General features: G+C 37.8%; 2 protein-coding genes and 1 long non-coding RNA gene across 3 annotated transcripts; 2 read left to right on the top strand and 1 right to left on the bottom strand.

The window, feature by feature from the left end:
- The first annotated feature begins 5,000 nt into the window (after positions 1-5,000).
- Positions 5,001-10,958, top strand: LOC141391415 (uncharacterized). Its single transcript, XR_012409645.1, has 4 exons — positions 5,001-5,259; positions 5,320-5,897; positions 9,851-10,356; positions 10,422-10,958. It is a non-coding gene; the product is annotated as an uncharacterized lncRNA (long non-coding RNA).
- Positions 10,959-20,040: 9,082 nt separating this feature from the next.
- LOC141389887 (NADH dehydrogenase [ubiquinone] 1 alpha subcomplex assembly factor 4) lies at positions 20,041-21,671 on the top strand. The gene is made up of 4 exons (XM_073962079.1): positions 20,041-20,315; positions 20,389-20,480; positions 20,544-20,772; positions 21,325-21,671. The coding sequence occupies exons 1-4, from the start codon at positions 20,171-20,173 to the stop codon at positions 21,453-21,455; spliced, it is 597 nt and encodes a 198-aa protein (XP_073818180.1). The 5' UTR covers positions 20,041-20,170; the 3' UTR covers positions 21,456-21,671.
- Positions 21,672-21,677: 6 nt separating this feature from the next.
- Positions 21,678-23,903, bottom strand: LOC141389886 (WD repeat-containing protein SL1-17). The gene is made up of 5 exons (XM_073962078.1): positions 23,738-23,903; positions 22,712-23,024; positions 22,410-22,648; positions 22,157-22,344; positions 21,678-21,988 (listed from the first exon to the last, which is right to left on the bottom strand). Exons 1-5 carry the CDS (start codon positions 23,738-23,740, stop codon positions 21,715-21,717), a joined length of 1,017 nt encoding a protein of 338 aa, XP_073818179.1. The 5' UTR covers positions 23,741-23,903; the 3' UTR covers positions 21,678-21,714.
- Positions 23,904-72,089: the final 48,186 nt, after the last annotated feature.

Below are 72,089 nucleotides of genomic sequence, written 5' to 3' on the forward strand. Positions count from 1 at the left end.
GCGTTGCTCTTGGTGGTGATTTTGCTGTTGATACACAAATATCGCATTGTTTTACAAGGGTTTCCACATCTTTGTCGATATTCGGCCAATATACAAAACTTCGTGCTAACGCCTTGGTACGAACGATGCCCTGATGACCTTTGTGAAGTTGTTTCAATACCCGTTGACGTAAAGATTTGGGGATAACCATTCTATCTTGGTATAGAAGGCAATTGTCACAAATTGTCAAACTTTCTCGCCGCTGGTAAAACGACTGCTCATCAGGATTTTTGTTGCTCGGCCAAGATGTTTGCAGATATTTGATGATATTTTGTAGGAGAGAGTCTTCCTCTGTAGCCGCTCGAATCATTTTGTATGTGATGGGCAATGCATTGATGTTGTCCTGAACAATGTATTTGATTTCGGCTTCTAATTCCGCGCAGGCAATTACAACATCCTCCTCCTGTTTGCGATTTTTATTAATCAACCTCGACAAAACATCAGCACATCCAAATTTTTGTGTTGGGACATAGGACAATTCAAAATCATATGATGTTAACGTTAATGCCCAACGTTGTAAGCGGCTTGCAGTGTGTGTGGGAATGCCTTTCTTACATCCAAAGATGGCTAGGAGAGGTTTGTGGTCTGTGTGTAGCTTGAACCGACGACCATAAAGCATTTTGTGGAATCTGCTGACTGCAAAAACAAGAGCTAACCCCTCTTTTTCAATTTGCGAATAATTCCGCTCTGCTGGCGTCAATGAACGTGAAACGTGATATACGGCTTTTTCGCTTCCGTCGGGGAAGATATGACAAATGTAGGCTCCAATGCCGATATTCGATGCATCTGCTGCAACCTTTATTGGTAACCTCGGATCGTAGTGGGTGAGCATTAGATTGGATGCCAAAATCTCCTTAAATTTCTTGAATGCCTCATCGCAAGATTTGTCCCACATCCAATCTCGGTTCTGTTTAAGCAGATCATCTAAAGGAGCCCGTAGTTGTCGCATTTTCCTTATGAATTTTCCGTAATAGTTTATGGCACCTAGGAAGGAACGTAGTTCGGACACATTTGTTGGAGCTGGCATGTCCAAAATGGCGGAAATCTTTAATGGATCCGGACGAATTCCACTTCCATCTACCTTATATCCCAGATAGGTGCAACTTCGAGAAAAGAAATCACATTTATTAATATTTATTGTAAGACCATACCTTTGAAAACGTTGGAAGACTTCATCGACCGCTGTTTCATTCTCCTTCTTAGATGGCGTTGCAATGATGACGTCATCAAGGTACGGATGTGCAAACTTGACACCTGACAGGATAGTGTCAATTGCTTGTTGGAAAGCGCCAGGTGCAGATTTGATTCCCGGAGCAAGGCGGTTGAAGGTGTAGAGTCCTCTGTGTGTGTTGATTGTGAGGATTTCCTTCGTAGTATCGTCGACTTCCATTTGCATGTAAGCATCCGTCAAATCAATACGGGTAAAATACCTACAGTTGTTGAAATTTACGAAGATGTCATCAGGCAATGGAAGAGGGTAGGTGTGAGTTTCCATACACTCGTTGAGGCCGGTAGAATAATCACCGCAAATTCGAACCTTACCATTGGCCCTTTTGACAACAACTATGGGTGCAGCCCACCTAGAGTAACTTACAGGTGTGATAATGTTGGCTTGTTCCAATCGTTGAAGTTCGTCATCCACTTGTTTCAACGCAGCATAGGCAACCGGTCGCTTAGGCTTGAAAACCGGAACAGAATCTTCCTTTAATTTCAGGTTGACTTTGAAAAGGGAACAATGACCTGGTTTTGATGAAAATATAGACGGATATTTTCTTTTGAACACCTCTATTTGCGACGATGTGATGCTGTTGCAAATGTATTCGATTGGCATTGTCCAAACTCCAAGCTTATCCATGACATCAGTGCCCATGACATTCAAATTGTTGTTGTTGGAGACGAAAAGTGTTGTTGATATTAGCTTCCCGTTGAATTCCAACTGCACACAGCACTGGCCTTTTAGCTGTAGGATATTCCCGGATGCATCCCTCGCAGTATGCACTGGCTTTGATAGCGTTGGTTTATTTATTTGCTGCCACATCTTTCGAGAAATAATTGTGATGTCCGCACCAGTATCAAACTGCAAACGCTGCTTAACACCATTAATTTTTACATTAATGTGTTTTCTGTTAGCAGCGATGTTGTTAACAGCAGTGATGCTCACTTGTTGTTTGGTGTGATGCTTCTTTTTGTTCTTTTTATCACTGCGCTGCTTAGATGTTGCTGCAAAACACGAGCAGTAGCCTTCTTTGTGACCGACGTTACCGCACTGCTCACATAAGTGTTTGGTGTATTTGCAATTTTTGACAAAATGCATTTCTCCGCACTGCCAACATGGTCGTCTCGGCTTTTCGCTTGGAGCAGCGCTGCTCTGTGCCTTTGCTTTTTTCTTCTGTTGGTTTTTTACGGCATGCACTACATTTTGTTCGACGGCGGCAGCATCATTTTTCAGGCTGAGCATTCGATGAACCTCGGCCACCATTTTGTCGATTGTGTATGCTCCGTTGGTGTCTCCCTCCAAAAAGTGCAGAAGGCGAGCTCTTACGTCAGTATCTTCTGGCATCTGTAATCCTCTTAGGAACATCAGGCACTTGAACTGGTTTTCCGTAAGCTTACCAAATTCGAAGTGGTCACAATTCCTGTTCACCACGGCTCCGTATGAAACAAAATCCATATCTGGTGATTTGGTGAACTGTAGGCAAGCAACACGAGCACTGAACAATGACTCCTTTCTACCAAACAGCATTTTGAGTGTGGACACTGTTGTTTGAAAATCCAAATCGCGAGGCACTTTGGGCAGGAGGTAATCGGTGTATTTGTCGAAAATTTGTGGATCTAATTTTCTCAACACTAACCTAACTTTTTGTGGGTCAGGGAGTTTATTCGCATCTTCGCCGAATAAATGGTCGTAACGTGCGTACCAAGCCTCAAATGTTAGGTTAGATTCTGGATCGTACACAAAATCTTTGATACACTTCGACAGCATTTCCATTACTCCTCCTGAATTTGCACTTGTTGAAGCATTATCTGTTAGCGATGACGATTCCGCATTCGCTTTAGCAAGTTCCACTAACTTCTCCATCAGCGATTGCTGTTGTGTCAGTATATTTTGCTGAGTTTGGTCCATTTGTTATGACCGCGCTAGGTTTTAGATTGGCCATCCGACTAGCTATCGGTCCCAGGGGGTTCTCAACCCGCCAACCTAATCTTGGGTCTAACAAGAACTTTCTTTGAATAATACACAAAACACTAAATGAGACAAAACACGGAGAACATTATATGGAACATGGGCCCTTGATGACCAGACCCTCACCCAGCCCTCCCATCCTTGGTCCACGGATCCTTTTAGCCGTTTTCGTGAACCCCACTAACTCCCTTTCCTTTACCTCCCTCTTACAACCTCTTCCCCTCCCGAATTAAGAACACTACTCCATATTCATTTTACTTCACTTTCACATTAAACATAATTTTATTGATACAAACAAAATAAACATCATATAAAGGACAAAGATTATAATTATTATCTAGTCATTTCCAGTAATATAAAAAATTTACGTTATTTAAAAACTCAACGATCAGAACCTACACTCTGTCGCGATAGGGTTGTTGGTCTAAATTCCCGACCCAGATTACTTTACGTCACAGTTCACTATCTAATTGAGCTCAGTTAGAAGTATATATCTGTTGACTCGGACACTTTCGTCCCTTAAGTTATCACAAACCTACCCCTATCACTACGGTTGTATAGCTCCTTACAAGTCAATTATTAATAAATAAAAGTTAAATAAATATAAAGTTAATTATTAATAATGATAATGTCAAATAAATATAATGAAAATAATAATGCGAACACAAAATGTAGATTTCTTTATCAAATGGATTATCGTAAATCACCAAATTTTGCTCTGCGCCTAATTGACAACTACAAATTTAGTGAACATCCAAAAATATTATTATGCCACTTTAAGTGGTTATAATAGTTTATGACAATTCTGGTGACGAATCAACTGCCATACAACTATTCTCAGGCGTATAACACTGCTAATCACCGACTGCTAGAACTGCCGTGGCTAGGTGTGTGGCATAGCTACAATTACTCAGCAGCTGGGATTTTAGAACAAACTTTTGGCAAAGGCAGGGTGTTCAATTAAAAATTTAAATCGGCAGCGATTGACCCGTCACTTAGCGCTTTCCGGCGGGCGTTTATTTTCCGACTTTGAATTTTCTGATTTAATGAATATAAAGCCAATCGCTCACCGATGCAATTACACCCGTTTTTAAGATAACCAGGAATTGATGTTTTTTTTTTCTTTTGGTCCTACCTGCAGGCTGTTGTACTTCTAGTTGTTTTTTTTTCCTGTTGTTTGTTAACTGCTTCTGAACTATGATGATGACAATCTGCATCAATTGCTCACTTAAGGTTACCACTCGCTAGTAGCACTGTGCAAGAATCTTTCCTGTTGAATAGAACATTGACATTTTAGATAAACAGTTCTATTATCATTCACCATTCTCAACACAAAACTCACTTTTCTTTTTTCTTGCACTTTACTTATTCACAAGGGAAACTTCTTAAGCTTGTTGTATAATTAATTGTCTATTAAAAAAAATGGTTACAAAAATATGTCCACACCGGAATGTATTAAAAACGTTCTAGACGTTTTTCCATTTCACATCGCTTTTATATGCCGAATTTCCCATAATACATTTTCTTCCAATCATTCCTTAAATCATAAGTGTTAGTGAAAACCTACAGTTTTCCTTTTTTCTCTCATAAGTTTTTGTTATTTTCAAAATGCATTTAAATTGTTACTTTTTCTGCCAGTCGGTCATACGCCATCATTCAGGGATGGAACATGAATACCCTGTACATTTTAGTACCAATAATTTGACAGCTGATTAATGACAGCTGTGGATGAATTACCGACACTAGAACCCTTTCTACAATACCTAAAATCACCAGCAGTATTTATTTGTCATTTGCCCAGAAAAAATACTAATTCTGAACAGGAAAAATGTGAATTCCCGCAAGAAAAATTGTGGATCACGATACATGGTAAAAAAAACAAGAGCCATTTGGAGGAATCTGTTCACCAGTATCAACACTATCAGAAGTAGAGGAAGCATCGTTTAGTTTTGGTGTTGTGTGTGTCGGTTTGTGTGTTCTATTGTATTTGCCTTTGCCGGCAGGTCATTCACAATAGAGCACCAGATATGTTAATGGTTTGTAAATATTACTATTTTAATAGAAATATTTTGTATTAATATAATTCTATTTTACAGATTAGTTGTTTTGCCAGAAATTTTATTGATGGAATCTCCTCTCCCCGCTGAATCTGCTTCCAAATTATTGGACCATCAAATTGACACGATCCCATGAGATTTGTTATAAAGGGGTTGCTAATGTGGAGTGACAGATAATTATTCCCACAATGGAAGTTTGAACACCAATGGAAATTTGAACACCACAATAGCAGAATATCATTTGAATCGCTATGCTACGTCCCCATGGTGGCAGGTTAGTCGCCATCGTACGGGTTTCTGTGTCTGAGCTGTCCCCCTCGCAACAAAACTCCGACTATTTCGAACGTGTGAAGGAATAGGCGGTGTGCGAAGGGTTGGTATGAGCTAATGAAGCTAGATTCATGGGACCCAACGTGGGGAACTCCCACACCCTGACGTCTCATTCGCCGGGCCTATGTTAGCAAATATTAGGGAGGTATATGCAATTTAGGCACATACAAGATCATTTACTTTGTGGTTTTTTTTTCAGGTTTGTTTGGGGACTCGGTTCATTTACTACTCGTCATTTGTGAATTATTTCTATGGCTGTGACTGGATACCATTTCCTCGAGGCGGTGGTAAGTTTATCAATTCACTAAATATTTATAACTACACACATAGGACATTCACGCGAAAGAAAAAAAACTTATCCTATATTGCACATAGTTACTTGTGTATCACAGTCCGTTTATGCCAATAGGCTTATCACATAATTAATCACATTTTGAGGTCCTTAGAGTGAGCAACTCCTAAAGGTCGGCCTTGGAGGTCCTCAACCTCATACATGTTGTTCCCAACAGGCTTACTTATTCGGACTTTAGTGAACTTTCTTGCGAATTTAGCATTAAAGTTTTTTTGAAAATCACTAAGTACATAATTCCTACGGAATACTTCCTGGCCTGGGACAAACCTTGTCACTCTTGCTCTTTGATTATAGCGCTTTGCTCTGACTTCGTAGGCTTTATGCATGTTTTCTCTCATCTTTTCTCTGATGAGGAATAGACGGTCATTTCTATTAAGATTGAGTATTTCGTGTTCGGTAAGAGACTGTAACTTCCGTGCTAAATTATAGTCGAATCCACTCGAGTACATGTGGTAGCCAAACAAGGCGAAGAAGGGTGTCACGCCTGTAGCCACATGTACCGAGGTCCGAAGCGCACACTCTATTTCCGACATATATAAATCCCAATCCCTGTGATCATTCTGCATGTAGGCCCTGATTGCTGCCAGAACGGATTGATTAACCCGTTCTGACGCATTAGCCTGTGGAGAATATGGTGCTGTTTGCATGTGTTTTATGTGATATGCCCCTATCATGTCCTTAAACTGTTTGGAGTTGAACTGTGCACCATTATCACTGTGCACAGTTTCAGGGACTCCAAACTTCCGAAAAATCTCCTCTACAAGGAATTTCACCACATTACTGGCCGTGGCCTCTTTCATACACTTCAAGAAGACAAATTTAGAAAAATGGTCTACTACGATGAATATGTACGCGTTGCCACTCTTCGAGCGGGGGTACTTCCCCAAAAAATCAACGTACAGTTTTTGGAAGGGTCGTTCTGTCTTCACTTCATTGCCTATTGGTGGTTGTGTTTTATAATTCACACTCTTGGTTTCTTTACAAGTAACACACTTGCCGACATACTGTCGGACCTGTGACGTCATATTTGGCCAATAGAATTGTTGCCTGAGGCGGTTCAATGTTTTAGACATTCCTCCATGAGCTGCTGTGGGAGCATCATGGGCTTTTTCAATAAGCATATGGGTCAAAGACTCTGGTACCCACAGCCTCCATTCATATTCGCCTAACATTTCGTTTTCTTCCGACCTTACGCGTTTAAAAATCATTCCATCTTTTATCTTCAAATCGGGGAGCCGATCTTGATTTGACTCTATGTTCTTTTTAAGATCTTCATATTCAGTGCTCTCAAACTCATTGGTTTCAAAGTCGAATACTTGATTCAAATCGAGCTCCTCTATTGTCGGTAACCTGGATAAAGTATCCGCCACCACATTCTCTTTCCCCTTGCGATGCTCGATTTGGAAACGGTACGATTGCAGCTGCAATGACCAGCGGGCGAGACGACCACTCAGATCCTTTAAACTCATGAGCCACTGTAAACTTGCATGGTCTGTTATGACAGTGAAGTCCATTAATTCCACATACGGACGGAATTTTTTCACTGCCATAACAGCCGCAAGGCACTCTTTCTCAGTGACACTGTAGTTTCTTTGGCTTGAGTTAAGTTTCTGAGAATAAAAGGCTATGGGGTGTTCATCCCCCTGGTCATTGAGCTGAAATAGTACTGCTCCGACTCCGTAATCGGACGCATCACATTGGATGTAAAATCGTTTACTAAAATCGGCATGGCGCAACACAGGCGCCGTGGTCAAAGCTTCTTTCAAAATCTCAAACGCGGCAATAGCTTCTTCAGTCATAGTGAACTTTTTGGATTTTTTTAGCGTATCTGTTAAGGGTGCAGAGATGGTGGCGAAATCCCGTATGAAGCGCCGATACCATCCTGCAGTACCCAAAAAGCTCCGTACTTCCCTTTGGCTTCTGGGAACCGCTATTTTTCGGATTGCTTCTACTTTTTCGGGGTCGGTTTTGAGCATTCCACCCCCAATAATGAAGCCTAGGTACTTTAATTCTCTAAAGCAGAACTGAGATTTCTTTAAACCTATTGTCAGATTAGCGTTTCGCAAACATTGGGCAACTTCCTTCAGCAATTTTATGTGGTGATCGAAGTCGCTTGATATGACTAATAAGTCGTCCAAGTAAACGAACACGTTTTCTTTCAGTCTGGCGGGGACGACCTTGTCCATTAGGCGGCACAACCGCTGAGCCGCATTACATAGCCCAAAGGGCATCACTCGGAATTGGTACAAGGGCCGTCCCGGTACCGTGAAAGCCGTATATTTCTTACTTTCTTCCTCAAGTTCTATCTGCCAGAACGCGAATTTTAAATCGACGCTACTGATGTAAAATGTTTCGTCGATTCGACTAAGTATGCCGTCGATGTTTTGGAGAGGATAGGCATCCTTCTCCGTCAGCTTATTCAGCTTCCTTGCGTCTAGGCAGAACCGGTTTTTACCTGGTTTCCTGACCACCGTGGTGCGGTTGCTCCATGGGCTTTCGCTTTCTTCGATAACATTTAGTTTCAGCATATTGTCTATCTCGTTATAAGTAATTTGTTGTACCGCGGGGGACATAGGATAATGCCTATCTTTTACTGGTTCTGCTCCCTCCACCAGCTTGATCGTGTGTTTCTCGAGTTTTGTCTGACCCAAACCCTTTTCCTCAAAGGTGTCGAATTCTTCTATCACTTGATTCAATCTCTGTTGTTGGTCTTCGGTTAAGACATGGGGCTTGAGCCTATGATTTTCAGTGTTATTTTTATATTCCTCGACTATTCTCTCTACATTTATTTCATTGACCCCTAATAATTCGGGGGCGATATTGAATTTCCTCCAGAAGTCAATCCCCAAATAGAGGGTTTGCTCCAAATCGGGGCATAAGTAGAGAGTAATTTCCCCCTGGTTACCTTCATATTCGACTATGACGTCCACTTTCCCCATAATTCGGAACATTTGTCCACTAGCAGTCGATACATTTCTGCATACGGGCTTGACATCAATTTCTAACTCATCTACTAGCTCCCTACATCCCATCCCTAGAAGACTCACGGAAGCTCCGCTGTCCAGCAACCCCTTAAGACATTTCCCTTTTAGTAGAACTTGGGCATATAATCGGGGATCTTGATTGTTCGTATCAGCTCTGGAAACTGCATTGACCAAAAATCGTTTTAACTGCCTTTGTTTGGCTGTTTTTTGCCGTATTTTCAAAACGCGTTTTGGTATGCTACTCTCCTGGCCCTTTATGCCAAATATCCTTTCTCTCACTTCATTATAATTCTTTTCTCTTTCTTCCAATGGAATATGATGCCTTAAGCTGGCATACGGGGTATTAATATTGACATCAGTGTACATTTTAACTTTGTCTTCTTTTTCGGAATCAGGCCTAAGAATGAGCTGATCTTGCCCTATATGTCGGGGTTGTCTGTCGGGCGTGATTCCCCCGCATTTTCCACGCCCCTTTTCGGGTTTCCCGATTTGCAATTGGGACACTTGGGACATGTGGTGTTCGGTTTGCCACATCTATAACAAAAAACCTTTCTTTCGGTTGATGGGCAATCTATAAAAACATGACCAGGAGATCGACAATTCCAACAAACCATAATCTTGTTTTGATGGTTCACGCGTACCGCTGACACATTCTCAGAGACGTCCGATTGTGTGCTTGTTTCATCATAATCATAGATATCGAAATCGAGTTCGTTTACCTGTCTACCCGGTCGCGGATGTGATACAGTAGGCCTTGGATCACGTCTCGGAAAATTCTTTTCTGCTTCCTTGCATTCTATTCTCAGCTTTTCCACAGTCGCGATGGTCATTGGGTACACAACAGTTTTTATATTATCTTTAACATTCACTTTAATAATATTTATCATGTCTTGGTCTGTTACAGGGTGCACCAGACGAGATCGGAGTTGTCCCATGACCTGGAAATACGTGTCTACGGGTTCATTCGCCATCTGCTTGCGCTCCACCAGATCTCGCATGGCTTCGAAAGGAGATTTCGTCGACTGGTATTGGCATAGCAAAGCGTCTTTTAATTGGATCCAATCAGAGAAGACACGGATCTTCTGGCACTGCCAAAACCACTCCAGGACTGGGCCCGATATCAACACCCTAAAATCTCTTACAATCTCTTGCCATGGGATCTGGTATTGTGCCTGCAAGCGTTCCAGACGAAAGATGAATTCCTCGACTGTGAGCTTCTGTGGATTTCCATCATATACAATGCCGAATTTTTCCACCCTGATTCGGAGTGTCGGATTGCTGGACATCATTTCCGTCGACGGGCAATTCGCTACCGATGCTGCAACTAATGCTGCCGGCTGTTCTACTGTAGTTCTGTTGCCATTCACGTTTGAAGCGGTCACAGTTAAAGTTTGCATAGTTTGGACTAAGGTATTTAAAGTTCTTCTTATATCTTCGACTTCTGCCTTAATCATATTCTTCACACTCTCTTCAAGGTTCTTTTCACTGGGCAATTTTCTACTCGAAGGGGTCGAAAAGCGTTCAGTGCCCCCTTCCTGGCCCGTTATTGCTGATGGTGCTTGGTTTCCGTTGTTTTCCAAGGCTGGACGATTCATGATGGAAGCTGACAAGTCCCTAAATTGTGGGTCATTTTCAGGCATATTCGATCCTGATGTTGCCATTTTTGTCTTCTTAGTTTCTATGCTATGCTGTCCCGGATTTTCGTCGAATGCTGGTGGCCAATTTCTTTTCTTAGTTGTCTTAGACCTTGTGTTCATACCAGTATGGACAACTCTAAGCTTTGGTTTGATTTAGGTGTTGATGTTACACCGAACAAAAACTAATGTTGGAAGAAAATGTATTGGCAAGGAATATGCAATGTTACTATTTATTATTATTTACCTATTTTTATGTGGACTATTCTTTAGACTATCATTGAACAAGCTAGCTATTACTAAAGATATTCGCTTAATTCAGTCACTGTGTTTATCTGTTTAAATTTTGATTAAAATTTCGGTTATTTTTTTCTTTAACTTTATCTCTTTCTATCTTTTGGGAGGTTCATTTGGTTGTCTTTTCAGAGGGAACGATTAGGAGTATTTTTATTAATGTTTCCAACTCTCATCGTTGCGACCATACCAATCTCATAGTAGTTCAATATCGGCAGGGACAACGGCGAGACTTGTTCCCATTAACACTATCATCCTCATCGAATACTAATGGTGTTCTATTCCGTTCATAATGTTCTTAATAGACAAATCAACAACACATTTTTGGAATACATAATACGTGATTTGGATCCCACGGCATACTGTTTGTATTTCCCTCACAAATGAAGTTCACGTGGTACATCGCGTATGATACTCTGTCTTACGGCAACGAACTATCCGCAACGGCTACCATTTCGCTCCTTTCCAAGTCTAAACATAGGTATTCCTAGACACTAACATAAAAAAAAAAACGGATCACAGGTCGATTACAAAAAACACTTAGTTACATCACGCGAACTAGGTATTGCACTGACCCTTTACTAACTTGCATCTAGTCTTGAGTTAAAAACACCTATATCTACTATTGCACATTTAGCAGTATTCATTGAAATGAATCTGGTTGCAATACCAGTTAGGTTCATTAACTTCAGCCTAAATTTGTTTTTGGGCTATTACATCTACAGTTTTGGGCTATTTCCAAGTGCCTAGTTGACATTGCACTTAATCATTTTACTCCTAAACTCACCTATTCGATGACCTTCGAAGTCCTATTTTAAAATTGGGCGCCATTTCTGTTATGACCGCGCTAGGTTTTAGATTGGCCATCCGACTAGCTATCGGTCCCAGGGGGTTCTCAACCCGCCAACCTAATCTTGGGTCTAACAAGAACTTTCTTTGAATAATACACAAAACACTAAATGAGACAAAACACGGAGAACATTATATGGAACATGGGCCCTTGATGACCAGACCCTCACCCAGCCCTCCCATCCTTGGTCCACGGATCCTTTTAGCCGTTTTCGTGAACCCCACTAACTCCCTTTCCTTTACCTCCCTCTTACAACCTCTTCCCCTCCCGAATTAAGAACACTACTCCATATTCATTTTACTTCACTTTCACATTAAACATAATTTTATTGATACAAACAAAATAAACATCATATAAAGGACAAAGATTATAATTATTATCTAGTCATTTCCAGTAATATAAAAAATTTACGTTATTTAAAAACTCAACGATCAGAACCTACACTCTGTCGCGATAGGGTTGTTGGTCTAAATTCCCGACCCAGATTACTTTACGTCACAGTTCACTATCTAATTGAGCTCAGTTAGAAGTATATATCTGTTGACTCGGACACTTTCGTCCCTTAAGTTATCACAAACCTACCCCTATCACTACGGTTGTATAGCTCCTTACAAGTCAATTATAATAATTCAGTATGATTGAACAAAATATCGGTTATAAGAATCGAGAATTAAATAAAAGTTAAATAAATATAAAGTTAATTATTAATAATGATAATGTCAAATAAATATAATGAAAATAATAATGCGAACACAAAATGTAGATTTCTTTATCAAATGGATTATCGTAAATCACCAAATTTTGCTCTGCGCCTAATTGACAACTACAAATTTAGTGAACATCCAAAAATATTATTATGCCACTTTAAGTGGTTATAATAGTTTATGACAATTCTGGTGACGAATCAACTGCCATACAACTATTCTCAGGCGTATAACACTGCTAATCACCGACTGCTAGAACTGCCGTGGCTAGGTGTGTGGCATAGCTACAATTACTCAGCAGCTGGGATTTTAGAACAAACTTTTGGCAAAGGCAGGGTGTTCAATTAAAAATTTAAATCGGCAGCGATTGACCCGTCACTTAGCGCTTTCCGGCGGGCGTTTATTTTCCGACTTTGAATTTTCTGATTTAATGAATATAAAGCCAATCGCTCACCGATGCAATTACACCCGTTTTTAAGATAACCAGGAATTGATGTTTTTTTTTTTCTTTTGGTCCTACCTGCAGGCTGTTGTACTTCTAGTTGTTTTTTTTTCCTGTTGTTTGTTAACTGCTTCTGAACTATGATGATGACAATCTGCATCAATTGCTCACTTAAGGTTACCACTCGCTAGTAGCACTGTGCAAGAATCTTTCCTGTTGAATAGAACATTGACATTTTAGATAAACAGTTCTATTATCATTCACCATTCTCAACACAAAACTCACTTTTCTTTTTTCTTGCACTTTACTTATTCACAAGGGAAACTTCTTAAGCTTGTTGTATAATTAATTGTCTATTAAAAAAAATGGTTACAAAAATATGTCCACACCGGAATGTATTAAAAACGTTCTAGACGTTTTTCCATTTCACATCGCTTTTATATGCCGAATTTCCCATAATACATTTTCTTCCAATCATTCCTTAAATCATAAGTGTTAGTGAAAACCTACAGTTTTCCTTTTTTCTCTCATAAGTTTTTGTTATTTTCAAAATGCATTTAAATTGTTACTTTTTCTGCCAGTCGGTCATACGCCATCATTCAGGGATGGAACATGAATACCCTGTACATTTTAGTACCAATAATTTGACAGCTGATTAATGACAGCTGTGGATGAATTACCGACACTAGAACCCTTTCTACAATACCTAAAATCACCAGCAGTATTTATTTGTCATTTGCCCAGAAAAAATACTAATTCTGAACAGGAAAAATGTGAATTCCCGCAAGAAAAATTGTGGATCACGATACATGGTAAAAAAAACAAGAGCCATTTGGAGGAATCTGTTCACCAGTATCAACACTATCAGAAGTAGAGGAAGCATCGTTTAGTTTTGGTGTTGTGTGTGTCGGTTTGTGTGTTCTATTGTATTTGCCTTTGCCGGCAGGTCATTCACAATAGAGCACCAGATATGTTAATGGTTTGTAAATATTACTATTTTAATAGAAATATTTTGTATTAATATAATTCTATTTTACAGATTAGTTGTTTTGCCAGAAATTTTATTGATGGAATCTCCTCTCCCCGCTGAATCTGCTTCCAAATTATTGGACCATCAAATTGACACGATCCCATGAGATTTGTTATAAAGGGGTTGCTAATGTGGAGTGACAGATAATTATTCCCACAATGGAAGTTTGAACACCAATGGAAATTTGAACACCACAATAGCAGAATATCATTTGAATCGCTATGCTACGTCCCCATGGTGGCAGGTTAGTCGCCATCGTACGGGTTTCTGTGTCTGAGCTGTCCCCCTCGCAACACATTGTGGGTATCGTTTATTTTAATAACACACTAAAAACACCTCGTCGCCACTGTTGTGTCCCTTACTTATGAAAATAAGACACAAGATCCGTATACTTAAATACGTTAATAAAACTATTTATTTAATTTAATTATTTATGACAAGTCACAGGTTCGCACTTGGACGGTAGAAAGCAAAGTGATCTTTTTAAATTCTGCTTTGTCTCTCGACATCAGCACATACACATATGGCCAAAATAATAAGTACATCATAGTTTATGTTTGATTGTGTGCTCCACAATCAGTTTTTTCTCAAAAAAGATGTGAACTGCTTTACATTTCGAAACTTCTATTCGTAATCAATGATACAACAAGCATAAAAACGCAAAAAAATTGGTAATATTTTGTTTTTGTGCCACTTTTTTCTAAAAGTTCAAAATTTTGTTGGCCAAAAAAATAAGTACATTTTGGATTTTTTATTATTTACCAATAACCGAGTAAATTTTAATAAAGGTTGGTTAGTAATTTAGCTGTGCTAATAATATTAGACAAAAATAAAATAAAAATTAATTAGTGGATGGGTTGAAATGAGCACTATTACACTGGAGAGGGGAGATTGGCGTCAAAATTAAGAAATGAGGGAAAAAATTGTCGATAATAGCCAAATCCCTGGAAAAGCCGGTGGGTTTTTTCTAAAACACATTAAAACCAAAATGAAACTGAAGAAACACGGTGCAGGCCTAAAAAGGCAACAATAAATAGTCGATAGACCCATTGTTGCTCTCGGTTTAGAGACCTATTAAACTCATCTTGGGTAATTACTGTTGGCATAGGTAATGTTATATTCACCAGAATAGCTCGGAGAATACTAGGGGCTACCAAATTACCAGAATAATTAACAAAAGGCGTTCAAATGTTTCGGAAAAAAATTTTGTTGACGAGGTCTTCCTTAGCTAACAATGATATGGGTTGGTCGGGAAAAACTTACATGGACAAACTTGGCGAAATTTTCTCTAGAGCATTGAAATAAATATGAATAAAATAAATTTATTCGGTAACAATTACGGCATGATGAATTTCAATCTCAAGGGAGAGGAATTTCATACAATAGTTACAAAAATCCAATTAAACACGGAGGTAGCCACCTAATGGTGTGAGACTGATTATTTTTCCTGGTATGGTCTTTATCCAATATATCACATTACAGATGCTGGGACCCATTTCCAATACAAAAACATATTGGTCAACACATTGTTGCTACTAACAGAAGAAAATTTGTTTTTTATATGGATTTTTCAACAGAACTACGGTCCAAAAAATGCATCCCTATATGTCAAGGATGGATTCCAGGACAATATAATGAAGTAACTTGACTCGCTTATGCAGTAATCGGACATGAATGCAATAGTAAACCTTTGCGGACACTGAAAATAGCGCACTGGTACACAATCGTTCCAAAATAAACTTCAAATTTGGAATTTTATTCAAAAAGTTTGGTATTAAATAACTTTTGAAAATTACAGCAAACTTCTAAGCAGTATGCCAAAAAGAATACAAAAAGTAGGTCAAAATAAAGGTGGAAGCAACAAATATTAATAATATAAACATCCCTAATTACAATCTATCCTAAAACAATTGAATATACTAATATTAATTAATGATTTCCAAAATGTACTTATTATTTTGTCCATCAATTTTTATGACTTTTTTCTTAATATCGCATTTAGAAGTTTGTTTATCTTGAAGATCTACGCAAAATTTATTTTTTAAGTGTCATTTATGTTGCAAAACTTAAATTTAAACTGAACATTGTCGTACAGTGAATGCATTTTCTGAATTGAACGAAAAATATGCATACTTATGTTTGTACTTATTATTTTGGCCATATCTGTACATACATGTAACGGCATATCAGTTTAGATAAATATGTAACAAACAAAATTGTATGTGCAAATCAAATGCATGTACGTATGTATGTACAAATGTGCGAATGAGAAAGAAGCAGAATATGTAAAATAGAAACATAACATTAATATGTATGTATTATGTATGCATATTCGAATTATGTTTGGTTTACATTCGGCGTCTTTTCGTGATTTCGAAGGCATTTCGTGATTTCGCGCGGAATCATGCAAAATTTATCATGATTTCGCATACAAAAATGAAATCATCTTATTTCGTGATTTCAGCGAAATCAACATCGAAATCACAGTACACATGATATACAACCTTGCTTTTGCCTTAAAAAGTACCAAAAGTTGCAACACTTTTCACGTATCACAATAAACAAGGTAGATGTGCGAATTGCTGGAACAAAATATGTTAATATCAAAATTTGTAAACAAAGTGAAAAAATATTAAATTACATTGTTACAATGCTATTTTTCATTGTGTTCCCGTACTTTTTTAATGGTAATGTTAGAAAATAGACCGAATTTTCAAAAATTACAAATTTCTTAAAAAATACGGGAACGAAAAAATGACGGAAATTGCAAAAACTCCAGCAAAAATGCCAAAATCAGCGTATCAGCCATCGTGTTCAGATTCCAAAAAACATGCTGCTAGTTTTTACTTGGCCAAATTTTTATAGCAGAGAACAGGAGAAGAGGCTTTTATTCAAAATCAAGTGCAAGTCTTGCTAGATTTCGGAGTACTGGAACGCATTTCTAGCACTAAACGGGGAAAATACTGCAAGTAGTAATATTTTGCAGTTTCTGAACACAATTTTTATGTATCAAAATTTATTATTATAATGTCTCAACGATAAAATCATTTTTTAGTTTTTAATTTCTTAGTAGTATAAACAATTAATACGATATATAGATAATTTTACGATCATTTTCGAAATGAAGCAGTAAAGTTCTATATTGTCGTAAATTTTTGATGATTAATTCAATTTACAACAACTTTTTTCGAAAATTCATGTTCGATCAGCTGCGCATTTACATCTACCTTGATTATTGTGATATGCTTGAAATCAACAAAAAAATAAGTGTAAACACCGGGGTGTATTTCAGGATTTCGTGAAATCCAGTGGATTTTAGAGCGCAAGTGTAAACTTGGCATTAGACTACATAGAATATCTGCAGTAGCAGTTTGGTTTTTTGTGGTAGGGTTGCCATCCACAACACATTCAGAGCAGCTTATGTACGCAGGCCTTAAGTTTTCCCCTTTAAAAAAAAATTTATCGTTGACGCTTCATAATTAGAAGTTTTGATTGATAAAGTTGTGTTCTAGAACTTGCAAAATAGTACGACTTGCACAATTTTTCCTTTTTTGTGCTAGAAATGCGTTCCTGTACTAAACTCGAACTTCTCTTAAATAAAAATGGAGCAGAATAAAATTTTCTGCTATACAAATTTGGCCGAGTAGAAACTAGCAGCTGGTTTGCTTGCATCTGATTGGCAGATACGTTGATTTTACATTTCTGCTAGAGTTTTTGAAATTTCTGCCATTTTTCAGTTTCCAAAAGGAAAAAAGTACAGGAACACAATGAAATATTAATACTTTGTCTGTTCCAGAACTGCAAGAATCTACTAATTTTTAAAATTTTTTCCGATAACATAAAGGAAAAAATGTTATCGTAGTAAAAAATAGTAGCTTCTTGCAGGTTCTGGAACAGAGCAACTGTAACAAAATTTTGATATTAAAATTTTTTCTTGCAGTAATTTGCACATCTACCTTGTTTATGGTGATACGTGGTAAGTGTTGCAACTTTTTGTACTTTTTTAGGCAAAAGCAGGGTTGTATATCATGAGTACTGTGATTTCGATGTTGATTTCGCTGAAATCACGAAATGAGATGATTTCATTTTTGCATGCGAAAACATGATAAATTTTGGCTTGATTCCGCGCGAAATCACGAAACGCCTTCGAAATCACGAAACGACGCCGAATGGAAACCAAGCATAACTTTCCTATAGACATTTTGTATGAACTTGTCATTCGAAAGTCAGTAGTGACATTGGAACTAGTATGTCAGTAGTAAGTCAGTAGTTGTTGTGGGACATTGGAGGTAGTAAGTCAGTATAGACATTAGGTGTGTTCGTTTACTCGATAATTTGTACAAGTCCAGTAACATCTTGTAAACGACTAAGGTCTTTTGCATTGTACTGCAGAGTAAACGAACAACATCCAGTAACAATACAATTCGTACAAATTTTGAGTAAACGAACACACATATTGGATGTAGTGAGTCAGTAGAGACATTGAAAGTAGTGAGTCTATAGTTTCAGATTTTCACTACTAACTTTTTTGGCCTATTTGGAACTTTTCATAGATTAAAAAGCCATATATATATATATATATATATATATATATATATATATATATACATAGTACGTTTAATAAGGCAATGAACTTGCACTTTTGTTTAAATAGTATATTTTATTAAAGAAAAAAACATATAATATTGAAAATGCTAAAGTACAAATTCCGTATTTTTATCTTTATAAAGGGTGTTTTTTTAAGCCCGATAGAACTTGAATTTGTAAAAAATAACACAAAAAATTAAATTGTAATCAAAATTTTTTTTTTATTCGAAAGATCAATACGTGACATTAACATTTGAAAATGATTTCGGGCATATGGGCACCGCGGCTGTTCTTGACGAAGTGCATTCTGGACGTCCAATTTTTGGCCACTTTGTCGAGCACTGCTGGCCGTATGTCACGAATAACACGAACAATTCTGGCCTCCAAGGCATCAATTGTTGCTGGTTTATCAGCATAAACCAGTGACTTCACGTAGCCCCACAGGAAAGAGAGGTGTCAAATCGCACGACCTTGGAGGCCTTTAAATGGCTAAACCAAATTTTCAACATAAGCACAAAATTAGTAAGTCCAGGTCCACACTAGAGTGATTTCATTGAAAAAATTGCATGAAATGATGCGTCTCTAGATCGACTTCCATAGTAGAGTAAAATCATAAAATTGCTGTAGTGGGGAATTCGATTTAAGAACGCCTAATTTCATGAATTTTTTTTATGAAATTCACGCTAGTGTGGACCGGGACTAACTAAAGGTAGAAACACAATGAAATACGCCGCTTTTTCACGCTTAGTTTCATGTAAAAGATTAAAGTCCAAGTACTTCCTAATTCAGATGAATTAGGTAGCATTTGAATTAGGTCTTGGCCTTTAATCTTTTACAGGAAACTAAGCGTGAAAAAAGCGGCATATTTCATTGTGTTTCTACCTTTAAGCCAATGTTTTCAAGGCTGGCAAAACATTTAAATAATAAAAACACGTTTCCATTATATTTTCTTGGCCATAAGGCCATGTTTATATTATAGCCTTTTGCAGGGTTATGCCTGATTTAGACTATGCTGGATTTAGCAAATCCAGTGGATTTAAGTTGTCATTTTCATACAACATATGTCAAATAAAGCCAGATAATTGCTAAATCCAGCGTAGTCTAAATGAACTTTTAACCTACTTTATGAGGATTTGTTTGTGGTATATGTAATGGAATTGACATTTAAAACCCAGTGGGTTTGTTAAATCCGGTTATATATAAACGTACTATAAGACTTGGTGTGAAATGTTGATATAACATCGAGATCTAGCTATGGTAAAAGTTTCAGATTTATCCGACAGTTATAGCTAAGGGGTACTTTACACGGTATGTTTTTTACATATGAGTTGTCACTTTTGCCGTACAAAATGTATATGCAAAGTGACAACTCATATGTAAAAAACATATCGTGTAAAGTACCCATAAACGAGGAAGGAATAAGCCAAAATGCGCTTGAAAGAACTTAACATTAGTTAATTTAAGGAATCATTCCTATGAAATACTTCGACAAGATTGATCTTGATATCCCTACATAATGTGAAACCCTGTGTTTTAATATTGTTTTATAGAGTGACAGTTGATCTTGATATCCCTACTTTATTTACAATTTAAAGTGGGGTTATTTTGGTTATTTTCATTTTCCAAAACCCTTTCATATTTCGCATATTTCCTTCTAAATTATAAATTAAACAATTCCTAAAAATGGGTAAAGTTATGTCTGTTGTATCGAGACAAATAAATCGCTTCAATGTAGAGAATCGCGCACATCGTGTTCTTGAAAGAGACAAGCCTGTTCCAGCTCCAAAATATGAATCAAACCTAAGGGATATGGAAAGGACAATTGAATGTATGTCGCACTTACTATTTTGATATGAGTTTGGTGTATTATACCTAAAACTGTATGTTTATTTTTATTACAGTGGATCCCAAGTTCTTAGATAAATTAAATAGGAAGGACGATGCTTTGGATCAGCGTTTGAAAAGTGTTTATGTAACATCAGAGGATAAATTTGTGAGTAAATACATGGTGAAATTTAAAAAATCCAGTTGTATACTTCTTATATTTCTTCCACAGATCGACTATGGTATAAAACGTAACCAAGCAACAGAAGAAAAGGCATTGCCCATAGATCGCCGAACTCCTGAAGATTTTGAATTTGGTTATAAAGAACCACATAGAGTCGCACCTGGACGTTGCACCCTAAGACAGGCTTTGCAGTTTATAACAGATCATCAGACTGAACCTGAGAAATGGACAGCAGCAAAAATTGCCGATGAATATAAGTTGAAACCGGAATTAACAGGTAACTATTGTTGGGAGGCGTTGATAACCACCGAAATGTTGACAAATAGTATTAACTACGCCACTACGATATGCCTAAGTAACTTGTGAAACTAGCAAAAGTGTTGTGTGGAACCTATATTCGGTAAAAGATGCAGTTGTGTCATGAGCACCTTTATGCTAAGTTTACATTTACGAAATCCACTCGATTTCAACTGTCAATTCCATAGCTCAAACGTCAAATGGAATCTCATCTGGGTTTCATTTGACGTTTAACCTATGGATTTGATTGACAGTTGAACTCGAGTGGATTTCGTAAATGTAAACCAAGCATTAGGGAAGCAGGTTGTGATTTACAGCTGAACATAAACTGAACCACAAACGCCTCTTAGACAAGTTTTACATTTGTTGAAATTTTTAGCAATCTCGCCTACATCTGAGATGGTATGGTATTTCCATTCTCTTTGACATGTCGTGTCCTTATTCTCAATGAAATACTAAGGCGGTGTCGTCAATGGTGTAGAATGCTATTTGACTTTTACAATCCATACTAACGTTTTAATTTCCATTGCAGAAAATATTCTCAAATACTTCCGTAGTTATAGCGTCTATATACCTGATATAAAGCAAAAGGAGTCTATATTAACACAAGCTAAGAGGAAGATGCTACCGGAGAGTTCAAATAAACCCAAAGGTGATGAATAGTCTCCCTCTAAACCAGTTGGTTCTCTGCCAACTCAAACGAAAGATGTTTGATCATTTTGTTGATTGAAATGTAAATGCATGACTGTTAATTATTATTTAGAACAATTGTGAGAAGCTATTTTCTGAATGGTGTATATTTGTTTGTAAATAAATAATACAATAATGAGAGAGGATAAAGTTAAATAAATATCTAATCCAAGGATTAAGTAAAAGATACATCTTGTATTTTTTTTCTTTATTGTCATCATGTGGGCTTTCTTTATACAACAACATTTGGTGGACAATTATAGAGGTTAAGAGATTTATCTTCAGATACAGAAACGACTTTATCATTTGATGGACTATATTTAACACCCCACGCTTGATCACTGTGCTCGGAGAAGGTGTGCATACATTTTCGTTCAGCAAAATCCCATATTTTAACTGTTGTATCACTTGAGGATGAGGCAAAATGTTTACCATCTTCCGAAAATGAAACACACAATACCCAGGAAGCATGTCCAGATAGTGTACCGGCCACATCAGAATGAGCCCTATATAAAGATTTTAAGAGTTAGAAATTGTAGGTGATAAAAAGTCCTGTTTAAGGGCACCACATTGACCGCTTTTTTTCATTCTCACGAGAAGTACAAACTTAACCCGGAAAAATGATTTTGATCCAATGAGGCACTCACTACTTTCCTCTTCAAATCACTACTTACACATCATACAACTTCATATGACCGTCATCTGATGCTGTTAGAAGCATTTGAGAATTCGGGGAGAAACATAAACTGCGTACAGGCATTGCATGACCTTCCAATGTTTGTGTTACTTTGCCCGCTGCCACATCAAAGATGGTAATGATACCATCAATGGCACCACTTGCAATATATTTGCCATCGGGACTCTAAAAAATAATAAAAAACAACAACTTCAACAATGTGCCTCCACACATTTAAATAAAAAACATACATATGCTATACTTAAGGTGAACTTTCCATTTTGAGGATCCAATATTTGTTCCTGTTTACCCGACTCAACATTATACATGGATATTTTGCCTTCATTTGACCCAGAGATGACATATTTATCGCATGGTGAAAATGCCACCGTCCACAAGTCGACAGGGCCAAATGATAACAAATGTTTTTGTTGGCCACTTTCAGAATCCCAAAAACATAAACTTGAATCTAAGGAGCTGCTGGCAATTGCTATAATATGAAGAAAACATTCAATTGATAAATCTTATAAAATTACTTCCTTTATATGCTTACTTTTTCCATCAGAACTAACGCAAACCGATACCACTCCCAATGAATGGCCCTTCAGTTGATGTCTCAGCTTTAGGGTATTATCCTCTTTAATATCCCACACCTTAACCAAATCATCTAAACCTCCGGTGACAATAAAATCTATTGGTTCTTTTGTCTTGCTTTCAAGGCCCAAAAACGAATCTCTACTGGCATCTGGATCTTTTTCTGTAGCCGATTCATCTGCAGCAGATTTTTCAGCAGGTTGTGTACGACCCCACGAACATGACCAAATGCCATCTTCGTGTGCTGTCTCTTCTTTGTGCAATAGCGAGAACTGTTGTGGGATGATGGAAGTTAGCAGGGAACAAGACGGGAATAGGTGCGCACACCCGATTTTTTTGAAATTTTTACCACAGGTAGGTCTCGTTGCCCTGATCACAAAAATATATATATCGTCTAGATGTAGTCCATACTTCCCGAGATATAGGCCATTAAAGTTCCAAATTTTCTTTTAAATTATAATTTTCTTCTGCAATAGCCGGCCTTCGGCCGGGGATTTAAGACTTTCTCCTATGGACAGGGGCAAATCTAGGGAACGGGAACAAAAATTTATTTTAAATTATAAATGTTTCTCTAATTAGCCGGCCTTCGGCCGGGGATTTAAGACTTTCTGCTATGGACAGGTACAAGTCTCGGGAACGGACACAAAATTTTCTTTTAAATTAAATTTTTTTCTAAATAGTCGGCCTTCGGCCGGGAACTTAAGACTTTCACCTATGGCCAAGTGCAAATCTAGGGAATGGAAACAAAACTTTATTTTATATTATTAATTTTTCTCTAATTAGCCGGCCTTCGGTTACATATTTTTTGAACTTTAAAGGCCTATATCTCGGGAAGTATGGACTACATCTAGACGATATACATATTTTTGTGATCAGGGCAACGAGTCCTACCTGTGGTAAAAAATTCAAAAAAATCGGGCGTGCGCGTGTAAACCCGTCTTAAGCCGTTAGCAGTTGTTGTACGAGTGAAATACTCAATATTTACCATTTTATTTTTTAATAATTTAAAGTAAAATAAACCCCGAATGAAAATATTGTTATCCACTACTTGCTGTTTTGCCAAATTAGAGGCCGGTAATAGGGATTTATAGTTAAACTTTTGTTAATAACTCCACAGGGAATTGTAGTTTGACACAAGAACGCAAATGCCCATGGTACAATCATACAGGTAGCATTATCAAGCCAGCTGATGGTAACATAATGTGTCAATTGCATTGAATTGATGTCAAATTTTGACATCTTATGTTACCAACAATTGCCGATGCGGCTACCTGTATATTTGTACCATGCAAATGCCCTACCATGGTACAATAATACAGGTAGCATTATCATGCCGGCTGATGGTAACATAATAGCTTTGTTCCTTTACTTTTTTAATGGTAAGGGTGGTAAAAGAGAAAAGTGTCAAAATTGCTCTTTCATGAACATTTTTACCAGAAAAGTAAAGGAACGGAAAAATTGTAGATCTGGCAGCAATGTCAAAAAGAATCATAAAAAAATCAATTTTCGTCTTTTATTTCACAGTTTTTAATTTAGTTTTGTCAGCGTTTGACTTTTTCTTCTGTTTTTCGTCCGTTTTCATTTTCATTGTGAAATAATCGTCAAACTAAAGTCGAAAAATCAGTTCTACCATTTTTACCTGCAGAAATTTTTCTGGTAGCCTGTGGTAGAAGAGAAAGCCATTTTCGCCCTCTCTCCATTCTCACTCTCTTAAAAATTGCTTCCAGTTTTGCCACTTTTCGGGGTTAAGGAACGCTTTGCAGGTTAAAAATGGTAACCTCAGGTAAGTAAAGGAACGCACAATTTTACCACTTTTACACATTTTGCGTTCCCGTACACAAAATTTATATGAAAATCGTTTACGACTTTTACAACTTTTACGACTTTTTCCACTTTATAAAGTACGGGAACAGGCCATTCAATTGCATTGAATTGATGTCAAATTTAGACATCTTATAGCTCTGTTCCTTTACGTGCAAGAATCTTCAAGTTTTACCACTTTTTACTCGAAAAGCGTTCCTTTACTTCAGGTACCATACAATTCATATGGTAGCAGTTTACAACTTTTGCTACTTTTGCCAGTTTTACCAGTTTCAAAAGTAAAGGAACAGACCATATGTTACCAACAATTGCCGATGCGGCTACCTGTGTATTTGTACCATGTCCCCTACAAAAAAGGGTATCTTCCACCCTGTTTACACCGATGACCCTGTAGGGACTGTGGTCGATTTAACAGCCTGTTTTCGTAAAAAGTTTTTGCCCATTCGTTCGTCGATTTCATGAATGAAGACACAATTTGGTCTTCATAGCGGTTGACGTTTGTATTCGTGTGACAAACAAATGAAAGCTTTTTATATTCGTATTTTTTGGTTTTCGTAACAAAATCGGACGAAGGAATACGTCAAAAATAAACGAATGGAAAAGACCCATCGTATTGAATGAAAATTAAATAATTTGAGTAATAAATGGCACAAAACACACGAAAACTGGAAAGGAATGCATGTATGTACATCCGTTTCTTCATATTATCACAATTATTTTTGGATAAATTTGATTACAATTTTTTCTTATGTTTTGTTTGTCATCTGCTTATCGGGATTGCCATCAAGTAACACATTTTACGTGCAGATGCCTATGCAAAATTCACAAAATAAGTAGCATGGAAACCCTGAAATATAAAAGCTTTTCTGAAATAGACGAAAGCTTTTAGATAAAAACGAATGGTTCGTAAAATTTTACAAGAACCAAATTTTGAACGTTTACGTTTTAGTACGAACGGTTCGTGTGACAGGCAAGCATTTTTACAAAATCACGCTGTTACTATCTGATGGATTTGAAAAAGCAAAATAAACCAATTTTGAGGCATTAAAAAGATAATTTTTACATTGAAACATGGTAGAACAAGAAAAGGTAGCAGCAATACCCAGCTGACTGAACTGGGTTGTTGTGTTAGTGTCAAATTCCATACGACATTTTATGTATTTATTTCTATGTTCGATGTATATTAGGAATACATATTTTTGAAGAATTAATTTATTCATCGGAAAAAAAACTATTTCCCATAAAGACGGCTTTATATCATTGACATGTAACCTCCTCCAGGTCCGAACGACATGCCGCACACTAAAACACCGCTTATAGAGGCGGTACAATATTTGTTAATATGTGTGGTATTTTGTTAAACTTGAAAAGAATAAAGCCCTAATAAACATGTGCTTTTTTGTTTTCAAAAGCAAATGATTGAAACAGCCTCTCTTTTTTCAATGAATTACCAGCGACCCGAAACATTTTTGCAAGTATTCTACTTTCTGCGAGAAATTATGCATTTAGTGGAATGATATGGAAACATTCAATTTGAAAATCTAACGAGTTTTCATTCATGTTTTCCAAAATATTCAATCAAATGTGAAAAATTATTTGTTTTTTAAATTCCAATAATTTATAGACATTTCCTTGTTTTGTTTACATTTACGTTGACACTAAGGTTTACAAACAAAAACAAATTTCAATGTGGTTGTTGTTGAGTTGTATTTGTTGTAGTATTAACTTTACCTTGTATTTGTTCTACCATGACATTGAAAGTTAATTCCAAGAAGCTCCTTCTTGAAACTCAATCATCACTTTTAACTTTAAGTTAACCGTTAGTTAACCGGAAAGCTATAAATCTGTTCGTAAATCCAAACTATAACAAAAGAATACTAATAACAATGGGGGTTAGATTTGCTATTTCCGCAATAAAATGGTTTTTAAATTTCACAAACATAAATCAACGAAAAATTAAAAATAGATGATTGACTGTTTTCAGGAAGAAGAAGAGTTACAAGTTCTTGCTAGAAGAAATTTGTCCAGCAAGAATTTGCAAACTCTCAGTAAAAGAACTGTCAAAATGTCTCTCTCGAATCGCTTTCTTTTGCTAATTTTTTGTGTTAGCAGACTTCCAGCAACAATTGGTACAAAATGTTACAAATTTTGGGTTAACCAGACAGACCTAATGCCCGATTATCTTATGATGCAAAAATAGGCTCGGGGAAACAAAACAATCTCCAAAACAACATAATACCAATCAATTTAACGGATTTAAAAAAATCAAAATTTTTGTAAAAAAAATTGGTAAAATTAGTAATATTGATCTTATAGCGTTCTTTCTGGAAGGCACGTTCCGCCAACGTAAGACAAATTCGGAAGAAGATTTCTTCATCTTGCCACTGATGCCAATTTTGTTAATGTACGTGGTCAGATAACAGAGTTATACGCTAATATATCCATAGAAACCCTATTCTAGGGCAGCTTTAGTCAGCGGCCCACCATTTATAGTCTGGCACTAGATGGCAGCTGATTTTAATACCGAATAATCTTAAACCCATGACCTACATTGGAATATTATTCCCGAGGTGGGCACTGGTGGGCATCATGACCAAACCCTTAGGTCAAGTTTAATTATCTGTTCGAATTGCCATTACAAAATACACTAAGAAAATATGCAGCTAACTAGATTTTCACAACACGCTAAAACACTATTTTTTAATGAAAATTAAGCTATTACCTTCTTTTTCAAAATCCACTATAATATTTTGCTATACGTATTAGTTTGGCGATATTTTGAATAAATTTACTTGCACATAAAATATAGGTTGTACTCACAACAAAAAATATGAATCAAATGTTCCGACTTTTGAAGCTATTCTTAAGATCGCGTTCGAATGAAACAAAAACTAATATATTTTTAAAAAGATCCATGTCTTAGCCTTCAGAGTTGCCAGATGTTGTACCAAAATTTTGACATTAATTTTTTTATTTTTGGCAAATGGGTGGATCCACTGTGCAAGGGTTCCTAGGTAGAGTTCCATACTAGAGTAATATGACGAAGGTGGTGTAGTGGGGAACTCGATTTAAGAATACCTAAAAATTTCAATGAAACCACTCTAGTGTGACCTTCGACATACTAAATAAAAACATCCAATAGTGTATTACCCCGTTTAAACGCATTTTGCACTTAACATGTTTTATAGAACATTTGTCATTTATAACTTTGTTCCTTTACTTTTAATTTTTACCAGAAAAGTAAAGGAACGGAAAAATGGTAGATCTGTAGTGGAATTCTGTAACTCATTTTTCGAGTTACCGACAAATATCGGTAAAATTAAAATGCTTATAATTTCGGTAATTAACGATAAGCTAACAACCAAAATAAAGCTTTTGCTAAATTCTACCGATAGCAACAGTGCTGTCAACTTTTATTGATACTTTTCATTCATAATTTTGCGTTTAAATGTTACCGATTTTTGTCGGTAACTCAAAAAATGAGTTACAGAATTCTACTACTGATAGCAATAGGTCTGTACGATAACTCAAAAGTTTGTACAAATTTGTACAAACTTTTACAAAATGCTGTTCGATAACAAACTTGTTAAGTGAAAGAGAACTGGGAGGTGTTGCAAGTACTTGCAAGAACTTACAAATACTTTTTACTTGCGAAGTTATCGAACAGGCCTAATGTCTAAAAGAAACATAAAAAATCCATTTTCGTCTTTTATTTCACAGTTTTTAATTTCCCAGAAAAAAGGTTGGAAGTAGTGCAATGCAGAATTGGGATTTCAATATATCTTTCGATGCAGTCCACACGGAGTTATGAAAAATGCACTCCGCTCGATACATTATAGAAGCACTCGCTTAAAGATCTCTAGTCAAGCAAACCAATTTTTTGATCCCTACAGTCGCAGTCTTTTTTTCTGAACACAAGAAAGAGTTTCTAAAATTATAAGAATTTGTTTTAAAAAATAAAGAAATAAGACGCAAATTATTTCTGGAGTTTTTTTGGGAACCTGAATTGGAGTTGGAGGAAAAATGAAAAACCATTTGGATAATAAAGCAATATCAGTTGCGGTGTCATTAAAAGCGGAGCAAAGGAAGTAAACTCAGTTACGATCAAATTGAATGGAGAGTTTTTATAATTTGTGTTAATGTAATAAAGTTAATATCCTTTTTTTATACGAACAAGCAATGTATTTTATTTATTTTGGGATATTTGCAATGGCTTGCATTTTATAGCATCTTTATGCTATGTTTACATTTACGAAATCCACTCGATTTCAACTGTCAAATCCATAGGTTAAACGTCAAATGAAATCCAGATGATCCTATGGATTTGACAGTTGAAATCGAGTGGATTTCGTAAATGTAAACCAAACATTAGACTGCATTTAAATTCAATGCAAAACACTACATCAAAGGCTGTGATTTGGATCGAAAATGGAGTGCATCCTAGCTGTGTCCCGTAGAAGCTAAATGGAGTGCATCCTAGCTGCGCGCTCTCTTGTAAAATTCATAGGTGAATTCATAGAAAAAGATGTACTCCAGCGGCAATTGTTCTAGTGATTTAACTGCATCCGTGGATGCAAACTTTTTGCTGGGTTAGTTTTGTCAGCGTTCGACTTTTTCTTCTGTTTTTCGTCCATTTTTTTCTTCATTGTGAAATAATTGTCAAATAAAGGTCGAAAAATCAGTTCTGCCATTTTTTACCTGTAGAAATTTGTGTGGTAGCCTGTGGTAGAAGAGAAAGGCCTCTCTCACTCTCTTAAAAATTGCTGTCAGCTTTACCACTTCTTGGGGTTAGGGACGCTTTGCAGGTTAAAATGGTAACAAATGGTAACCTCAGGTAAGTAAAGGAACACCGCTTATGTTGTCAATTCAATACAATATCTGTCAAAGAAATGACGTAAACTCCCAAAACACATGTTTTAAGTGCAAATGTAAAATGCGTTTTCAACTGTCTTGTCGTGTTCTATAGTGGCGTTAATAAAACGTTATGTTTGGTTTACATTCGGCGTCGTTTCGTGATTTCCTGCGGAATCAAGAAAAATTTATCATGATTTCGCATACAAAAATGAAATCATCTCATTTCGTGATTTCAGCGAAATCAACATCGAAATCACAGTACACATAATATACAACCTTGCTTTTGCCTAAAAAAGTACCAAAAGTTGCAACACTTTTCACGTATCACAATAAACAAGGTAGATGTGCGAATTGCTGCAACAAAAAATTTTAGTATCAAAATTTGTAAACAACGTGAAAAAATATTAAATAACTTTGTTACAATGCTATTTTTCATTGTGTTCCCGTACTTTTTTAATGGTAATTTTAGAAAATAGAGCGAATTGTCAAAAATTTCTTCCGGAAAAATGACGGAAATTGCAAAAACTACAGCAGAAATGTCAAAATCAACGTATCAGCTATAATATTAGATACCAATGAACATATGAACATGCTTGCTGCTAGTTTCTACTAGGCCAAAATTGTATGACAGAAAACAGGAGAAGAGGGTGTTATTCGGCGCTATTTTTGTTTAAAGAGAAGTTCAAGTCTTGCTAGATTTCGGAGTACGGGAACGCATTTTTAGCACTAAACCGGAAAACTACTGCAAGTACTAATATTTTGCAGGTTCTGAGCACAACTTTTGTCTATCAAAATTTATTATTATGATATCTCAACGATAAAATCATTATTTTTTTTTTATTTTTTTGGTACTATACACAATTGATATGATATATAGATAATTTTACGATAATTTTCCAATATTGACGTATATTTTTGATGTTTAATTCAATTTACAACAACTTGTTTTGAAAATTCATGTTCAATCAGCTGCGCATATGCATCTACCTTGATCATTGTGATATGTTTGAAATCAACAAAAAATAAGTGTAAACACCGGGGTGTATTTCAGAATTTCGTGAAATCCAGTGGATTTTGGAGCGCAAGTGTAAACTTGGTATTTTTCTTTTCCACACTTTCCGTTACGTTACCACTAATCACCTACAAATGACATTTTCGATGTGGAACGTTTTTTCATGCGGTGTCAGTGAAAGCTCAGTCTCGCTCTGCTTATGAAATTTGACAGAAAATTTACTACATTTTCAATCAAATCTGACCATCTACGAATGAACATCAAAACGGAAACTGTGAAATGGTGTCGTCTTGTTATATTATTGAAATTATTTCTTGAGTTCGGACGGTGTTTTCTCGATCGCGCATTACGACCAAAAAAAAAAAGAAATTCGAAAGCAAAAAATATCTTCTATTACTAACATAAAATTATGTAAAGAAAAGTGATTGAATTTTCTTCCATCCAAAAAATACAGTGTCACAAAAAAGATTCGAGCATAAAACTCAAACGTGGTGTTCTAATCATTGTAAGATAATTGTTCCAAAATTCACAAAAAATTTTTGATACCAATAATCTTGTGTTGCCCGTCTGTGAGGTTGCTGGAAGAGGAATAACTAAAATTTAATAATAATAAAAACACAAGAAAAATTATGGATGTGAAGTGTTGACATGAAATTAATAAAAAATGAAAGAAATTACTTTCTGTGGAAAGAAATAAAACACAATTTCAAAGAATTTTTGTGTAGACAAAGGAGGCAAACGAAGAAGAAGCGAACGAAATGAAATTTGAGAATAAAAAATGCATGAAATGACGTGAATTCTATGTTGGTTGGTGGAAATAAAATAATTCCATACTGTGACTTTGCAGACCAACACCATACAATTTTACCTCTTTCTTTTTTGTCTATGGGGAGTGGGTGTGTTTGTGTTGTTGTTGTTGCAGCCCCACTACTGAAGCATGTTTGTGAAGTTTTAATTCATTCTAATCTTTGCAAAGATAAAGATTCCCAAATAAGTCGACATACAAAAAATTCCCTTTTCTTTCACACAATTAATTGAAAAGATTTATTTATAAAGTGTACAACAAAACCCAAAAAAGTTTGTTACGAAACATTAATTGTAGTTTGCTAGCTGTAAATCTTATCGGATCACTTAATTCTTCTTACATTGAGAGAAATTCTATGTGAGTGGTGTGCGGTGCGTTGGTTGTTGGTTGCATTTATGTTGTGTGTGCGTGCGTATGTGTGCCCATTTCTCTATTTTTACTTTTTTTCTAATTTCTCTCATTACTGCAAGTGCCGAGTTTTCCACAGATAAGTGATTTATGTTGTGGCAAACAATGAATGTGGTGCATTTGAAACATGCCTATTTTGGAAAATTCTTGTTCTGATGTGGTGCAGTAGTGACACAATGTAAAAGAAACATAAAATTCAAAGTGGATTTATTATTAAAGCATTCTTATTGGATTTTTTGGTAGTATGATCAGGAAGAAAAATGTCCGCCGTCATTTTTTTCTCCTTTTATGCTGTTTAGGTTTAAGATAAACAAAGGTGTTGCCACATTGCCATGAAGGTAAAGTTGTACAGAGATGTGTGAAATTAAGGCGGGAAAGTGCAAAGAGGTTTATTGATAGAATTTGGGCAAAAAATATAAGGAACGTTAATATCGTAAGTGATGACTGCAAATTATTTTGTTTTTGTAGAAAATTAACATTTATTTAATTTATTTTAAGGGAAATAGGCTAACGGAACAAGTCTCGTTTAGGGACACCTCTCGAATCCGGCTGAAATGTTTGCCATGGGTAGTCTTTAGAACCCTGATCACAACGATATGTACTTTTCCAGGGTGACGTCCATATTTCCCGAGATATGGGAAATAGGCTAAAGGAACAAGTCTCGATTAGGGACACCTCTCGAATCCGGCTGAAATGTTTGTCATAGGTAGTCTTTAGGACCCTAATCACAACTATATATAGTTTTCCCTGGGGACGTACATACATCCCGAGATAGGGATCTTCAAAATTTTGCTATTCTTACTTGGGCAATATGTGTATCGTTTTAAAGCTTACTTTCCATAGGTGAAAGTCTTAAGTCCCGGCCGAAGGTCGTCTACTTGAAGAGAAATTAAAATTTTCAAGAAATGTTTGTTCGCCGAGATGGGACCATAATAAATAAAGAAATGGTGTTAAAGTAAGACATTTCTGAAATGACAACACCCTACCTTTCCCGGGAAAGCTTTGTATCTTTGTGATCAGGATCCCAAGGACTATTCATTACAAAAATTTCAGCCCGATCCGAGAGGTGTTAGATATAATTTAACATTTAGGGTTCCCAGTGAGCAAGAAACTTCTCAACCAAAAATTATGGACATAGGTCCACGTTTTCTTATAGCCACCATATAGCGGTACCGCCCGATTTCCGGTATTTTGACGTTTTTAACTACAGGTTCTTGCCGAATTAGCTATAGTTTGGCATTTAGGGTTCTTAGTGATCAAGAACCTTCTTCACCAAAAGTTATGGCCATAGGTCCACGCTTTGGTACAGCCCCATATAGCGGTACCGCCCGCTATAGCTATTTTTACGGTTTTAGCAACATTTTGCGAGCCGAATTAGCTATAATTCGACATTTAGGGTTTCCAATGACCAAGAAACTTCTCCACCAGAAATTATGGGCATAGGTTCACGTTTTCTTTTAGCCCCCAAATGACGGTACCGTCCGATTTCCGGTAATTTGAAGTTTTTTAGCTACATGTTCTGGCCGAATTGGCTATAATTTGGCATTTAGGGTAAAATTGTGTGCATAGGTATTTTCGCAATAGAAAGAAAACTATAATTCCATATAATCTTAGAGTATTCATTTATTATTATTATTTCATGGTGGAGGGTATAAAAAGTTCGGCCCGGGCGAACTTAACGCTTTTTAACTTGTTCTACTTAATCTGGCTTTGGGTCTATCTCTAGTTGTGGGAATGTGGCCGTTTCGATGGGTTGTTACCACAAATATACTAGAGTTAGTTTGGCAGGGTAGTTGAAAAGGTGCAGTAGGACGTGCGGGCCTGTGCCGCATAGCTGGGCAGATGCCGAGCAAGTACTGCAACGAAAGTATGTCGTTGTGTTGCTGTAATGGAAGAATTTTGTCTCCTCATGTAGGTGGTCCACTGCAGACATTAGGAGGAAACCTGCTGCAGTTCTCAGACATGTTTGGATTATTTTTTCATCGCGTTGCTTTTATTTTCGCGGACCATACTAGCGCCGCATAGCATACCATCGGTTTCTTTATCTGCACTTCAAGTGCTGCCGGCTAGGGACCTGATGGCCATGTTCCTCAGCTTGTATCAGATAGCTGTGGCATGCGCGTGGTCGGAATTCTGCTACCGTCGACCATGACATTCAACTCTGTTCTTACCTCTGCCGTCCATGTGGTGAACGAGTGGCGGATATTTGCATATTCCTCGCGTGGAAAAGGTGGTTAGATCAGTCGAATAGGAGTACAGCCTTTAGGGGAAGGTATCTGATGCCAAGATCTTACAATCATCCGCATAGTTTACGATCTCCATGCAGTCTGGAGAGGTGCGGAACACGGGAGAGGTAGAGGTTAAATAGTTCCGGGGATATCACCCTAACTTATGGGGTTTGATTTCTTGTTCCCAAAATTCTGCTCGTTGTCCTTAAACAGCACGGGGTGCTTGACAGTATCAAAGGCTTTTGATAAATCAAGCGACACCATCACTGTTCTACCATACGGCTTGCTCTGGTTGAATCCTCGACTAATATGTGTGGAGATGGCGTGCAGTGCTGTGGACGTGTTCTACTGCTTACAAAACCCAGGCTGATGATGGTCGACAACTGGATATTTATTTCTGACGCTGCGGAGGACTAAAGCCTCAAAGGTTTTTGCTACGCCCTGCCCATTTTCCCGATTTCGAGAACAATTTGGGTTGCTAACGATGGGTTCAGAACTTTAGTGAGATACTCACTCCCGGCTCATCCAGCTGGACATTCCATCAGGGCCCAACCCTTTGAATAATTTAGCGTTCCTGATGTCATTCGCATCACCATCCATTGTAAATTGTGGTGGTTCATCCTCGACAGGAAGAGATCTAGTGCAACGTAGTACTCTTTGCTTTGCCCTGGCACTCCTGGGGTGCTCGACAAACTGTCGATTGAAATAACTTGTGCCCCGTCGCCAAAAGTGACTGAGGTCCTATTTTCCTTCTTTCCAGAGTAACTTAACCGTTTCCCACCAGATGATTTAACCAATTGTTCCGCTTATGCTCGCCGACCAAACTGTTAACTTCCAGTATCAGCTCCCTGACTCTGTGGTTACTGTGGTTGGCACGACGAAGCTCATCACGCTCATTTGCTAATTCCGTCGCATCAGCTGGAAAGTTTCGTCTCACTTCGGGTATTCCCTCGGAACGTCCTTTCCGCTACCCGAACATCAGAAGGATTGGGCAGATATCTGAAACGGTGATTAGTGAACTCTCTGCTTTTCATGATTGACGAAAGTGCGGCGTTTAGAGGTGATGAAATCGAACGATCTGCTGATGGAGACAATTATTGGGAGATGGTCTGATCTAAGAGAAATGAGGGGTTGTCAGGTGACGTCATTTGTTAGAACAGGTGGCAATTGGTTAGGTCTGGCGACCTGTGACACCCTCCACTATATCAGGTAGGGACGTCCTCATTGACCGTGCAAAACGTAGAGCTATAAATCTGCTCAGCCAACGTTGTACCCACAATTCATGTGCATTAAGTCCCCCAAGACCAGACGTTTAAGACCTACCAAAATCGGTCTAATATTAGGGTTGTAGCCTGAAATACAGCTATTTATAGGCTGGATATATACGTTCAGCAACTGTACCTCGGCGTTTCCGCACCTAACTGCTACATCTATACATTCCATGTACCGGTCATTAGGGTCAGTCGTAAGCGAGGTAGGTCTGCATTGAGCAGGCTGGTCCAATAGGAAAGCTAATCCCCAGCTCCCTTAGATGCACCCACTCCTGAAATCTATTGCATCTCACCGAAGGTTGGATATGGGTGAAGATGCGGATGTGACAAACCGAGCACAAATATATTGGTCCTGGGTTTTCGTCCGTACGGCACGGACCTAAAGAATCCGGAGCAGGCAATTCGGGATATGATGCTCCCAACATAGAAAAACGCTGGCGGGAACACGGATGTTGTGTGATTCCGGGTCAAACCGGTACGAGAGAACCCGATGCCGTGGGAATGTAATGACCTAATGTGGTAAGAAACGGTAGGTCGATACGCTTTGGAAGTTCGCCGCCCAAGAACCCTCGTCGCAGGTTAATCAGTTTTATTCTTAAGGTGATGAGAAAATTCGAATGAAGATTCCCTTATTTGCTCAAGAGAAATCCTAATGTCAACAGGTTCAAGTTTAGTTCAAAGTCAACATTATTAACCCCAATAGCCCCGGAAGCCATGTTGAGTTGGCTCAACATCTTCAATGGGTGGTTTTGCCATCACACTAGCAGGATGCCCCTCAAAGTTGAAGCATGTGAAGTGAAAAGAGATGAATCAGCTCCAATATAAATCAAGGATTACTGGCACATTACAGGGCGTGCGGTTTCTTCCAAAACCAATGATTTTTTATAATTGAATTACTTCTTTTGCATCAAAAATTTTGCTGTTTTGTTATGTATTTCATAACGATTACATAACCAAAAAATACCGGTAATAAGTAATTAATATTGAAAAATAATTGTAGACGTAATTAGAAATAATTGCACATTGCAATTTCTTTTGTTGTTATTCAGTATCTCAAAGTTTCTCAAAAATCCATCAATCGTAATTATTTTGATTAACAACAAGTATGTATCTACCTTTAATGAATCATCAATATTATGACAATAAATTTTGTAGATTGTTTTGTTTTCAACGTTTTTTTTTTGCTTGACCAAATATGGCCAAAGCTTCAAAATTTTTCAATTCGTCAAGGTTAGCTAGCACCGAGTGATTACAGCCACTTATCACTTTTTCTTCCTCTACTGATAACAATTTATAAATATTTTTTTGATTTCTTTGTGATATTTAAAGAGTATTTCGATTTTTTTAAAGAAATTTAAGTGGAGAGTTTGGTATTTAGATATATAGAAGACGAAATTGGAAAAGCAACATAAACAATCCCCCATAATCATACTCACAACACAACAATCTGGTAACATCATATTTTCACATGCATTTTTTATGTTTATTTCTGACCAGCGCAAATTTGCCATTTCCGAAGAAAGAAATAGGTATTCTGGCATTCTACTTTTGGGGATGTTAGTGATGCTGGCTGCTCTTTGTACTTCATTAATGAATTGTCACACCACACATGATTCCTTTAATGTTTGTTGTTTTTGGCATAGTTAGAAAAAAAATTTCCTATCTCTACCACCAAAAGATACCTAATTTTGTCTTGCATCCACCAAATAAAACAAATTGTATGCAACTATCTAAACATTTGGAAGATTAAACTGTGTGTAAACAATGTCTGCATGTGGTGGAGTCTGACATTTAGACGTCATCGTTCGTACTACAAAGATAGTGAGTGAGCGGCGACCGAGTAAGAAATAAAACGATGATGCTAATGATTTTTACGGAAATTCGATACAATGAGATATATGGGGGCCTCACGACCATTTGTCGTTTTCACTCTCCATCTCTCTTGGTGTTTGCTTAATTTCCTTCTAATTGAAGTTTTTTTATTTGCTCTTGGTTTTACTTCGTTCTTCTTCAATGAAAGGCAAAACTAAACAAGATTGGCTGCTGGCGGATGCTGTTGCAATTCTTCCCTTATGATGACTGACTGACGACTACCCACATAAAAGGTAGACAGACTGTCAGTTTCTTCTCCTTTTTTTCTTTCCTTCCTTTGTTCACGAAGGCATTCTTTGTGTGAAGTTTTTGCTGTCTGTCACACGAAGCAACTTAAATGTCTCTGAGTTCTCTTGCTGGGAATCGTTGCCGATAGAGTCATTGTTGTGCCATTCGTTTGAGTTCCTTTGGCATTTTCATTTTCGGTGGGAAGTTTTGTTTTTTCTTTTAATTTTAAGTTCAATGGAATCGTTGAAGATTGTTTTTAATTGTTTATTTGAAACGATGTAAGTAAAATTAAAAGTGAAGAGATTAATGAATGGGTAGTGAGATATTTTGTAAACAAATTAAATTGGAATTGACAAATGAAAAATAAAATATAAAATGTATTAATTACCTATAAAATATAAAAAATAAAATAGGTACAAAACATAAAATAATAAATATTATAAAAAATATAAAATACAAAATAAAAAATAAAAAAAAAAATAGAAAATATAAAATATGTATACCTAACATCTAAAATAGAAAATATAACATAGAAAAAAAAATATAAAATAAAAAATAAAACTTATAAAATATTAAATATAAAATATTAAATTTTTTTTATTTTAAATTTATAATTTTATACCTACCCTCAGCAGAATATTTTTTCAAAAATCGTGGATTTTTTAAAGAATATCTTTTTCAAAAATCGTGGTTTTTTTAAATAATATTTTTTCAAAAATCGTGGATTTTTTAAAGAATATTTTTTCAAAAATCGTTAATTTTTTAAAGATTTTTTTTTTCAAAAATCGTGGATTTTTTAAAGAATATTTTTTCATAAATCGTGGATTTTTTAAAGAATATTTTTTCAAAAATCGAGGATTTTTTAAAGAATATTTTTTCAAAAATCGAGGATTTTTTAAAGAATATTTTTTCAAAAATCGAGGATTTTTTAAAGAATATTTTTTCAAAAATCGTGGATTTTTTAAAGAATATTTCGTGGATTTTTTAAAGAATATTTTTTCAAAAATCGTGGATTTTTTAAAGAATATTTTTTCAAAAATCGTGGATTTTTTAAAGAATATTTTTTCAAAAATCGTGGATTTTTTAAAGAATATTTTTTCAAAAATCGTGGATTTTTTAAAGAATATTTTTTCAAGAATCGTGGATTTTTTAAAGAATATTTTTTCAAAAATCGTGAATTTTTTAAAGAATATTTTTTCAAAAATCGTGGATTTTTTGAAAAAATCAAAAATCGTGGATTTTTATACCCTCAGCATTTATGCTAACGAGCGTATGGGTATACACTTTCATACGGACAAAATGTGCCTCATCGAAATAATGGTTTTAGACCCCAAGTATGTTTGGACGAAATGTGTTTCAGACATTTTGGAGTCGATTGAGCAATGTCCGTCCGTCTCTCTGGCTGGCTGGAGCTCACGATAACTCTCGAACGGATCAACCGATTCGGTCCAAAATTTGGCTTTCGTAATATTTTGTCCAAACATAGTTTAAGTTCGAAGATGGGTTATATCTGTCCAATCCTTCCGGTACCTCTCCCACAAAAGTTCGGAAATGTTCGCAAAATTTGTGCGCACGGTAACTCTTGAAGGAAGTAACCGATTTGGTCCATACTTTGCACATCGTGAAATGTCTACCGGACTTAGATTCCAATATGGACTCAATTGGTCCACTCCTTCGGTTACCTGCCACACAAAATTTCGGAAAAGTACAGTTTAGGACCTGTTCACGAATCTCTTTGATTTTTGTTCTAACAACTTGTATTAACTGCCCCCCAAATAACGATATAAGTTTCATCAGGAGCAAGTCCATACTTCCTGAGAAAATAATCTGAAAGGTACAAAAAAGCCCTATGACCGTGTGTAGTGGTTGGAGCGCAAGATAACTCTCGAACGGATCTGCCGATTCGGACCAAAATTTGACCATAGTAATATTTTGTCCAAACATAGTTTAAGTTTGAAGATAAGCCATGTCGGTCCACTCCTTCAGGTACCTCTCCCACAAAAGTTCAAAAATTTTCGGAAAATTTGTGCGCACGATACCTCTTGATGGGAGTGACCGATTTGGTCCATACTTTACACATCCTAATATATCTACCAGGTATAGGTCAGGTTCGAAAATGTACTATATTTGTCCACTCCGTCCAGTACCTCTCACACAAAATTTTGGATAAGTTCACTTTAACACCTGCAATCGAAGCACTTTGATTTTTGTTGAAGCAACTTGCATGCGCTGCCTCAATTACGACGGTAAAAGTTTTTTTAGGGGCAAGTCCATACTTCTTGAGCACACAGCCCGAAGAGTGTAAAACCCCCCTATGGCACCATATGTTGTGGCTGGAGATCCACTTCCATAACGGTCAATGTCGATCCATTCCTTTCAGTATCTCCTCCGCAAAACTTTTGATCTTTAATCCTAATCAACATTTTTGTCGGTTTAAACGCCCTAAATACATACGTTTTTTGGGAAACAAATTGTTTCAATATACACAGGCTGAGGGTATATCTCTGTCGGCAAAGCCGACTGATACTTTTTTACTTGTTTGAAACGCATTTAAGTGCATCGACAATACAACCCAAATAAAAAATGGAAAAGTGGGATGTATGCCAACCATCAATAGGCTTCTTTCTCTGTTAGACCCCCATTAACACCCAAAATTTCGTGAGGATCCGACCAAAATTTCGTAGCGTGATTGCACAAAAATGGAAAAAGGGATGCATTAACGACTATTGCGATATGTCTGTTGTGTGACCACCTATGACAACCTACTTCACATCGTTATAAAGGTGATATTTTCTACTTTCCTCGCCAGGCTTTGCTTTCGATATACCTCCTACAGAAGGGAGATATTAACTTTGAAATAAAACGTTGGTCTTTTTCCAAATATTTTTTTTTGTCACATTCCGACCCCTGAATAATATCCCGACCATTATCAAAAATCAAAAGGTTTTTTCCTATGTAGGATCCCCAAAAACACCCAAAATTTCGTGACGATCCAATTAAAATTGCGACCTGTAGCGTGATTTCCAAAAAAAGTGGAAAAATGGGATGTATTACCGACTATTGCGATATCTCCGTTATTTGGATACCTACACCAACCTGCTTTACATCATTGTAATGATGGGATTTTTTACTTTCATTGTCAGACTTTGCTTTTGGAAGGTCCCGAACCAAAGCTGTGATATTCGTCATTATTATTAAAATCGCAAAAATGAAAAGTTGTGTTCTATTAGCGGCTTTTGCAATATCTTCGTTGTTTGACCACCTACGACAACCTACGTAACATCGTTGCAAAGGTGATATTTTCTACATTCATTAGCAGGTTTTGCTTTTGATATACCCCTTTTAGAAGCGGAGATATTTGCTTTGAAATAAAACGTTGACTTTTTCTCCAAATAAGTTTTTTGCCCTTTCCGACCCCTGAATATTATCCGACCATCACCAAAATCAATAGGCTTCTTCATCTGTGTGACCCCCATTAACCCTCAAAATTTCGTGACGATCCGATCAAAATTGAGACCTGTAGCGTGATTTCCAAAAAAGTGGGAAAAATGGGAGGTATTACCGATTATTGCGATATCTCCGTTATTTGGTCACCTACGCAAACCTACTTCGCATCACTGTAAAGATGGGATTTTCTACTTTCAAAGTCAGACTTTGTTTTTGGAAGATCCCCAACCGAAGCTGTGATATTCGTCATTATTATGAAAATCGCAAAAATAAAAAGTTGGGTTCTATTAGCGGCTATTGCGATATATTCGTTGTTTGATCACCTACGAGAACCTACTTTACATCATTAGAAAGGCGATATTTTCTACTTTCATGGCCAGGTTCTGCTTTTGGTATACCCCATATTGAAGCTGAGATATTCGCTTAGGAAAAAAATGTATTTTTCTCCAAATAAGTTTTTTGCCCATTATGACCCCTAAATATTATCCGACCATCATCAAAATCAATAGGCTTCTTCATCTGTGTGACCCCCATTAACCCTCAAAATTTCGTGAAGATCCGATCAAAATTGAGACCTGTAGCGTGATTTCCAAAAAGTGGAAAAATGGGATGTATTACCGATTATTGCGATATCTCCGTTATTTGGCCACCTACGCCGACCTAGTTTACATCATTGTAAAGACGGGATCTTCTACTTTCATAGCCAGGCTTTGCTTTTGGAAAGTCCCCAACCAAAGCTGTGATATTCGTCATTATAATTAAAATCGCAAAAATGAAAATTTGGGTTTTATTTGCGACTATTGTGATATCTTAGTTGTCCGATCACCTACGAGAACCTACTTTACATCATTAGAAAGGTGATATTTTCTACTTTTATTGTCAGGTTTTCATTTTGGTATACCCTGTATAGAAGCTGAGATATTCGCTTTGGAAAAAAACGTTGTCTTTTTATCCACATACGTTTTTTGCCCATTCCGACCCCTAAATATTATCCGACCATCACCAAAATCAATTGGCTTCTTCCCCTCCGGGACCCCCATCAACATCCAAAATTTCGTGACGATCCGATCAAAATTGCGACCTGTAGCGTGATTACAAGGTTTAGATGGACAGACGGACGGACTGACGGACGGACACACATAGCCAGATCGACTCAGCTCATCAGACATTCATTTTGGTATATATAAGTATGGGTCTACGACCATTATTTCGATGTGTTACAAACTTTTTGGCCAAAACCAACTTATAATACCCTCCCCACATAGTGGTGTAGGGTATAAAAATTGGCTATAACTTCTAGACTATCTCATATATCTGACTATAATAAACTCCTGATATATTCTTTGAGTTTAGTTAAGTAGAACTGAGCCCATACAGTATTGGATTTTTCCAACACTTTTAGCCCGTATGGGCTCAAACATTAAATTGAGTTTTTTTCGAATCAAGCAAATGGCCCATGGAACACTTAAGCATGACACCGACGTGATGTCAATATTTTGATAATTAAAATCATTACAAAAATGTTACCAACTAAAACAAAGGCAGCAAAAATAAAACACAAGAAAGACATTTGTAGATGAATGCGATGGATGGCTCGATGGATGAGTAAAAGTGAAGTTAAAGGTTATTAAAAGAAGAGTCTTTGGTTGAATGGCATTGAGGTTAATGGCTTCTCACACTACTTACTCTCTATTTATATTTTCTCGGTTTGCCTTACCCTCCCCCCTCTGGGTGTGAGTATCTCTTTAAGACATAAATCAGCGATGTAATGGCAGCTGTCAGCAGGCAGGTTGTGTAGTCTTCGTCGTCGGCATCGTCTTCGTAATATTCAAAACATGCATGCAATAAACAATGGAAAATCTCATAAATTTGTGATTTTTCTTATCTATTAAAAGGCATTTTCTTCTTCTTCTTCGCTTTGCTTTTTGTGAAACACGACATTTGTACAATTTATTACAACTATTTCTTTTCTTCTTTTTTCGCAGAATTATTAAATAAAAGTTTACTACAAAAGTAACAAAAAAATCCATCTTGTTCAAAAAAAACAACACCAAAAGCAACAAAGAAATATTCAATAAATTCTTCACCACATCAACAACAATCAATCGTCTGGACAACTTGAAGAGACTCTACGAAAATTTAAGGTAAGCTCCACAGAAATTCCATAACCATAAATAAAAATAAAAACAACAACAAACATAAATGAATTCTAGTCACAACATCAATGAACCGCTTTTTTCTTTGATTTGTAAAATGAAAACAAAAAGTTAGACAAAACATGTGCACAAAATTATGGACAAAACCCGCGCAGGGCGCTTACTTTTTGTTGAGGTTTTCTGACTGTCAGCCAGCCAACCTGCCCGCCGCTTATGACAATGTTGATAACTATGCATGGTATTGCAGGGGCTGTGTTGAATGTCTGCTGGTTGGTTTTTGTTTTTTGGGTTGACAAAGGGCACACTTTGTCTCAAGATTTTTAATAAGCTGTAACATTCTTTGTTTGTGGCTTCAGCTTTTCAAAATTCCTCCCCACCACCAATGGATTAACCACATTTTCAAGTCAGCTGTGTTTATTTTGTTTGGCTGGTTGGATGGCTCATCCCAACACATCACTGCGAAATAACACCTTAAATCTTAATTGCCTTTCTCGGGGTTTCAGTGAGGAGTTTCTTTGTTTTGAAATTTTAGGGAAAAGTGTGAATGCACTTTCGAAGTTTATGAAACACCTAAACATCTTCAGTAGATACAAGATATTCTGGAAGTTATACACAGGCCTTTAGGAGCTCTTCAATCCATAGTAAAGCTTTAATTCTTTCATCCATAGAGCATTTTTGGGAGTTGTTCTAGCCATAAAATATCTTTAGGAGGTGTCTATAGAAGCACCCTTTCTTTCCGAAAGGGTCTATAGAAGCAGCCTTTCTTTCCGAAAGGGTCTATAGAAGCAGCCTTTCTTTCCGAAAGGGTCTATAGAAGCAGCCTTTCTTTCCGAAAGGGTCTATAGAAGCAGCCTTTCTTTCCCAAAGGGTCTATAGAAGCAGCCTTTCTTTCCGAAAGGGTCTATAGAAGCACCCTTTCTTTCGGAAAGGGTCTATAGAAGCACCCTTTCTTTCCGAAAGGGTCTATAGCAGCACCCTTTCTTTCCGAAAGGGTCTATAGAAGCACCCTTTCTTTCCGAAAGGGTCTATAGAAGCACCCTTTCTTTCCGAAAGGGTCTATAGAAGCACCCTTTCTTTCCGAAAGGGTCTATAGAAGCACCCTTTCTTTCCGAAAGGGTCTATAGAAGCACCCTTTCTTTCCGAAAGGGTCTATAGAAGCACCCTTTCTTTCCGAAAGGGTCTATAGAAGCACCCTTTCTTTCCGAAAGGGTCTATAGAAGCACCCTTTCTTTCCGAAAGGGTCTATAGAAGCACCCTTTCTTTCCGAAAGGGTCTATAGAAGCACCCCTTTCTTTCCGAAAGGGTCTATAGAAGCACCCTTTCTTTCCGAAAGGGTCTATAGAAGCACCCTTTCTTTCCGAAAGGGTCTATAGAAGCACCCTTTCTTTCCGAAAAGTTCTATAGAAGCAGCCTTTCTTTTCGAAAGGGTCTATAGAAGCACCCTTTCTTTCCGAAAGGGTCTATAGAAGCAGCCTTTCTTTTCGAAAGGGTCTATAGAAGCACCCTTTCTTTCCGAAAGGGTCTATAGAAGCACCCTTTCTTTCCGAAAGGGTCTATAGAAGCACCCTTTCTTTCCGAAAGGGTCTATAGAAGCACCCTTTCTTTCCGAAAGGGTCTATAGAGCACCCTTTCTTTCCGAAAGGGTCTATAGAAGCAGCCTTTCTTTCCGTAAGGGTCTATAGAAGCACCCTTTCTTTCCGAAAGGGTCTATAGAAGCACCCTTTCTTTCCGAAAGGGTCTATAGAAGCAACCTTTCTTTCCGAAAGGGTCTATAGAAGCACCCTTTCTTTCCGAAAGGGTCTATAGAAGCAACCTTTCTTTCCGAAAGGATCTATAGAAGCACCCTTTCTTTCCGAAAGGATCTATAGAAGCACCCTTTCTTTCCGAAAGGGTCTATAGAAGCACCCTTTCTTTCCGAAAGGGTCTATAGAAGCACCCTTTCTTTCCGAAAGGGTCTATAGAAGCACCCTTTCTTTCCGAAAGGGTCTATAGAAGCACCCTTTCTTTCCGAAAGGGTCTATAGAAGCACCCTTTCTTTCCGAAAGGGTCTATAGAAGCACCCTTTCTTTCCGAAAGGGTCTATAGAAGCACCCTTTCTTTCCGAAAGGGTCTATAGAAGCACCCTTTCTTTCCGAAAGGGTCTATAGAAGCACCCTTTCTTTCCGAAATGGTCTATAGAAGCACCCTTTCTTTCCGAAAGGGTCTATAGAAGCACCCTTTCTTTCCGAAAGGGTCTATAGAAGCACCCTTTCTTTCCGAAAGGGTCTATAGAAGCACCCTTTCTTTCCGAAAGGGTCTATAGAAGCACCCTTTCTTTCCGAAAGGGTCTATAGAAGCACCCTTTCTTTCCGAAAGGGTCTATAGAAGCACCCTTTCTTTCCGAAAGGGTCTATAGAAGCACCCTTTCTTTCCGAAAGGGTCTATAGAAGCACCCTTTCTTTCCGAAAGGGTCTATAGAAGCACCCTTTCTTTCCGAAAGGGTCTATAGAAGCACCCTTTCTTTCCGAAAGGGCCTATAGAAGCACCCTTTCTTTCCGAAAGGGTCTATAGAAGCACCCTTTCTTTCCGAAAGGGTCTATAGAAGCACCCTTTCTTTCCGAAAGGGCCTATAGAAGCACCCTTTCTTTCCGAAAGGGTCTATAGAAGCACCCTTTCTTTCCGAAAGGGTCTATAGAAGCACCCTTTCTTTCCGAAAGGGTCTATAGAAGCACCCTTTCTTTCCGAAAGGGTCTATAGAAGCACCCTTTCTTTCCGAAAGGGTCTATAGAAGCACCCTTTCATTCCGAAAGGGTCTATAGAAGCACCCTTTCATTCCGAAAGGGTCTATAGAAGCACCCTTTCTTTCCGAAAGGCTTTATAGAAGCACCCTTTCTTTCCGAAAGGGTCTATAGAAGCACCCTTTCTTTCCGAAAGGGTCTATAGAAGCACCCTTTCTTTGCGAAAGGGTCTATAGAAGCACCCATTCTTTCCGAAAGGGTCTATAGAAGCACCCTTTCTTTTCGAAAGGGTCTATAGAAGCACCCTTTCTTTTCGAAAGGGTCTGTAGAAACACCCTTTCTTTCCGAAAGGGTCTATAGAAGCACCCTTTCTTTCCGAAAGGGCCTATAGAAGCACCCTTTCTTTCCGAAAGGGCCTATAGAAGCACCCTTTCTTTCCGAAAGGGTCTATAGAAGCACCCTTTCTTTCCGAAAGGGTCTATAGAAGCACCCTTTCTTTCCGAAAGGGTCTATAGAAGCACCCTTTCTTTCCGAAAGGGTTTATAGAACCACCCTTTCTTTCCGAAAGGGTCTATAGAAGCACCCTTTCATTCCGAAAGGGTCTATAGAAGCACCCTTTCATTCCGAAAGGGTCTATAGAAGCACCCTTTCTTTCCGAAAGGGTCTATAGAAGCACCCTTTCTTTCCGAAAGGTTCTATAGAAGCACCCTTTCTTTCCGAAAGGGTCTATAGGCTGTTTGGAGTCCAACTGGTAGTGGCCATTGGCCACGAAGCCTGACCGGAGGCTACATTCTGGTACCGCGGGTGTCAGGTGCCCCCAGATCCTCGGGTCTGGGCTGGCAGTTGGTGTCGGCCACCTTGTGGGAGCATCGCGGTGGCTGTGGTTTGGACCCAAATCGCGGGTAGAGTTTCGGTTCGAATGTGGAGTTGCATATCTACCGGGTGCCTGACTCATAGAAAGACAGGTAATTAGATAGGCTCCTCTCCTAACCAAGCAGGCGATCACGTCCAAATACGTGTGTGCGAATTGGTACTTGTACTTTTTGTGCGTGGGCGATGGTAGACGCATTGTATTCACCCGGTGTTAAGAGCACTGTGAGGTAGACCGTAAGGTAGGTACTCACATAAATCACCACGACGTATGTACTGGAAGAATCTTTGTTTCCTTATGTAAAGACATGAGAAGGCACCCTGTTGCAATTCTCAGGGCGACATTCTGACAGGTTTGAATATTTTTCCATTGTATTGCACTTATATTCGCGGACTACACCGGCGTCTCAAAGCTTATCACAGACCGACCTATCGCCTTATATGTAATGGCTTACAAGGTTTCTTTATCTGCACCTCAAGTGCTGCGGGCTAGGGATTTGAGCACCTTGTTCCTACATCTCAGTTTGTCGAAGATAGCTGCGATATGCACGGACGGCGTGAAAATGCTGTTACCATCGACCATGACATGCGGTGAACAGGCCGTCCATGCGGTGAACAGGGTGGCCGTAGATTTAATAAGGAGTGGGATCACTTCCTCCAGACGACATTGAGATCGTATGCAGATCTTTGTGACAGGTACCTTCTCTGATGTCGTTTGTCATAGTCTGAACTCCTATGCGACTGATCTTACCACCTTTTTCCCCGCGAGGAATATGCAAATATGCGGAAAGGTGGATCTCCCTGTTTCATTCAACGGGGCTTGGAGATCGTACCATCTCAATGTCCTCTGCAGGAGGTGGAATACAGGAGAGGTGGAGGTTAAACTTTTCCGGAGATGTCAGCACAACTTGTGCAACTCCCTGTTTCATTCAACGGGGCTTGGACGTCCTGAATGGCGTCCACACATACATACAATTGATTATCCAACGTTTCAAACATGGCCGGAGGGTAGTCTGCTCAATGTGCTCAAACAGCGTGGAGTGCTTGAGGGTACCGAAGGCTTTCTACAAGTCGAGCACCACCCTCACTGTTCTACCGCACGGTTTGCCCTGTCGTGCTATGCTGCTTACGGAACCCATACTGATGATTGGCAACTAGGTAGTTATTTCTGACGCTCGGGAGTATTAAAGCCTCAAGCGTCTTTGTTATCAGAGAAAAAAGCGAAATTAGTATATAGGACTCCTTGCCTAGCTTAGATAGCGGGGCCAGCCTACCTATTTTCCAGACTTCAGCTATACCTTTCCTCGTCCTGCTTAGATATTGACCACATATTAAATTTTTTTAGATTCAGACATCGGATTTTTGGATTTAATTTGCAAATTTAATTACTAAAATTATTTTATTTAACATTTCTCTTCAAATGTTGGAAAAGTGAAGGAATATGTAAGGAAAATATGCAGCAATAGGTAAAAATTTAGAAAAAATATGCTCACGTTTTTCAATCAAAAATATTTGATCCAAACACATTTTTTCCAATTTAATGAGTGTGATTATGAACAGGTTATGGTCATTGGGGAAGACAGTTCTAGTTTAGAGATACCAGGGTGCTATGAATTTTCCTAGAAAATAAAAAAATTGCCATTATTACTGTTTTTTTTTCAAAATTGATTTTTCTTCAAGGGATCTAAAATCATTTGCTTTCAATTTTCAAAACGCGAAATGAAATTGCTTTTCGTTTTTCTTTTAACGTAAACACTTCCCCATATCAATGAGAACTTTTTTTATTAGTTATTGCCTTTAAGCCTCTTATCTTATCTTCGAAAGACAAGCGTAGAGCTTTGTTATCGCTTTGGTCGTCTCAATAGAAATGCGTTTATTATAATTATTTCAAAATCAATAAACAATAACTGGCCATAATTTGGACAAAACAAAAAACGAAACGTTAAGAAATGGCCTAAATTGTTAAATGATTTTGAAATATGAGTGTGTTGGATGTGTTTATGTCACTTATGTTGAGGAAGAGAGGGGTTAAAGGTCAAATATGAAGCATTTTCGATGTGGGAGCCACAATAATAGAATAATAGAAATATAATTTTGGAAGTTGAAAATACATTTCTTTTTGGAAATATTTTGCCGATATTGGAAAGTTGTTCTATTTATGCGAAGTTTTTTTTTCAAGTGGCATTAAGACTTCAATTCTTATACCAATTATTGAAAAAAAAAAAAAACAAAAAAATGTATTGCAAATTTAAAGCGACTACCAATAATACCAGCAGCCGAGAATGAAGGTCATATCTGACGTAATATTCAAAGCAGAGAAAGCGCAGGCATTCGACGCCAACAAATAAAGTCAATGATTCATTCATTCATTTCATTCCGTTTGTTAACACATTGTGGTGATGTTGTTTGTGATGGGGGTAAAGAAGGATTCCATTGGTGGTCTCAATGGAGACAAACAATCTAATACTCACTCATGGTACACAGACGGGCGGCAAAATCCAATTTGTCTGTTTCCAATCATAAAAGACATTTTTGTTTGAATTATATTAAATTCCCATTTGTCAAATATTTTTTTTTGGGAAATTTGTTTCATTTACATATGTACATATATACATTCATATGTAAATATATATTGTATGATAAGTATTAAATCATTTTGTGATGCCATAAGGAGGTCAAGCGTTTTGTATTTTGGGGATAATATACATAGTTTTGTACCCATGTTAATGAAGCGAAGGAGGACTTGCCTACCTCAATCGGATGTCCGTTATTGCTACTTACACACATATAGTACACTGATTTACAATTCCAATCCAAAATACCTTGGTATAACTCATGACAAAACCCTATCCTTCAAACAGTACCTAGAAACATTTGTCCGAAAAATCAAGACAATTAACGTAAGGTCATTATAAAACCCTTCAAACTTCATTATAAAAACTTTACAAGACTATTATTCTGTCTGCTAGAAAAGATCTTAAGAGGTCTTCTGTCTATTAGGGAAAACTTGAAAAGGTTTTTTGTCTATTAGAGAAAGCTTTAAAAGCTTTTCTGCCTTCTGTCTACTATGAAGACCCTGAGAGGGTTTCTGTCTACTATAGAATACCTTAAATAGTATTCTGTCTGCTATAGAAGACTTTAAAAGGTTTTCTGTCTACTAGGGAAGACTTTAAAAGTTCATCTTTTTACTACAGAAGGTCTTAAAAGGTCGTCTGTCTGATATATAAGACCTTAAAAGTCTTGTGCCTTCTATATAAGAAAGTCTTCTGCCTGCTATAGAAGACTTGAAAATGTTTTCTGTCTATAAGAGAAGGCTTTAAAAGCTTTACTGCCTATTACAAAGACCTTAAATGGTCTTCTGTCTGGTAGGGAATACCTTAAAATGTCTTCTGTGTGTTAAGGAAGACGATAAAAGGACTTCTGTCTACTAGGGAATACCTTAAATGGTCTTCTGTCTGCTATAGACGACCTTTAAAGATCTTCTGTCTACTAGGGATGACTTTAAAAGGTCTTCTTTCTACTAAAGGTCTTTCTGTAAGGCCTTCTCTTTCTACTAACGAATACCTTAAAAGGTTTTCTGACTAACGAAGATTTAAAAGGTGTAGTATACCTTAAATGGACTTCTGCCTACTTAAAAATACCTTAAAATGTCTTCTGTGTACTAAGAAAGGCCTTAAACGGTCATCTTTTTACTAGAGAAGCCTTAAAAAGTCTTCTTCTGCTATAGAAGACCTTAAAAGTTCTTCTCTCTGCTATAGAAGACCTTAAAAGGTTTTATGTCTATTGTAGAAGACCTTACAAGGTCTTCTGTCTACTATAGAAGACCTTAAATGGTCTTCTGTCCTCTAGAAAATACCTTAAAATGACATCTGTCATCTGTCTACTAGAGAAGACCTTAAAATATTTTCTGTCTACTAAGGGAGACCTAAAATGGTTTTCTGCCTAGTAAAAATCTTCCTTAGTACACAGAAGATATTTTAAGGTACCTTTTAAGGTCTTCTATAGCAGAGAGATGACCTTAAAAGGTCCTCTATTTACTAGGAAAGACCTTAAAAGGTCTTCTCTTTGCTATAGAAGACCTTAAAAGGTCTTATCTATGCTATAGAGGACCTATAAAGATCTTCTCTCAGTTATAGAAGACCTATAAAGGTCTTCCCTCTGCTATAGAAGACATTAAAGGGTCTTCTCTCTGCTATAGAAGACCTTAAAATATGTTCTGTCTACTAGAGAAGACCTTAAAAGGTCTTCTGTCTGCTTTAGAAGACATTAAAGGATCTTCGGTCTACTAGGGAAGACTATTAAAGGCCTTCTTTCTACTATAGAAGTCGTTAGAAGGTCTTCTCTTTGCTATAGAAGACTTTAAAAGGTCTTCTCTCTGCTATAGAAGACCTATAAAGATCTTCTCTCAGCTATAGAAGACCATAAAATGTCTTCTATCTGCTATAGAATACCTTAAAAGGTCTTCTCTCTGCTATAGAAGACCTTAAAATATGTAGGCATTAAAATGTCTTCTCTCTGCTATAGAAGATCTATAAAGATCTTCTCTCAGTTATAGAAGACCATAAAGGTTTCCTCTCTGCTATAGGAGACCTTAAAAGGTCTTCTCTCTACTATAGGAGACCTTAAAATATCTTCTCTCTGCTATAGAAGACCTATAAAGGTCTTCCCTCTGCTATAGAAGACATTAAAGGGTCTTCTCTCTGCTATAGAATACCTTAAAATATGTTCTGTCTACTAGAGAAGACCTTAAAAGGTCTTCTGTCTGCTTTAGAAGACATTAAAGGATCTTCGGTCTACTAGGGAAGACTATTAAAGGCCTTCTTTCTACTATAGAAGTCGTTAGAAGGTCTTCTCTTTGCTATATAAGACTTTAAAAGGTCTTCTCTCTGCTATAGAAGACCTATAAAGATCTTCTCTCAGCTATAGAAGACCATAAAAGGTGTTCACTTACCTTAAAAGGCCTTCTCTCTGCTATAGAAGACCTATAAAGATCTTCTCTCAGCTATAGAAGACCATAAAAGGTCTTCTCTCTGCTATAGAAGACCTTAAAAGGACTTCTCTTTGCTATAGAAGTCCTTAAAAGGTCTTTTCTCTGCGCTATAGAAGGCCTTAAAAGATTTTCTCTCTGCTATAGAAGATCTATAAAGATCTTCTCTCAGCTATAGAAGACAATAAAATGTCTTCTATCTGCTATAGAATACCTTAAAAGGTCTTCTCTCTGCTATAGAAGACCTTAAAAGGTCTTCTCTCGGCTATAGAAGACCTTAAAAGGTCTTCTCTCTGCTATAGAACACCTTAAAAGGTCTTCTCTCTGCTATAGAAGACCTTAAAAGATCTTCTCTCTGCTATAGAAGACCTTAAAATATTTTCTGTCTACTAGGGAAGACCTTAAAAGGTCTTCTGTTTGCTGTAGAGGACCTTAAAGGATCTTCTGTCTTCTAGGGAAGACTATAAAAGGTCTTTTCTCTGCTATAGAAGACTTTAAAAGGTCTTCTCTCTACTATAGGAGACCTTAAAAGATCTTCTTTCTGCTATAGAAGACCTTAAAAGGTCTTCTCTCTGCTATAGAAGGCCTTAAAAGGTCTTCTCTCTGCTATAGAAGACCTTAGAATATTTTCTGTCTACTAGGGAAGACCTTAAAAGGTCTTCTGTCTGCTTTAAAAGACCTTAAAGGATCTTCGGTCTACTAGGGAAGACTATTAAAGACCTTCTTTCTACTATAGAAGACGTTAAATGGTCTTTTGTCTACCAGAGAAGACCTTAAATATCGTCTGTCTACTAGGAAAAACCTTGAAAGACCTTTTGTGTACTAAGGAAGACCTTGAAAATTTGCCCAACAAATTAAGACAAGGAACAATTTATTCCAGAAGCTGGCGGAAACAACATGGGTAATACCCGTCAGCTGCTAAAAGTGGTTTTCGAATATTTGTAAAGAGTCCCTTGCATCCCCCTCCAAATTAAATCCATCAGAAGCCCCCTGACATCCTAGTAACAAACATCGGCATCAACACCCACACATGAGGATAACACAAAATTGGAGGAAGATAGCAACACTAAATAAACAAGGACCCCAACTGCTGCACACATGCAAGGAGATACTTTGTTTCTAGGCAACGATAAATGGCAGACCCACCACCTAGGACAGGATTCAGCAGACCAATCATCTACTTAGCTGGACAATGATAAACGAAACTCAGACAAGGCAATGCTTTGTGCAAGCCCTATGCTCCCAAGAGGAGTATCAGGAGAAAACAACACTCACACCTGTTTCATACTTTCATTCCGAGGATGCATTGAGGAACTTCTATCTATTACTCAGAAGCATTATCCTAGCTCAATTCATTAAGTCATTAAGAACATTAAGCACGACGCATTGAGATTTTCGAATATTTGTAAAAAGAGGCTTACATCACCCACCAGATGAAATTCATTCGAAGCCACCGAAGTAACCAACCTCGCCGTCAACACCAACACCTGAGCATAAGACAAAATTGGAATGGCATGAGAAAGCGCCAACCAGAGGAAAATGGCAACACTAAGCAAGGACCCTAACCACTGTACAAATTCAAGGGGCGTTCCTTCTAGGAACGATAGATGGCAGCCCCATCACCTAGGACAGACTACAGAAGACCAATTATATACTTAGCTGGACAGTGATTAACGAAATTAACACAAGGCATTGCTTTTTGTAGAAACCCTATGCTCCCAAGATGAGTAACAGGAGAAAACAAAATTCGCACCTGTCTCATACTTTCATTCCTAGGACGCATTGAGGAACTCCAATCCCTTACACCAGAAGCAATATCCCCTGGTAATTGTATTACATTTGAAATATAGATGGCGTTATTGCTTGAATTACATATTAAGAATACTTTTGGAATTTGTTTACGCTTTCAGGACGAATTTTCAAATACTCAGTCCTATCTGAGACAAATTATCAACATCTTGCAAGAAAGACATCTCTCCATAGTTCAGTGGGACTCCTCAAAGGTCTTCTTTATAGAGAAGACATACCAAAGCCTTTCTTTAGATAAAGACATTTTAAAGGAACGCCTTTCTGTAGTTTAACTACATACACACATAATATTCAACCTAAAATTATGCCAATTATTTAATCATTCTTTGACAACTCCTTCAGCAACGGCAATGAATTTGAAATATGGATGGCGTTATTGCTAAAATTGCATATTAGGAATATTTTTGGATTATTTTCTAGTTTTCAAACTCAGCCTTTGTCTAGCAACACAACTGATATGCCTGATGAGCTGAATTAACCAACAGCGAAACGATCGTAGCGTATTGGTTGGATGTGTGTGTGGACTTCACTAGATCACTTTTTCAATACAATTAATTCAATTAAATAAAATAAGTTACAGAGTTGAATTATAGATGGTGTTGCATCATATAATTGTATTTTAAGGATGCTTTGGAATTTTCGTATACCAGGCACAACGGCCCTCATATCTTTACATCCAATTGGCTAGATCTAGTTCCAGTTTACTTCCTTATAATATTCGGCCTAAAAGTATGCCAATTATTTTACCATTCTCAGATAACTCCTTCAGTAGCGGTATAAAATTTGAAGTATAGATGTCGTTATTGCTTAAATTGCATATTAAGAATATTTTTGGCATTTTTTCGTCTGGGCATTGATGATATATCAACAGCCAAAAAGTCTGCCGGTCACTCCTCACCTAATTCATGTAAATATAACTAGAACTTATCATAACCTACATTACCTCAACTTCGCCTACCCCAGTTCTAAAAGTTATTTTAAATTTTTTTACTACCCTAACTAAAGTTTTTTTTTGCACGTAAATAATTTTTTATGAGGCTTTTCACTTGACTTGCGGTGATGATGACTCACCCGAATTACACTTTACGTTGTTGTAATTTATTTCAGGCATGGAAGATGGACTGCTTGCTGCTGGCTATTCTTTGTGTGTGCTTTACACTGACATGATTGTGGGTCAACGCGGATAATAATTTGCTCATTTTCATGACCATTCCAAAAAAAAAACTTTCATTCATGTCTACAATAGAATATTGTTGTTGTTTGATGACAACATAACAAATAGCATGGCATTATAATAAAAATGAGATGTTACAGTGGCTCGAAATGAAAATTAATAGAAACGTTAAAGAGTATAGGAGATCTATCAAAGGTCTTCTATAGACAGAAGAACCTCTAAAGGCCTTCTGTAGACAAAACAAAAACTCTCTAAATGTGTTCTATAAACAGAATACCTCCCAAAAGTCTTTTATATATTATGCCTAGTAAAATCTCCTACCTTGGACACATACTAAAAAATAACAAATACAAGATTCAAGATAAGACATAACAAATATAAATCGACGGAAAGCGCGGAAGAGGTAGAAAAGAAACAACCTGGCTCAAAAATATCCAGACATGGACTGCCTATAATGATGAATACACTCTTTTACAAGCCGCTACGAACAGGAAGCTGAACATCATTGTGTAACAACAAATAATTATAAATATATATTTAATATCATATATGTATCATTGAAATATTATTGTACGATCACCAATATCCGAATAACGGATGAGTAAATAAAGAAGAAGAAGATCTAGCAAAAGACTCCTATACACAGAAGATCTTGCAAGGGTCTTTTACAGACAGAAGACCTACCAAAGGTCTTCTATACGTAGAAGGTCTCCTAAAGGGTTTCTGTAGGTAGGAAACCTCCCAAATATCTTCTATAGGTTGAAGACTTAACAAAGGTCTTCTATAGTGAAAATACCAAGCAAATGTCTTTTATAGACAGTAGTCCTAACAAAGATATTCAGTCCAAACAAAGGTCTTCCATAGAGAGCAAACAAAAGATTCACCAAATGTCTTCTACAGGCGGAAACCTCCTAAAGGTCTTCTCTGTAAACAGAATACCAACCAAACGTCTTTTACAGGCAGAATACCCACCAAAGGTATTTTAGAATGAAGAAGACCTAACAAAGGACTTCTATAAGCAAAATACCTAGCAAAGTTCATCTAAAGACCGATGACCTAACAATGGTTTTCTACAGGCAGAATACCTTCCAAAGATCGTCTATAGACTGAATACCCACCAAAGGTATTCTATAGACAGAAGGCTTTTTATAGACAGAATACCAAGATAAAGTTTTTAAGACAGTATACCCTTCAAAGATAGTCAGACAGAAGACCCACCAAAGGTCTTTTATTGGAAGACAACTCGACAATGGTTTTCAATCGACAGAAGACCTGCCAATGTTCTTCTATTGGTAGAAGACATCCCAAGAGTCATTTATAGACAGAAGACCTAAAAGGAAGACCTATCATTTGAATTCTATAGATATAAGACCTATCACCGATCTTTCATAGAAAGAAGATCCACCAAAACTCTCCATAGACCTTTCAATCAACCAATCATCTACTTAGCTGCGAAATGATTAACTAAACTAACACAAAGCATTGCTTTGTGGAAGCCCAAGAGAAGTATCAGGAGAAAAAAAATCACATCTGCCCCATCCTTTTATTCCCAGGACGCATTGAGGAAACTCAGCATAGACTGAAAACCCACCAAGGGTATTTTATAGTCAGGGGTATTCTCTATATGGGAATAACCGACTTAACGACCCGGAGGACCCCGGTCTTACTGGGAGTTAGTTACCAGCCCCTCGCTTAGATTGGACTGGAAGTAACTCGGTTACGAGATCCAACCAGAGGTCCCTTTTCTAGTACCGACGGTGGAGTACAGAACTTGGTACTGAACTTCCCACACAGATCTTTTAAGTTCTTGTCGGGGGCAATTTCACACAAAAATAGGTCGCCGATCTCCAGCTCCAAAGCAGGCAGGGAGAATAGCCTCCATCCGAGCAGTGAGAAAGCTACTACCATGTAATTGTAGTGATAAGACTGCTCCATTATTCTAACATTTGTGTTACATTCTCCCTATTCACCAGTCCCGATTTGTATAGAATTAGAACTGGTAGTAGTGATAACTATGAAGTCTGGCCGGGGACTTTTTCAGGTGAAAAATAGACCCTATCCCCCTACCAAGAGACAAGTTAAAGGCATACAGTGGCCTTTTACAGCCAGAAGACCTTCCAAAAGTCTCATATAGGTAGAAGACCCTTCAAAGATCGTCTATAGACAGAGGACTCATACAAAATTTTCTTTTGATTGAAGGGTCTTCTATTGATGGAAGATCTCCCAAAGGCTTTCTACTGCCGAGGAAGATTTTGCTTAACGCCTACATACAGCCGGCATGCAACTGTACTCTAGGTTATAGCCTGATATGCTCTGGGAAGGTAACAACCGCCTGGTCTTCAAGAAATTTAATGCACATGATGATTTGTGGCTTTCGGCCCCAGTTAATGAACAGATGGGTATAGTGCTAATTGCACAAATCGATAGCTTTACGATTTTCACGGTCATAGAGTATACCCCTACTAAAATTAGCGGAGGGTGTCATAGTTCGCCAGACATAACCATCGTGTCACCTGGTCTGATAAATGACGTCAACTGGCAACGCTTCATTTTTCTTGGATCAGACCATCTACCCATAATTGTCTCATTAGCAGACCGCCCGATTTAATCACTTTTGAACGCCGCACATTCAAACAATGTCGCCAGCCACTCACATTGTACCCGATATCTGGAAAATGGGCAGGGTGTTTCCGCTACTGAAGCCAGGCAAGGATTGTCGCCAAAAGGGAATCGTACCGACCGCTTTGACTTTTGCGTTCGTACAAAAGACTCCCCTCCTTCTCCCACCCAGCGTCAGAAATAGCTATCCAATTGCCGATTATCAGCTTGGATTCCGTAATCAGCACAGTACGACGACAGTTGCAAATGTTTTGAGCAGCACTGTAGGTCGGCCTGTTGTATGCTATGCGGCGCCAGTTTTGTCCACTTTTTGTCCCACAACTGCAACAGTGTACCTTCTCATGTCTTCAGTGGAAGATTGTTACGACGGCAAAACAATGGCATGCTTTCGTTGCAGCACTTACTCGGGTGTTGCCGTGGGAGCCATCCTAATCACTATATGGTGGAGTATGTCAGGAGGAATCTTCATGAACTAAAAAGAGAGGTCCATTGTTACAAGAGAGAACCTCTAGGTCAACAAGTCTATCAAGATGGTTTAAATGTCATACACACGGATGCAGTCGCAGATGTCATAAATAACTATCGTCATAAATAACTACATCTATTGCGGCTGAGGAGCATCAGCTGCCACGGCGATTGAGAGTAGTTTTGGCTCAACCTCGCTCGGGATGGTGCAGCCGTCCGAATTTCATATAGGGCAATGATCGATGACACCGTGCAAAACATGTGGTCGGTATGCGGCACAGACCTGCACGACGCACTGCACCTTTTCAACTGCCCTGCCAAACCAACTCAATCTACTCCAGTAGATCTGTGCTTACATCCCACCGAAGCAGCCACATTCCTAGAACTGGAGATAGACCCATATTATTACAGTGTGCATAAATTGGAGGAATGTCAGACCTCCTGATGGCCTTCTTCCTCCAGAAACGTGTTCTAAATAAAATTCTCCAGAAGGTCTTATATTGGTAGAAGATATATTGAAGGTATTTTGTTTGGTAGAAGACATCCCGAAGGTGTTTTATTGGTAGCAGACCTCCGGAAGGTCTTCCATAGGTAGAAGACCACTTGAAGGTTTTTTATAGGTGGGAAGCCTCCTAAAGGTCTTCTATATGTAGAAGACCTCCTGAAGGTATTTTATAGGGAGAAGACCACCTGAAGGTCTTCTATAGCGAGAAGACATCCTGAAGGTATTCTATAAGTAGAAGACCTCCTGAAGGTCTTCTATAGGGAGAATACCTCCCGAAGGTATTCTATAGGGAGAAGACCTCCTGAAGGTATTCTATATGTAGAAGACCTTCTGAAGGTCTTTTATAGGGAGAAGACCTTCCGGAAGTCGTTTGTAGGAAGACAACCTCCAGAAGGTATTTATAGGTTGAAGACCTCGTGAAGGTCTTCTATAGGTAGGAGAACCACCTGAAGGTCTTCTATAGGTAGAAGACCTCCTAAAGGTTTTTCTATAGAAGGAAAGCCTCCTAAAGGTCTTCTATTATTAGAAGAATTCCTGAAGGTCTTCTATAGGTAGAAGACCTCTTGAATGTTTTCCATAGGTGGAAAGCCTCCTGAAACTATTCTATATAGAAGACACCTTGAAGGTCTTTTATATGTAGATCTCCTGACGGGTTTCTATAGGTGGAAAACCTCCTAAAGGTCTTCTATTAGTAAGAGAATTCCTGAATGTCTTCTATAGGGAGAAGACCTCCTGAAGGTCTTTTATAGGTAGAAGACCTCCTGAAGGTCTTCCATAGGTAAAATACCTCTTGAAGGTTTTCTATAGGTGGAAAGCCTCCTGAAGGTCTTCTATAGGTAGAAGACACCCTAAAGGTCTTTTATAGGTAGAAGACCTCCTGAAGGTGTTCAATTGGTAGAAGACCTCCTGAAGGTCTTTCGTAGGTAGAAACCCTGAAGGTTTTCTATAGGTGTAAAGCCTCCTAAAGGCCCTGACTTCCTGAATGTCTTCTATACGGAGAAGACCTCTTGAAGGTATTTTATAGGTAGAAGACCTCCTAAAGTTCTTCTATAGGTAGAATACCACCCGTAGTTCCCCAGAAGTTCTTCTATCGGTGGAAGACCTCCAGCAGGTCTTCTTTAGGAGGAATCTCTCCTGAAGGAGGAAGATTTCCTGAAGGTGTATAGGTAGAAGACCTCTTGAAGGTATCCTACAGGTAGAAACTTCCTGAAGGTCTTCTATTTATAGAAGACCTCCTGAAGGCCTTCTATAGGCAGAAGGCCTTCCGAAAATCTTCTATATGTAGGAGACCTACTAAAGAGACCTCCTGAAGGTTTTCTATAGGCCTTCTATAGGCTTAAAACCTTCCTGAAGGTCTTCTATATGTATTGAAGATCTTTGCAAGATATTTTATAGTAAGGATACCTACTAAGGGTTTTTATACCCTCCACCATAATATGGAGGGTATAATTAAATTTGTCATTCCGTTTGTAACACATCGAAATATTCATCGGAGACCCTATAAAGTATATATATTCTTGATCAGGGTAAAATTCTAAGTCGATATAACAAAGTCCGTCCGTTCGTCTGTTGAAATCAAGATACAGATCGCAATTTTTACGATAGAGCTTTCTACAACTCCTAGGTTGTTTGGTATTGCAAATGGGCTATATCGGTCCACGTTTTGATATAGCCCCCATATAAGGGTACCACCCGATGTTCGGTATTTTTAAAATGTTAGCTTCATTATCACACCGAAATGACTGAAATTTGGTACTTAGTCTTCGTTGGGGGTATACAACTATCCCCCAGAATTTGGTCGATATAGGTCCACGCCTTCATATAGCCCCCATAGAACGATACCTCCCAATTTTCGGTATTTTGAAGGTTGTTGCCTCAATATTCCTCCGAAATGACTGAAATTTGGTACTTAGTCTTCGTTGGGGGTATACAACTTTCCCCCAGAATTTGGTCAATATAGGTCCACGCCTTCATATAGCCCCCATAGAGCGATACCTCCCAATTTTCGGTAGTTTGAAGGTTGTTGCCTCAATATTCCTCCGAAATGGCTGAAATTTTATATTTAGTCTTCGTTAGTCGTATAAAATGTTCTACAAACAATTTTGTCGGTATAGGTCTACGCCTTCATACAGCCCCCATAGAACGGTACCTTCCGATTTTCGGTATTTTGAAAGTTGTGGCCTCAATATTCCTCCGAAATGGCTAAAATTTGGTATTTAGTTTTCGCTGCGGGTATAAAACTTTCCCCCAGAATTTTGTCGGTATAGGTCCACGCCTTCATATAGCCCCCATAGAACGGTACCTCCCGATTTTCGGAAGATTGTGGCCTCAATATTCCTCTGAAATGGCTAAAATTTGGTATTTAGTCTTCGCTGGGGGTATAAAACTTTTCCCCAGAATTTTGTCGTTATAGGCCCACGCCTTCATATAGCCCCCATAGAACGGTACCTACCGATTTTCGGTATTTTGGAGGTTGTGGCCTCAATATTCCTCCGAAATGGCTAAAATTTGGTATTTAGTCTTCGCTGAGGGTATAAAACTTTGCCCCGACATTTTTTCGGTATAGGTCCACGCCTTCATATAGCCCCTTTTGAACGGTACCTCCCGATTTTCGTTATTTTGAAGGTTGTGGCCTCAATATTCCTCCGAAATGGCTGAAATTTTATATTTAGTCTTCGCTGAGGGTATAAAACTTTGTCCCGGAATTTTTTCGGTATGGGTCCACGCCTTCATATAGCCGCTTTTGAACGGTACCTCCCGATTTTCGGTATTTTGAAGGTTGTGGCCTCAATATTCCTCCGAAATGGCTAAAATTAGGTATTTAGTCTTCGCTGAGGGTATAAAACTTTGCCCCAGAATTTTGTCGATATAGGTCCACTCCTTTATATAGCCCCCATAGAACGGTACCTCCCGATTTTCGGTATTTTGAAGGTTGTGGCCTCAATATTCCTCCGAAATGGCCAACATTTGGTATTTAGTCTTCGCTGGGGGTGTAAAACTTTCCCCCAGAATTTTATTGGTATAGGCCCACGCCTTCATATAGCACCCATAGAACCCTACCACCCGATTTTCGGTATTTTGAAGGTTGTGGACGGAATTTTGTCGGTATAGATCGACGAAATTTGCTGAAATTTGTTAATTAGTCTTCTTCATAAACGAAAGGAAACTAATTGTTCCATTTTACTTCAATATAACTCGTGGTGGAGGGTATAACAAGTTCGGCCAGGCCGAACTTAACGCCTTTTTTACTTGTTTATAGATAAGAAATCTCCTGAATGTCTTTTGTAGGTGGTAGAAAACCTCCCAAAGATCTTCCATTTGTAAAAGACCTCCTCCAAAATGTCTTCCAAAATGTTGTTGTCATTTTTGTACCTCTTGGCCCACTGTACTTCCTTTTTATCTATATTTTTGATACAATTTGCTAAAGCGATTTGCATTTATAATAATTTTTTTTTATTTTTATTTTAGTTGCCGTTTCTGTTGTTGTTATTGTTTGTTGATGGTGTGGACTATCTCAACTGAATTGTTGTTGTGTATCATATTCCTCCATGTATTCGTGTCCTTATTATGTTTTGTTGTGACTCTTTAGCAGTGTTTGCGTTTTAGTTTGTTGTTGTTTTCATATACTTTACACCATTTAGCAGTCATCATCATCCTACTCCTACGTTTCTATGTCTGGGGCCTTAGGGGTGGGTGGTTGTCGTTGAGCCGCATACCCATATCTATATGATGGTGATAGTCCAGTGTGTGCGGGGTTAGTTGGAACTTGTTTTTAGTCCTTTTGGCGCAGTGGCAGCGGAGTGGTAGCTTATGTGACTATTTGACGACGCCACTATGTCGTGTTTTACAGTCATAACCATTACCATCACCATCGCTGCCGCCATTCAGTAACAAAATATGAAACACTTTCATGATGTCACTCTCCAAATACACATTTATGGGAGAGTGAGTGTGTTGGTGTCGCCATCCCGTACATATATAAATTGAATTGTATGGGCAAAAAATATGGAACAAGAAGAAAACTTTTAAATATTTTTTTTATTTTTTCATTTCTAAAATAGGCAAACAAACAAAAAACAATGCTATAGGAGCAGCAATAAAGTTTTTGTTAAGTGTAAGCGCTTTTCTTCAAAAAATGTGTTTTGAGTTCATCTCATTTGGATTGTGGGCGGTTGGGGGTAGAGCTAAAAGCATTTATCCACTCGAAAATAGGCTTGCAGTTTTTTTTCGGAGGGAACTCTTTTTATGTAGCTGGAAGTTTTTCTTAATGTATTTTCTTTTTTTTTTTTTTGGAAAAATGCTAAAATGCCAAGAACATAAAAAGTCATGCAGTTGAAGTGCAGTAGCAAACATGGTAGGGAAGAAGTTCTTACCAAGAGATGCAAATCTCTCTGCCTCTTCCTTTATTAATTTTTTAATTCACAGAATCTTCAGCTCATTTATTAGCCCATATAAATGTTTGTTTTTGACATACGAACTTTACCCTATAGCAAATTAACCAGTTCCCCAGAAATAAGCTTAAGAGGAAGATGAAACTATTTTCCCAACGCAATTACTTGATATGCGTATTTTGTAAAAGCTTCTTTATTTTTATCTGATAGATACGCAGATTATTTAAGTGAATGTGTTTTTTCTTTGATTTCATGTTCTTCTTTTTTTCTTTTCAGATTCATTTTTTTTATTTTCATTTTCTTGAAAAGTAAAACGTTAAATATAGAAGACGAAAGATTGACCGCGCCGCGCATCCCATCATCCATCGATCGTTCGATCAGTCGCCGCACGAAAAAAGAAAATCATTAACACCTCTTTGGCGTTATAGATGAGTGCAAAAAACGTAAATTGTTCTATTTAAAGGTAAGTTTCTGCTGCGCTACAACCTGCTGCTGCTGACCCCCAGGCGGGCTGGCAGTCAGGTATGCATACATTGCTAATGGGATTTGTAGTTTTTAAGATTGTGAGGGGGAAGGTAAAAAATAAAAGTTCAGCATTTCGTTTGTCTTTGAAAGAAAAAAAATATGCACCAGCGATAATTATGATAAGGTAACATAAATGGAGGAATGAGTCCAAGAAATTGAAATTAAACTGCCCTCTAACCAACTGAAAATAGTAAATAAACCAAAATGTGGTTCATTGTGGATGTGGTGAAAAATTTTTGATGAAATAAAGTTTATGGTCTGTTTGAGATTTCTTTTCGAACTTTTACCTCTGGTAGTCCATGTAGTCCTGTTTGCAATTATGTAATTTTTTTCGTGGGTAATTCCACACATAGGAAGGTACCGCCCGATTTTGGTAATTTTGAAGATTTTAGACGCATTATCCAATTGAAATGCCTGAAATTTGGCATGTAGTCTTCGTTGGTGGTATAAAATATTCCGACATGGTTTTATCGGTACAGGTCCACTTTTTGATATAGTCCCCATAGAAAGGTATCGGCCGATTTTGTTAATTTTGAAGATTTTAGCCGCACTATTTTACTGAAATGTCTGAAATTTGGCATGTAGTCTTCGTTGGTGGTATAACATATTCCAACAGGGTTTTGTCGCTATAGGTACACTTTTTCATATAGCCCCCTAAGAAGGTACCACCTGATTTTGGTAATTTTGAAGATTTTAGACGCATAATTCAACTGAAATGGCTGAAATTTGGCATATAGTCTTCGTTGATGGTATAAAATATTCCGACAGAGAATTGTCGTTGCAGGAAAATTTTTTGATATAGCCCCCATAAGAAGGTACCGTCCGATTTTGGTAATTTTGAAGATTTTAGCCGCTTTCCACTTTTTCATTTAGCCCCCATAGAAATGTACCGCCCGATTTTGGTAATTTTGAATATTTTAGTCGCATTATCCAACTGAAATGATTGAAATTTGTCATTTAGTCTTCGTTGGTGGTATAAAATATTCCGACAGGGTTTTGTCGGTATAGGTCCACTTTTTGATATAGCCCCCATAGGATGGTACCGCCCGATTTTGGTAATTTTGAAGATTTTTGCCGCATTATCCAACTGAAATGGCTGAAATTTGTCATTTAGTCTTCGTTGGGGAGTAAAATATATTCCGACATAGAATTGTCGGTACAGGTCCACTTTTTGATATAGCCCCCATAGGAAGGACCTCCCGATGTTGGTAATTTTTAAGATTTTAGCCGCATTATCCAACTGAAATGGCTGAAATTTTGCATGTAATCATCGTTGGTGGTATAAAATATTCCGACAGGGTTTTGTCGGTATAGGTCCACTTTTTGATATAGCCCCCATAGGATGGTACCGCCCGATTTTGGTTATTTTGAAGATTTTAGCCGCATTATCCAACTGAAATGGCTGAAATTTGTCATTTAGTCTACGTTGGGGGTAAATATGTTCCGACAGAGAATTGTCGGTACAGGTCCACTTTTTGATATAGCTCCCATAAAAAGGTACCGTCCGATTTTGGTAATTTTGAAGATTTTAGCCGCATAATACTACTGAAATTTGGTATGTAGTCTTCGTTGGTGGTATAAAATATTCCGACAGGGTTTTGTCGGTATAGGTCCACTGTTTGAAGGTACCGTCCGATTTTGGTAATTTTGAAGATTTTAGCCACATAATCCTACTGAAATGCCTGAAATTTGGCATGTAGTCTTCGTTGTTGGTATAAAATATTCCGACAGGTTTTTGTCGGTACAGGTCCACTTTTTGATATAGCCCCCATAGGAGGTACCGTCCGATTTTGGTAATTTTGACGATTTTAGCCGCATTATCCAATTGAAATGGCTGAAATTTGCCATTTAGTCTTCGTTGCGGGTAAAATATATGCCCCCATAGAACGGTACCGCCGATTTTCAGTATTTTTAAAATTTCACCGACAGCTAAAAAGGTCACCGTTAACATTGTAAAAAATATCAACTTTAAATGTACCGTTATTCCGTTCTGATTAACTATTTCTAATTGTAACATATGGCGTTAAGTACAGCACAGTTCAATACTGTACAAGCGTTTCATAGTTTCCTTCAAGTTCATTTTTTGATTTTTTTGCTAACGGTATTTTTTCCCACTGTGCGTAGGTGCTGCTACAACAAAGAAGTTAAGCTAAGGTCACACTAGGCAAATATTTGCTCCAGCGACAGGCAGTGTGTGTTTACTGAGAGCAATTGAGCATAAATTTCAATGCATTATTTACGCTCATTTGCTCTCAGTAAGCGCACACTGCCGGTCGCTAGAGCAAATATTTGCCTAATGTGACCTTAGCTTTAGTAACCGATTTGGTTTAAACTCTGTACATCGTAATATTTCTTTCTCTCATTCGGGTATCATCTCCCACATAAGTTGAACATTTTCGCTTGAGTGCAGTTTAAGGATTGTTTTGAAATTTTTACCGAAGGTAGTCCTTGTGGCCTCGATTATAGCAATATAATTTTTTCCCTGGGCAAGTCATTAATTGCTGAGATAATGGCCCAAAAGTTCTAAAAAAAATTATAGTGATGAAATAAAATGGCTGGTGGTCACGGTAACTGACATTGGCGCAACTTTAGCTCATTGTAATATTTCTATCAAACTTATATCAAGCTCCAAGAATATCTATATCGGACACCTGCTTGGGGGATCTTCCCCCACAAATGGTGAACATTTCTTCTTTAGTGCAGTTTCGGAGCTGTTCGGTGATAGTTTTGAAATTTTCAGCGAAGGTAGTCCTTGTGGCTCTGATTGTAACACTATAATTTTTCCCCTGGGCAAATCCATACTTGCTGAGATAAAGACCCAAAAGCCTAGAAATGCTGCCGGCATCAACTAAAATGGCTCGGATGATGTGATCATACTGTCAAATGTGACTCCTAGAATCTTAGGGGAAGTTTGAGGTCAAAAGTCTGTTATTCTGTCGACCAGTACCTTCCGCAGTCCAGAGCGGACATAGATTTAGTGGCGGATAGTTGATTTTTCCCTGGATAAAGGTTTGCAGATCAATCACAAATGATATTAGGGAATGTACCCAATGCCGCCGGTAGGGGTGGAATACAGGAGAGGTAGAGGTTGAACAGTTCCAGAGACATCACCCCACTTTTGGAACTCCCTGTTTAACTTTACGGTATTTGGATTTTTTTTCCTGAATTGCACATGCGACTTGTGTCCACACAAATAATTGATTATTCAACGTTTTTGGAGGGTAGTCTGCTCGATGTCCTCAAAGAGCGTGGACAGCTTGACAGTATCAAAGGCTTTTGTTAAGCTAGGCGCCAACACCACTGTTCTATCACACGGCTTGCTCTGGTTGAGTCCTCGACAAATATTTGTAGAGATGGCGTGCAGCCCTGTTGTCATGCTGTACTGCTTACGGAACCCATGATGATGATCGCCAACTGGATAGCTATTTCTGACGTTGGACAAGTGTAAAAGCCTCAAGAGTCTTTGCTACGGGCGACAAAAGCGAATTTGTTCCGTATTGCTCACATTTGCTGGCACCCTTGTCGGGTTTCATTAGCGGAACCACTATCCCCATTTTCCAGACTTCCGAAACGATGTGGGTGACTAGCGACAGGTTGAGAGCTTTAGTTAGATACTCGACTCCCGGCTCATCCAGCTGTTTCAGCATTACCTTGAAGATACAGTCAGGGCCTAACGCATTTGATGATTTAGCCATTCCTAATGGCATTTGCTGGATCATGATCCATTGTAAGTTGTGGTAGTTGCTCCTCGGCAGGAAGATATCTAATGCCAAGCAGTACTTTTCTCTTCGCCCTGTCACCACCGGTGTGCTCGACAAATTGTCGATAAAATAACTTTCACACCTCTTCGGATCAATCAGCGCAACGTCGTTAAACTTGGCTTTCTTGCGTATCTCCAGGGTTCGAGAGCGATTTAACCGTTGGCCACAACTTACAAATCCCGGCTCCAATGTTGTAACTCTTCAGATGATCTAGTCACTTCTTCCGCTTGTGTTCACCGACCAAGCGAAGTTCATCACGCTCACTTGCTAAACCCATCGCCTCTGCTGGGTAGTTTGGTCTCACATCGGGTATTCGACCAGCATGTATATGGCAAACGGCTACAGCAGTGATGATGTCTCGGAACGTCCTTTCCGCTATCCGAACATCAGGAGGATTGGGCAGATCTCTGAAACGGTGATTAGTGAACTTTCTAAAACACGGCCAATTAGCTTTCCCGTGATTGACGAAACTGCGGCGTTCAGAGGTGATGAAACCCAAGAGAAACGACGGGTTTCCACAACAGGTGACACGATGTATGGCGAACCGCTAATTCTCATTGAATGTGCAAATCGTAGATCTATCAATCTTCTCAGGGATTAAAGACCCTGCAGACCAGAAGGTTATGGCCTTCCAATAATTAGGCTAATATTAGGCCTATTACCTGGAGTACAACTATTTATCGGTGGGATGTATACGTTAAGCATCTTTACCTCGGCAATTCCTCACCTGATTACTACTGCCATATATTCCATGTATGGGTCATTAGCCAGACCCGAGCGAGAAGAGACTGGAGCAATCGGAAAGCTAATACCCCACCTCCACTTCTGGTGCAATCCTTCCTCAGTACGTTGTAACCATTACAAAGTTCTAAACTGCAGTTGTTGCTAAGCTAGGTCTCATGCACCGCTGCGACCATCCATTTGAGGAATATGAAAATAACCGCGGCTAAATCTACTGACACACTGTTCACCACTTGGATGACTGAATGAGAGGCTCCCACTGAACATAATGTTCGATGGTGCACTGATTCCGACCACAGCATTTATGGCGCTGACAAAGAAACCTTGTTGACCACTATGCGGCGCCAGCTTGGTATGCAAATATTAGCTCTACACAGTATATTCAAACCTGCCAGAATGCCTCTCTGCGGATGCCTCCTCATGACACCAGAGATCTAGAGAAAGGTCCAAAGGTATAAACGAGAACTTCCAAAACCTATCAGGCAGGCTTGGATATCATTCATATACAGTGCGAATGCCGTACATGGAAAGCACCCCCACGTAAACACGAGTGGTTTTAGCCCAGTTAAGACCCGGACGATGCACAGTGGATCCACCCACTGGCCAAAAATAGAAAAATGAGTGTCAAAATTTTGATACAACATATGGCAAATCTGATAGCTATGTGATGGACCTTTTTAAAAATATGTTAGTTTTTGTTTCATTCGAACGCGATCTTCTTAAGAATAGCTTCAAAAGTCGGAACATGTGACTAATACTTTTTGTTGTGAGTACAAGATATATTTTAAGTGCAAGTAAATTTTTTCAAAACATCGCGAATCTTACAGGTATAGCAAAATATAATATTGGATTTTGAAGGTGGAGGTAATAGCTTAATTTTCATTAAAAAATAGAGTTTTAGCGTGTTGTGGAATTGTAGTTAGCTGCATATGTTCATAGTGTATTTTGTAATGCCAATTCGATCATATACTTAAATTTGACCTAAGGTTTTAGTCATGATGCCCACCAGTGCCCACCTCGGGAATAATTTTCCAAAGTAGGCCATGGGTTTAAGATTATTCAGTATTAAAATCAGCTGCCATCTAGTGCCAGACTATAAACGGTAAGTCGCTGACTAAAGCTGCCCTAGAATACGGTTTCTATGGATATATTAGCGTATAACTCTGTTATCTGACCACGTACATTAACATAATTGGCATCAGTTTCAAGATGATGAAATCTTCTTCCAAATTTGTCTTACGTTGGCGGTACGTGCCTTCCAGGAAGAACGCTATAAGATCTACATTAAAAATTTTACAAATTTTCAGAAAAATATGTTGATTTTTTTAATCCGCTAAATTGGTTGGATTTTATGTTGTTTTGGAGATTGTTTTGTTTCCCCAAGCCTATTTTCGCATTATAAGATTATCGGGACCTTTGTTTATTTCATTTTGAATTAACAGCATAATACAATTCTTACCGTATACCCCCTCCAGAGGGGAAAGGGGGGAGAATGTTACGCTCGTGGTTTCTTAAAACACTCTTCGCAGCAGCACGAAGCTGTAACCGGCGCATTGGCTTGATTTTTACACTCTAAATATTTTTGGCCACGTTCTCCATACAAGTGGATCCACTGTGCGATGTAGCCGCGTCAATTCGTATCGGGCCCGAATAAGCTTTGCAATGGTGCCCATGTTGTACTGGCAGAATTTTCCTTAAAGGATCTGTCGTCAAAATAATTATTCTTATTGCAGGGTTATTCCCAAAAACGGTAAATATCGCGACATCGGGCAATATTATTTAGAGATTTTGTTAGCTCAGGGGATAGCTGTCTCAATAAGCTTTCCAATGGTACCCATGTTGTCCTGGCAGAATTTTCCTTAAAGGATCTGTGGTCAAAATAATTATCCTTATTGCAGGGTTATTCCCAAAAACGGTAAATATCGCGACATCGGGCAATATTATTTAGAGATTTTATTAGCTCAGAGGATAACTGTCTCGATAAGCTTTCCAATGGTACCCACGTTGTCCTGGCGAAATTGTCCTTAAAGGCCCTAAAAAGGATATTTGTTACAAAGAAACCCATTTTTGAATAGCTCTGTTAATTTTACAGAGCTCTGCTAACACGCTGTTAGCAAAATCGTTAACAGAGGGCTTTCTGTCTCCGCTAGATTGGTTTGGGTCTTTGCTATTTTAAAAACGAATTTGTCTTAATGGACACCCTAATACCTAACCCTTAAATGATCAAAACTTATTTTATCACCTTCGAAATGTTATTTATTTTTAAAATTAAGGATCAGTTTTGTGCCACCATTATTTAGTTTGAAAAATCCCTCGAATTATTTCCATGAGGTCAATTCTATTTGTATTTCATAAAACAGCCTTTACTTTCTCTATTTTCAATAGGAAATACAAACTATTTATTTTTTTTTTTTGGTCATATAGGATATACAACAGACACAAAAATCTCCAATTAACAATAAATACGACACATGTTTCAATAACCTCGTATTTGTGATTTTATTTGGTCTTTGTATTTCAAAGTGGAAGGAGGCCTCCTCATTAGGAAAATGTGTTTTTGTTTTGTATTTCACTTGAACAAATTATTGTTCAATCACAATTGACCAATAACACACATAATTTGTAATGTGTGCATTAGTCATGTAAAGATGTGTGTGTATGTGTGTGAGATTGCAGCATTTGGAAACAAATGTTTAAAATGTTATTTCCAGTACCGATTTCCAAATAAAAACAAACTGGTAAAAATTTGCAAAAAAAAAAAAAATACTCAAATACTCATGCCGAAAATGGCAAAAACAACAAAAAATACTGAAAAACAAAATGTTAGCATTTCAATACTTTCAAAGATTCTCAATATCAAAACAATACAAAAAACTGCTTCAATTTTGGTGATTTTCCATAAACGTCGTTATGGAAGAAAGCAGGAAGTAGCAGCACACTCAGGCATTGGCATAAACATTTTAGCACATGCTAAATTGTTGCAAAAATGAAAATAAAAAAACAAATGGTTGGGCGCAAAAATGGGCCAGCAAAACGCAAAGGAAGAAAATTATGCCACAATTCGCCATGTATGCGATCATTAATTATTGTATTTTATGGTTTGGCTTAGTTTTTTTGGGAAGCATTTTTTAAGTTTTTTTTTTTAAACTAAAAATAATTATTTTTGTTAGATTTAGGTCAACATTTGGTGTGGTTATATTTTTTTCCCCGGAAACATTCTTAGTTCACACATAAATAGCTCCCACAACATCCCCAAAGGGGCAAGGAAGACTTCGGTCATGTCAATTATATTGGACCTACTTTTTATCGCCGAGCCCGAACGGCGTGTCTTACGGCACCACTTGTAGATAAGTTTTTATACCCTCAGCATTTATGCTAACGAGGGTATATGAGGAAAAGTCAAAATTTTTTAGTTTCCATGAAGCCAAGGTTTGCACTTTTATAATACGCGAACTATTGTAGTTTACCAGTAACTATGAATATTGCTCGATTAATTTGGATGTTTTTGTACAAAGCTCAAAAATTTAGCAAAAAAAAATTAATTTACGTGGTAGTTACGACCACGTAAAGGAAAAAACATAGGTAAAAACACGTTGAAGCTAAACAGGTTTTTTACATTGCTATTCGATTTCTGATTAAACCATTCAAATGACGGACATCTGTCCAAGGTAAAAGTAGGAGAATACAAAATGAAGATTACACTTCTAATGTATCACTTTCCAAAATTTCCACTGCATCCACCTTTTATGGATGCTGACATTTTGAAGCCGGATTTCAGGTGTTTTTTGTATTTTTTATGTAACTGGGACGCGCATTCGGATATTTCGAAAAACCAATTATAGGATTAAAGAACTCGCGATTTCGCATAATCCGATATGTATATTGAGTATGTAGCCCACACAGCAGCAGAGTAATCTACTGCCAAAGGCCAAAATTTAGTGTGATATTTTTTCTAAAAAACCTATTTTTTGGGTACAGTATTTACAATATCGTTTTGAGTGTGCTGGTACCCCGCGATATTTTAGTTTTTCGACGATCCGGATCATATGAATCACAGATAGTAAAAATCCATCTACTAGAACGGCGGAAATGGGTACTGCAAAAAATGAAAAATTTGCGAAAAATGCTTTTCAAAATATCGCTGACTAATTCGCGTTTTATGTGGATCGTTTCCATTTCAATGAAGAAAGTGAATCATCACTCGCGTTTGTGCGAAAACAGCGGTTTGAAAAATTTAGTGGCATGGGAGCTTTATCCGATTTATCCAAAAAATACTGTGTGATGCTACATCCACGGTTCTTGATGGATTTTATTGAAATATGTTTAGATCGATGTATTTTTTCACGGTTGATAGTGAAATCGGATGCGCATAAAAAGTGTATGCACTTTGTGCAAAATATAAGCGTTATACAGTTTGTTGCACACTAAACTGCAGACGATGCTACATCTTAGCGGCCAAAGTAAATCCTTGCAAATGTGTACAAATTAAAAGAGAAGAATTCGCCGTATTGATAAACCGCATGCGCATCAAGCGATTTTGAGGATTTCGCGATTTACACGCATTTCTAAATGAACATTACCCAATACAATTTTATTTCAAGATTATACCCCATTTAAAGGAACCAAACATTTATTTGAAAGATATCCATATCTTCTGCTAGATGTTAGCGT

Source organism: Musca autumnalis, unplaced genomic scaffold (assembly GCF_047663935.1).
Source record: "Musca autumnalis isolate F117 unplaced genomic scaffold, ASM4766393v1 scaffold_1, whole genome shotgun sequence".
NCBI classification, from domain to species: Eukaryota; Metazoa; Arthropoda; class Insecta; order Diptera; family Muscidae; genus Musca; species Musca autumnalis.

Coding starts and splice junctions, on each gene's coding strand:
- LOC141389887 (XM_073962079.1), top strand. CDS start 20,171: ATGGGTAAAGTTATGTCTGTTGTATCGAGACAAATAAATCGCTTCAAT. Junction 20,481..20,543: donor TAACATCAGAGGATAAATTT/GTGAGTAAATAC, acceptor TTTCTTCCACAG/ATCGACTATGGTATAAAACG. Junction 20,773..21,324: donor GTTGAAACCGGAATTAACAG/GTAACTATTGTT, acceptor TTTCCATTGCAG/AAAATATTCTCAAATACTTC.
- LOC141389886 (XM_073962078.1), bottom strand. Junction 22,649..22,711: donor CGTTAGTTCTGATGGAAAAA/GTAAGCATATAA, acceptor TTCATATTATAG/CAATTGCCAGCAGCTCCTTA. Junction 21,989..22,156: donor CATATGAAGTTGTATGATGT/GTAAGTAGTGAT, acceptor ATCTTTATATAG/GGCTCATTCTGATGTGGCCG.